At 47.1% G+C, this 72,089-nt stretch overlaps 2 protein-coding genes and 1 pseudogene across 3 annotated transcripts in view; all 3 read left to right on the forward strand.

Annotated features, from left to right (window-relative positions):
* The first annotated feature begins 20,994 nt into the window (after positions 1-20,994).
* On the forward strand, positions 20,995-22,271 carry LOC146201637 (uncharacterized; annotated as a pseudogene).
* A 4,304-nt stretch (positions 22,272-26,575) lies between these two features.
* Positions 26,576-44,482, forward strand: LOC146201638 (uncharacterized). Of its 2 annotated transcripts, XM_084587721.1 has the most exons (5): positions 26,576-26,730; positions 26,796-27,021; positions 28,727-29,128; positions 31,474-31,908; positions 42,591-44,482. In XM_084587721.1, exons 1-5 carry the CDS (start codon positions 26,625-26,627, stop codon positions 42,925-42,927), a joined length of 1,506 nt encoding a protein of 501 aa, XP_084443847.1. In that variant the 5' UTR covers positions 26,576-26,624; the 3' UTR covers positions 42,928-44,482. The 2 variants fall into 2 exon arrangements, with proteins under 2 accessions (XP_084443847.1, XP_084443848.1); XM_084587722.1 differs by lacking the exon at positions 28,727-29,128.
* A 27,228-nt stretch (positions 44,483-71,710) lies between these two features.
* The window catches only part of LOC146201639 (1-acyl-sn-glycerol-3-phosphate acyltransferase beta-like), a 17,826-nt gene continuing 17,447 nt past the window's right edge, over positions 71,711-72,089 (forward strand). The window contains exon 1 of the mRNA XM_084598978.1: positions 71,711-71,949. Coding sequence (XP_084455104.1) covers positions 71,711-71,949 — 239 coding nt within the window. The remainder of the gene's footprint in view (positions 71,950-72,089) is intronic.

Below are 72,089 nucleotides of genomic sequence, written 5' to 3' on the forward strand. Positions count from 1 at the left end.
AAAAGCTTTTGGTGAAACCTTCGCGAACCGAAGGAACATGGCCGAAGGCAATTTGCCAACAAATGGGAGGGCCTAAAACAAGGCATGCAAAAATTCCTAAGGTGGCCATTAGAGCTAGTTAACTGCACATACCGAAAGTATATGCTTTCCGAAAGAAAACGCAGGACAAACAAAACGAATGCCGTAAGACAAGTGCGCACTCTCAACTATACGGTTTATTTAGAAAAAAATAGGGTATATTAATACAGTGTACGCATATGTCGCGCAGCAGCCAGTGCGGTAAAGCTGAGCTGGCTGGAAAAAGTGGCCCGCACTACTGTATACTCGCAGTAGTACACCGCCATGTAGCTGCCATGGTACAAAACATCACTGTAGTCAGCATAGATTGGTCTAGTTAAGTTATGAACTGGAATTTCGGAAACTTCAACAGAGAAGAGATAAGCAGAAAACTCTACTAGAGGTTTTCACATTTTTCCAAGGCTTTGAGACACATTTAGCATTTTGTTAGACATTGAGTAAGGAATAAGAAGTTAATACGCTACGATTGTGAGCCATGTTCGCGAGCTGATGCTCTTCGATTTTCGTATTGAAATTTTTGTTTTCGAGCTTCGTTTCAGCTTGCAGTTTTAAGGTCGATCTAATCACATAAAATAAGAAGCCGCTTGTAGCAAAGAGCCGCTTGCTCTCTCATGCATCGCGGTGCTGCCTTGATTCGTGCAATTCATGCATGGCAAAAACTCTAAAACAATCCGTCATATCGATTCACTTGTTAGTAAACGTTCCACGTTGTACATTTGTAAACTTTATGACAGGGTCTACCTCCTGCAACGGCAGCTGTGCGCGAACTATGGACTGCAAGGCATGTAAAAAAAAAAAAAAAAAAAAAAAAACCTCCCGGCCTGTGGACTATTTATAACGGCAAATGGCACCAAGCGAACTGTAAAATTTTATTCGCAGATTTGCTTAAAGTAACAGGCAAAGCAGGTCAGGTGGCTCAGCACTGCGGGACACCACCATCTCAACTAGTACGCACAGAGGATGGCAATGGGCTCGCATAATTTCCAACCGTTATCCAATTATTCCGGCCACACGATGAGGGATATACTATAGGGTGCACGCTGATGCCATTTTTAAAAATGAACGAGTGTTTTGAACCACTAATTCGTTTTGGAGAAACATTTTTGCAGCACTAATGAATGCAATTAGTAAAGGTTACGTTGTTGCTTGCACTTCTGTTATCACCTATTCGTGCATACTGGCAAACAGCTGCTTCAATGTTTCGAGATTATGTCGTGGAGGAATACACGAATTATGACCTCGTCCCGCAGCGGAAAAGACCTGGCACCTTCGTCCTCAGCGAAACACATGATAAAAGAAAAGAAACACGAGGCCCGCAGCAGTTAAGGAGCCTTTGACGTTTGTGACAGGACGCAGGGCAAATACCAGCAAACAGTAAACACAGAAGATAGAGCCTTTGACATTTGACGTATGCAATGCTCATCCTCCAGAATCCATCGTAAACTGCGCACACAAAACACGAAACACAGAGAAGAGCAGGACGGACATAATAAGCAAGCCGTTGCTGTGAACATCGTTTCTTTGGGTATTGGGCTTGTCTTCGTGTCCATAGCAAATTTCGAACGTGCTTTCAGGCAATCGGGAACACAGGAGATGCATGTTTACTCAACTGACTGGGTGCACGTGAAGCGCGTATTAGTCGCGTAGCTGGCCTTCAGATAACTTATAAGAAGCATGGCACCCATGCGAGGCTACAGTACAGAAACGTGACGCTGTATATGATCAAAAATGTTCCATATACGACGATTTTACCGTGGTTCATGGCATCTATGCAGGAACTGCGAGCTACAATGCATCCGGCCACCTTCCCTCGAGCTCGTTGCCAGGTTCAAATCTTCTTCGTCGGCCATATTTAGCATTTCTACATCTGGCAACTCTCAAACTGCTGTACCATGGCGGCATCCAATGCGTGGGCTCAGTGCACAGCTTTTGCCCCAAGCGTTAGTATATTAAAGGGCCCTTTAAATGCTGCTTACGGTTATATTCTTATGCGAAAAATCCATCCTTATGAGTATTCGGGCCAAATTTGAAAGCTTTGTGTGGAGCGTAATCTAAAAATATTTTTTAAGAAGTGCTCCGGCCTGGCGACCACTCGCGAGCGATTGGGCGACACATCCCCGTACGCAGCGCGCGCAAACCTCCCATGTGACGACGCAATGGCTTGCTGGGCGCACCCGCTGATTGGGCGCTCCCAAATTACGCGGGCGGTACGGGGCGTGAAGGGGGCCGTCGCGACTTGTTTGCTTCTTTTTTTCTTGCGCGCCGGTGTGGACTGAGTTGAAGGGGAAGAGGAGGAGCTCATTATCGATCGCCCATGTCTTCAGCGCTAATAAAGCTAGCTTATAATTTTTTTCGTTGCGGAAAACATTGATGAGATACTTATCGCTAGTGCGCGTTTTACAATTTTAGTAAATAGCTTTTCATTGGTCCTTTAATTCTATGGTAGCGGTGACTCGCAGCGCCTTGAAGCCCCTCTAGCTTTGAAAAAGTATAGCCATTATTAGATGTTGCCATCACCCTACTCACATCAGCGCTTCCTCTTCGCACCCAGGCCGGCTTCAACACCATCCTGTAGCCCTCGCCTCATGCACTCCTCCATTCGCCGACTCGGGTGACGTAGGGGTGAGCGTTTCTTTTTCTTCCTCACGGAGGACTCTTCCTGCTCATTATTATTATTATTATTATTATTATTATTATTATTATTATTATTATTATTATTATTATTATTATTATTATTATTATTATTATATAGCGCCATAGCATTAGAAGGCCCGCTCTCAAAAAAATCTGGATTAACGTTGTCGGCGTTGTGAGTCAAAAATCGCGGCCATTCTCTGACAGCTGCACGGTAACTGGCAACCGACGAGTCAACGCTGTTGGGGCGGACTGGCCGTAGGGTCGCCACGAAGCCGAGAGAAATGGCCGATTTTGAAGCAGCTGCAACTGTCTTTTCGTTTCAGATGCAAAAGTCAGGGAAATTAAGCCCTCCCAAGATCCTTGCATTCCGATTCAGAAATACTGCCCCTTGGCACCGCAAGCGCGTTGGTTAAGCTTCTTTTTTTAATTGATTTATCTATTTCGGGTAGCGTTTCTCAGAATAGAGAGCTTTAAAATAGAGACTTTATCAATTAAGGAGATGGGGTAAGTAGTGGCGGCGCGCAAGTGCGCATGCACAGAATGAATGCCCCCCTCCCCCCTCACCCCTTTGCTCTTTTAGCGGAACATTCCGTGCGTGCCCATTGTCTCCCTGCAGCCATCGGCCATACCATGCTGATTACGCCGGTTCTCATCGGATCATCGAAGATAAGCAGCATTGTTCTCGGTCAGTACTTAGGAGGGAGCCCACTTATGGGAACACCGAGCGATGATGGCACTTCTTTTACCCGCGATACATTAGTATGCTGGAGGAGTCTGTTGTCGTGACGCTGGGGCTACGTCGACCCGGCCTTCACTTGGTAGCGTGCAGAGACTCGGGGTTCAAGTAGGATTGAATCTTCGAAGTTGGTGAAATATGTACAAGCAGGTTTAATGGCACTTTGAGAAACTTATTTACAAGATTATTTACACGAAAAAGAAGGGTACATCAGCAAAATGGCAAGCGTTAAGAGTTCATAGCGAGAAGCGACTGGATGAGCCGTTTACCCAGGGCTCAGAGCGACATTTCGTGCTCTGCAGCGTCCTTAAAACCCCCTATGTCCAGCCCCTCTCTGAAGATGCTGACCAACCAAATCCAGGGCACGCCCCTCAGGTATCGGCATCCAATCGAACACATCACTGCACTGATGGTCTGAAGCACTGACTGGTCCGGCATTCATTCGTTGGGCGTGATCACTTGTTGGCGGGAAAAGCTTGGGAACGGCGAGGAGAGGAGGTACATTTCTATTCTTCAGCAAAGAAACCACAGGCTGGTTCTGACAAGTGGTTTTACTTCTCAGAAACCCGAGTGCACGTGGCGCCGCATCCGCTCCCAGCATTGTCCGTTTTCGACAATTGCAAATCTTTCCTGCATTCCTGGGAAATCACTTAATGACCGTATGCGTCATGCTCCTTTCTTGTCCTGCACGTCAGCGGACATGTCCCCTCTGTCGTCTCCTTTGGATAGGAGGCATTCATCACTGGAGGATAGCACTTCTCGACTGGAAGGGTGAACAAAAGAAAGAAAGCACTTCCTGCTATTTCCCGCAGGGGGACGTTTCTTTGTGTTTTTCCAGACGTTCTCTTGACAGGGTCAATTTGGCATTTGCAGGTTGTCCACAAAGCAAAACAGGCTTACAAAACAGGATTCCTGGAAACAGGCTCACTTAGAGCCAATGGACCATCACCACATATTCACAATACTTTTCCATGCCCACAGGCGAACAATAGAGCGCGCAAATGCGGATGCACGGTCGTAACAGCCTCCTCCCCCGCCAGAAGAGTCTCGGAGGGCAGCAGTCGCAGCTACTGCATGAAGAGACGACTTAATGGCCTGCACGTGAACGCTTGAAGCTCGCTGTTGCTTGTCGCGTTGTCTTGATTGTTGTAGGCCAAATTGCTCGAGCTGTCTGAAACTCAACCACATGTCTAAACAAGCACTCGGCTCCCGTCTGAAGAGACCAGGTTAAAAGAAAACTGCCATCGTTGTTCGAGAAAAGCCCACACTCAAGACGTTAGGACCTACGTATGCCTAGAAAACCAAACGTGCTGCTTTACATAGTCACACATATACAAGCGCACGAAAAAAAAAAAAAAAAACCTGATTATCAATTTGGATACATGGTGAGGAACACCTCGGACTGCTTAGAAACAGCGGCTAAGCGCGTCCGCATTCCCATTTAACTTCCCCTTTTTGTATCTTATTTCAAAATTGTACTGCTGTAAAATCAAGCTCCACCTAAGAAGGCGACTGTTCTTCGATGTCGCAGTTTGCAGCCAAGCCAGGGGACAATGGTCCGTCTCTACGGTGAATTTGGCCCCTCCAAGATAGCACTGCAATTTTTGAATGGCCCATACAATGCAAGCGCACTCTTTCTCTGACGCGCAATAAGCCCTCTCTCTAGAACTCAGTTTTCTGCTCAGGTAGAGCACGGGGTGCTCATTACCGTCGTCATCTCTCTGGCAGAGAACAGCACCTAACCCTCGATCACTGGCATCACACTGGACCGTGAATTCTCGGCCATAGTCTGGAGCTCGCAATACCGGACGGCTAATCAGCACAGCCTTCAGATTTACGAAGGAGGCTTCCTTTTGTTCGTCCCAGACTACATTTGTCGGTTCTGTCTTGCGGAGAGCGTCGGTCAGAGGGCTAGCCAAAGCTGAATAGTTAGGGATGTAGTGATTGTAGTACCCAGTCAGACCTAGGAATGCTCGAATTTCCGTCTTCGTGCTCGGCCGCGGATAGTCTGCTACCGCAGAAATCTTAATCTCGCTGGGTTTCCTGAAACCCTGACCTACATTGTGACCCAAGTAGTCCACGGTCGCCCTTGCCAGGCAACATTTCTCGGCCTTTACGGTTAGTCCAGCTTGACGCAAAAGGCTCAGTACAGCTCTTAGATGTACCATATGGTCCGCCCATGAGTCGGAAAAAACCGCAATGTCGTCTAAATAAGGCACCGCGAATGTTTCACACCCCTTTAAAACCCTATCCATGAGTCGGGAAAAACAAAATGGAGCATTTTTGAGCCCGAAACTCATCATTGTTGGCTGGTAGCTGCCCGTCGGAGTGACGAAAGCCGCGTATCTGCTGGCGCGTTCAGTGAGCGGTACTTGCCAGTATCCTCGAGTAAGGTCCAGCGTAGTCACATATGCCGCTCTACTGACCTGTTCTACTCTCTCCTCAATATTCGGAATAGGATACACTTGATCCCTGGTGAGAGAATTTAGCTTTCGGTAGTCTACCACAGGCCTAGGGTCTTTACCTGGAGCTTCTACTAAGATCATAGGCGAAGCATAATCGCTTTCCGAGGGTTTTATTACTCCCAATTCCAGCATGCGAGTTACTTCCCTATCCAGAATTTCTCTTTGCCTTGGAGAGAATCGGTAGCACCTTGATCGCACTGGCACGTCTGAAGTCAGCTCAATATCGTGCTCAGTCGAATCAGTCCTGCCTGGCCTGTCCACGAAGCAGGCCTCAAACTCTGTTATTATTTCGCCCAGATCGGACAGCTGGGATTTCTTTAGTTCTCCTCTCTGCTCCGTCTTTTTGTGAAGCTCCTGAGCGTTGCTTCCTTTTCCGCTGAGGCAAATCAAGTTATCCCCAATCTCCTCAGGAAGGTTTAACGTTAGATTTACCATGGTTTCCCTCTGCTCATAGGGCTTCATAAGATTGCAATGATAAATGCGCACTGCTTTACGCCTATCGGGGATTTTCACTGCGTAGTTAGTGTCAGAAAGCTTTGCAACGACTTCAGCAGGTCCTTCCCACTGTACTTCGAGCTTATTCTTGGGATCATTGGCTTGCTCCATAGTTAAGTCCTCTCGGGTTCCACTTAAAAGTCTCGTGAGATTACTAGACACTGGCGGCAAGAGGTTATTCTCAAGAACGTCCTCATTCCGCGTCTCATCAAATTCACTTTCAAGTTGACTTATTTGAGATGCCTCGCTCTCAAAGTTTTCTGACCCGCTATCTTCCACATAGACCACTGTTTTAACTGCCGTTTCCTCCGCTGTGGAATTTTCTGGTATGAGCAGTGTAGCTAGTTCTCGCGCCTTTGAACGTGTTAATGCTTGCACAACACTGTCTCCGAAAAGGATGCCCCTCTTTCGCAGTAGCATGTCCGATTTGTTGGAAAACAAATACGGATAGCACTTAGGCAGCTTTTCTGAAACGGCAGCCTCGGTTGTTAACTCGCCGAAAGGGCCCTCGATGACCACGTTCGCGATTGGCAAGCACACACTCTGTTCCTCCACTACCTGGCGGATCCACGCACACTGTCCTGTATAGTCGGAAGGCGACACATACGCCGGATGGACAACATCCATCGTTGCGGCCGAATCGCGCAGTACCTTGCAAGGCTTCCCGTTGACTACTAGGTCATGCAGGTAGGGTTCTAAAAGCTGCATATTTTCATCGCAGTCACTGACATACGAGAAAGCAATCTTTTCTTTCCGGCAGTTGACGGCAATGTGACCCTGCTCATTACACCTAAAGCATGTGAGCGGCTTCCTAGCCTCAAGCTTATTCTTTGTGTTCTGCGCGTTGGTCACTTCCCCACCTTTCTCACTACCGTCCTTTCTAGGACGTTTGCCTGAAGAAGCCTTCCTTTCTTCGTTTGCAAATCTAGCAAAGTGCCTTTTCTGACGGTTATTCACACTCGACTTGGAATTGCGGGGCCTAACCACTACTGGGTTGCTGAATTGTCGGCGCGAAGCATAGTCCTCAATGAGTTCGGCAGCTTCAGTTGCCGACTTAATGTCGCCTCGGTCCTGTAACCAATTTCTTTCTTTTTCTGGGAGGCAGTTATAAAACTGCTCCAAAAGAATTCGCTCGACTACAGCATCCCTCTCACTGTAGGAATCAGTGCTCTTTAGCCACTCGCCCAAATTAACTCTTAAATTGTACAGGAATTCAGGGTAACTCTCGTCCCTGGACTTAGTAGCGTTCCGAAAACGTTGTCTGAACGCCTCGGCGCTAAGCCTATACTTTCTCAGAAGGCAAGCTTTGACCTTCTCGTAGTTGTCCGCGTCCTCCTTGCTTAGCCGCGCGACAACCTCCGCTGCCTCGCAGGGCAGAACCGTCAATAATCTCTGAGACCAAGTGTCTCGCTGGAAGGACAGTTTTTCGCAGGTTCGCTCAAAGTTAGCCAGATACAGACCGATATCCCCTGATATCACATATGGCTGCATGTACTTTGACATCTTGAAATCTGCCTCCTTGTTGAGACGAGGTACCGCTAGCTGGGGACAATCGCCCGACCTCTTGCTCAACTCTAGTTCTAATTTCCGGAGCTCAATGTCTAGCTTCTTTTCCTCTCTTTCCCTCTCACGTTCGCGCTCCCTTTCCTCTTTTTCCCTCTCAAGTTCACGCTCACGCCTCTTTTCCTCTTTTTCCCGCTCTTTCTGCTGTCTGAGCTGCTCCTTTTTTTGGGCGATGAGGTTCCATACTTCACTGAGCTCCTCATCATCGGCTCCCAAATCTGTGATTGCCTTTATAATCAAAGGTTTTCGTGCCAAACCACTTGTATCAATTCCCAATTCCTCACACAATTGCAACAGTTCCGGTTTCTGCAGCTTTTGTAGGTCCATGATCGCTCCGAGTGTCGGCTACTTCCAAAACAACAGTGCAAACTACCAAACCTAAAGGCGTTTCAACACTTTTTACCAGTTCTAAAATCTAACCCTGTTCTAGAACCTGGTCCACATCAGAAGAAAAGCCAAGCACTCACCCACACATGCGATCGATGTTCCGAGCTGCTTTCTTGTTGGCCGATTGTTGCTCCTGCTTGTTGCTTGAGATGCCACCTCCGATCACCAGATGTTGTGGCTTGTAGATTCTGATCCACCTCGAATCACCAGATGTTGTAGCTTGTAGATCCAGATCCCACCTCCAGTCATCAGATGTTGTGGCTTGTAGATTCAGATCCCAACGCTGGTCACCAGTTGTCGTGACGCTGGGGCTACGTCGACCCGGCCTTCACTTGGTAGCGTGCAGAGACTCGGGGTTGAAGTAGGATTGAATCTTCGAAGTTGGTGAAATATGTACAAGCAGGTTTAATGGCACTTTGAGAAACTTATTTACAAGATTATTTACACGAAAAAGAAGGGTACATCAGCAAAATGGCAAGCGTTAAGAGTTCATAGCGAGAAGCGACTGGATGAGCCGTTTACCCAGGGCTCAGAGCGACATTTCGTGCTCTGCAGCGTCCTTAAAACCCCCTATGTCCAGCCCCTCTCTGAAGATGCTGACCAACCAAATCCAGGGCACGCCCCTCAGGTATCGGCATCCAATCGAACACATCACTGCACTGATGGTCTGAAGCACTGACTGGTCCGGCATTCATTCGTTGGGCGTGATCACTTGTTGGCGGGAAAAGCTTGGGAACGGCGAGGAGAGGAGGTACATTTCTATTCTTCAGCAAAGAAACCACAGGCTGGTTCTGACAAGTGGTTTTACTTCTCAGAAACCCGAGTGCACGTGGCGCCGCATCCGCTCCCAGCATTGTCCGTTTTCGACAATTGCAAATCTTTCCTGCATTCCTGGGAAATCACTTAATGACCGTATGCGTCATGCTCCTTTCTTGTCCTGCACGTCAGCGGACATGTCCCCTCTGTCGTCTCCTTTGGATAGGAGGCATTCATCACTGGAGGATAGCACTTCTCGACTGGAAGGGTGAACAAAAGAAAGAAAGCACTTCCTGCTATTTCCCGCAGGGGGACGTTTCTTTGTGTTTTTCCAGACGTTCTCTTGACAGGGTCAATTTGGCATTTGCAGGTTGTCCACAAAGCAAAACAGGCTTACAAAACAGGATTCCTGGAAACAGGCTCACTTAGAGCCAATGGACCATCACCACATATTCACAATACTTTTCCATGCCCACAGGCGAACAATAGAGCGCGCAAATGCGGATGCACGGTCGTAACACTGTCTTTGGACTCCATCTTACCTTATGTCGCCCTGAAATTGCCCTATCCCCATTACTGACATTGTCTCGTATTCTAAAGCTTGCTAATGCAGTAGCTTGCCACTGCCTGCTAATGAATATATCCGAGATAATAGAAGCATAGATTAAGATAGTTGTGACTAAACGAGTTACAACGTGCACGTACGCGGAAGAGGACCAGTTAAGTGTCCCCATCCTCCTCCCGCCCATTTTTATTCCACTTCACGCGCACCGATCGTCATTCCATTGTCTTCGCAATTGAAATGCTCGCTTTCAAACGGAGTGTGACGTGCAGACTTAGTGCATACTAAACAGCAAAAACTATAACTCTATTGTGATGCCGTGCTACTGCACCTTCGGTTGCTGCAATCGGGAAGGCAATGAGAATGGCCACCGAATCAATAAATAACAATCCTCGAAGGCTTAAAATGGCAGAGGCAACGCTGGGCATTAATGCACTGGGTTTGCCTCTCGTATATGCCTTCAGCGCAATGAACGTATAGTCTTCGAGCATACTTCTGTTTTCATTGTTTTATTTCCGCTGACATATTAGAGTAATGACACGCACAATAGAAGAAAAGAAATGGGCAATAATTTTCGGGGACGGAATTTGGCGGAAACAGAGAAGAATATGTGCGTCGTGTTTGGGAAGAGGCTGCTATTTCATTTAATCTGTGTACTTATAGTTTATTTATGCATAAAACCCTGCCGGTGTGGTGGAGTGGTTAGGACGTTCCACTACAGTCTGTGCCCAAAAGTATGCGGTATCGAATCCTGGCCTCGGCGAACGGTTTTCAATGGAGGCTAAAATCAAGGCGCCCGTGTACTGTGCGATGTCAGTGCACGTTAAAGAACCCCAGGTGGTCGAAATTCCTGGAGCCCTATACTATGGCGTCTTTCATAGCCTGAGTCGCTTTGGGGCGTTAAACCCCATAAACCAAACCAAACTATCTTTATGAGTAAAAACAAATGAGTAATTTAATAGCGATTGCGGTACTCCTCAGAAATAATCACCTTGTTATATCATTACTTTTTCAAGCAATAATTGGCCTTCGAATATAACTTTAAGGGAATGCCCTCTATTTAACTGAGTTCGTGAGCCAATGTATCACCCGGCCAGAGAAACGCCCCTAGCATAAGGATAAAACGCCGCCTCATTCCCGAACAACAAAGGACTGTGAAAGGCGTCACATATATAGCCATTGCGGGGAAAGAACTAGCGGAATAATGCGCGCAACTCCGCCTACAAGGCCGCTAGAAAAAGCAGTCTTTTGCTGTACTGACTAAACATCAGTGATGTACAAACACAGGGCTGCGGTAGGCGCAACCAATCACGCATAGTAGCATATATTGACCACCTGTAGCCAGTACAGCCACAGGGAGCAGCAAGAGCACAGTTCGAAGGGATCCTAGGGCACAAGTTGAAAAAGGGCACCAAAAGCGTGAATCACGCAAGCTCACCGGACGGAAATGCGTGTAGGTGTTACATGCGGTCTTTTATCTAAATTGCAACTTACGAATGTATGCTAATGAGTATCTGTATAATTATATAAGTTCTAATTATGGCAATAGTAATGAAACAGCAACAAATATTAAGGGGAAATTCAAAGTTCACCTTAAGAATAATCGCGATATCATGTTTAACACCTACTTTTCATTCCGCCAAGGCTTTCATATTTTTTGTTTTCGTTGGTTTTTGAGGAAATGAATGTGCAGTATTTGTCTCACTTTCCGGTGGACATCTACACATATCTGAGATACTACATATGCCGTCGCTTGAAATGCCTGTTGCAAGCCGGTTACCATCTTGACCAGCATGCTATTACACCACCCGGAGCGCTGCACAAAAAACACTGCTGCGTTACAGTTTTAATGCGACATCATCTGGACGTTTCTTCCGGCGCCGTTCTTTCTTCTTTTTTTTTTTTTTTTTTTTTAGTTCTGTGCTACGGTGTCGGCGACGACGGCACCTATTCACCGAACGAGCTCTACGCTACTGTATGCCGCATATCTACACGCTTTGCGTAACGTACGCATGAACGTACGCAGGAGTTTCTTCCTTTCACCGTGGTTTCTTCTTTCCAGAGATGGGACAGTGGCGCCGATAGGCGGCGGCAGGTTAATTCTCTTGACACCTGATACAACTGCGCCAAGACAGATGGCGCTTAAGTAGAAAGCCCTCAATGAAGTTGAATGAACTAAAAGCAGTGCCTTCTTATCTCTCGTACTCCTGCACCGCAGCTTCTCTCGTTTTTCGACCGTGGCTCCCTCTACGAGGAGCAGAATTAGCAGGCTTTTTTGGCCCAATCTTTTCACGTTATATTACAGTGAATTTCGAAAAGGTTTCCCACGTAAATGGTTCCATTATTGGCTGCAAAAAGACAGTGCCGCGCAACGCGCGACTTCGACGTGGATTCATCTACAACCTCCGCTTCCACACGTCAGTCGTTCACTGGTCGCCGGCCAAATTGCGTCGAAGGCCTTCAGTCCTTTTAACTAGGCTGCGAAAACGAATCATACACCAGCAGTCTTTACGTAATTATCTTAATGCGGTCATTAAATTGTGAACTACAGGTAAACCTGCGGAAGCACGATCTAGACCGCCGCAGTGAAGTCTTTACAGGTCCTACTCCATCGATTGCCGCATGTCAGCTGAATGCCTTACGTAATTCCAGGCATTGTCTTTTTGTGAGCTTCAGAAACGCGGCAGCAGTAGCCTAGTTGCCAGGCGTGTGTGCCAGACGACCGCTGCAAATTTTATCAGTGGCGCGCAAAATTCAGAACTAGCGCGCTTATTACACTTTACCTTACCAAAATAAATATGAACAGAAACGAGCAGTTAACTTTTGGCTTTATCCCGGCCACTGATAGAGCTACTCAGGCATTACTTTAGTGGTTTAGCCTGGAGAAACCAGCTTTCGAATACTGAATGCCCCAAGGAGTTCACAACAACATGTGAACCGACCCATGTCTTGTAGCATTTGTATAATGTTCAGGGGCAAGCCGTCAGCGGAGGCACAGGGGTTAGGGCGCTTGACTACTAAGCTACGTTTCGAATGGAGACGAAACTGAAGGCGATCCAACCACACGCTAGGCAGGTGGCTTCTCCAGCTTCAGCTGCTTGCGATGTACCAATGCAGATGGAACAGCATCGAGTTTCAATGTTTTCGTGCCGCACCTTTGAACAGTGAGCGGTTCAAACTGACTACCCGGGGATTGACCCTGTTAAAAAAAAAATGCGCTGAAAAATCATGCTTAATTAAGCATAAAGCTTAAAGCAATATTACTGGCGCATGTAAATATCCTGGCGAAATCTTGCAGAGATTTGTTTTCCCTTTCACCCTTTGCCGCGGGCACGGGGCATTATTTGTGTGTTCCTACGGGATTCAGATTCGCTGAAGAATTCGGCCCTTTTCATCGATTTTTTGACGTAGTTATATGTCATCCACAAGTAGTTTTCGAGCGTCGCTTACAAGGTGAGTGTTCGAGCTAGTGGGTATACCTGATGTTCGATAGCGCAACAAAAGAGGAAGAGCTGGAAGAGGGAGAGGAAAGTGGAAAGCTTGTGACTTGTACCTCCTCTTTTGTTGCGCTATGGAACATCAAGTCGGGAACAGCTTCAGGTACAGCGATCTTCACCAACTACCGCGCTATTTTTAGGCAGTGACGTCGCCAAATCGGGGTGACTGTTCCGCATGTTAGCGCCTTGTTGTTTTCCAAGGTACATTACTGTTGCATTCAATACGGCGATCCATTCATAAAATGCAGAGAGGATAAAGTCAGGGCTTCATAGCGGCCCGAAACCACGACTGACCGTAAGCCCCCTGGGATGGGCCGGGTGCGGGCTCTCGGTCCGGCCCGAGCCCATGAACACCTCTACTATACTATACAGTCCGCGCTATTTCTGAGCATGGCGCACACGTATTTTTAAACTATACGTTTGCACGAATCAACAGTAAGAAAGCAGAACAGGTTTCCATCATGAATCGAACCCCTATCCCTCCGATCCCCAGCTGAGCGCGCTAACCATGCACTCAATCATGCCGGGGCTTTTCTTTTTCTCCGCACCCAAAAACATTTATTTACAAAATAAGTATAATGTACGGAGCGGAAGGTCAGAGTACCGTCCAATAATATAACATTGTTGTTTATACCAATAGCAGCACTCGGTTTCTCACAAGCCAGGCGTGACCTTTATTTTTGTTGTTGTTATTGTTGTTGTTTACCAAATAAGATATGCCACATACCCACACAGGGAGATCGGCCAAGAATTACGCAGCAGGGAAAGATTTTGATATATGCTTACATGTCTGAGGCCGCGCCGGGCTCGTGAGAAACCTATCGTAATTCCCCTAGTGAGGATAATAGCAGCGATGACATCGACGATGCAGTCAGTGACAATAATAATGATGATAGTAGTGACGGCAATGACTGTGCATTTAGTTGATAAGAACGGTAATAACGATAGATATGATGGTAGTAGGGATGACAATGACGATGCGATTGGGAGTCCTGTAAGCGACTTTCACATTTTCTGCTCTTCAGCAGACTTAAGCGCAGTCCTGTAATTTTTATTTGGCCAAAGATGTTTTTCTGGAGTATGAAGAGTTTTGTTGCTGACTCAATATGCTTCAGCACGGGATTTTTTCGATTCATCGCAAAAACCGCAATAAGAAGAGCGTATAAGGCTACAATGGAGCGAGCGTTCTCAGTGCAGAAATACTTATACGCGGCACAACGCACTTTTTTTTTTCCTGAAGTGAAATTAGGTGGAGCGTAGTAGTCACTAAAAAGAAAACAGTACAGCCTGTGTCAACTGTTTAGCGCCTAATAAGCTTGTTTCTTAGCCATGTAACGGGGCCTCTGTAGTACTTGTGGAAAGCCTACCCATTGGTGAAAGCATAACTAGAGATTTTGTGGCCTTCAGGAAATTTGGAAAGCTGGAGAAAGGTTAAGAGCCACACGCTCTGGCTCAGAAAAAAAAAAAAGAACTCTGGCTTAAAACTTTGACAAAGGTCTTACGTAAGGGGTACTAACCAAACAGCTAGTTAAGGGTTTTAGTACATCACAGCCTTTTTTTTTTTTTTTTAGGGGAGGGGAGCTCAAGCATTGTCGGTTTATTTATTTATTTATTTTATTTATTTACATATACCTTACAGGCCTCCAGAGAGGCATTGTGTACGGGGGGACAAATACAAAGATATCCGCAAAGTGGGTAAAAAAAAAAATCACAATCACAAGGTATGACCTGGAATATCCTATTTTAACAACAAAATTACTAAAAACGCTGCCTTTCAGTGCAGCACCGGTTAACCCTTTATTTTATTAAATATACAATCACATTTGTCCAAGCCTGTGTTGCTTTGTATGACAGTGTACCTTCATGGTAGCCTGCCATGCGATGGATGGTAACTTGATTAGAACTAGTTGTTGGGCTAGCTGGCAAGCATAACTTAAGCTTATAGTTTTCAGCGTAACAGCACACGGCCAAAGAAAAAAAGAAATTAAGAGAAGGGCGAACCCAGCGCATACTAACAATTTATTTATTTAGCGCAACACAAGCAGCTTAAACACACTTAGACCAGCGCAGGCACTCGCCGTACAACGAATTCTGCATAAAGAAGAATGTGACCCCTGCAAGTGTGAGTACCTTGTTTGGTTCTTGTTCCACCCTCGGGGGGGCATTTATGACTCGTTTCCAAACTCTCACGGTCTGAACAACGGAGACAAGTGCGGTTGTTCGCCGATTGGTTACGCGCTGCATGTTTTGCGCGTTATCCGAAATGAATTCCCGGAAGACGGTTTAACCCCATCAGAAGTGAAGCAGCAAGACTGACGGAAGATTGGTGGAACAAGACCTTGAAATGGATCCTTGCTAGCTCGAGCAAACTTAAGAAACAAGGGCGGAGCAAGGGTGGACTTCTAGCGGTGGGTGGAGCTTCTGCCTTTGCCAACATCTCTAACTTACTCGAAAAGGGTCCAAAATTCCATCTTGAACCCTGTGTGTCCCCTCATGAGCTTGTGGGCCTGAACCGTCACATAGCCGAGAAAGATAGTCAAGAAGATCAGGGACTTTGCCTTTTAGATGGCGTATAGACAGCCTGGCCAAGAATGTTAAACTTACGGGACAAGATAAGGCCAAGAAGCGTTTGGCCGGTAAAGTGAATTTTTTTACAGATAATGAACTGTGTCTTTTGCAGGCAGATAAACTCATTGTTTTCGTGACCATGCCTAGAGTCATGTTTAATAAAAAAGTATTGCAAGCGGCGAAGAAAAATTTCATAGCAGTGAAAAAACGAATAAAGATCAGTTCGCAGTTCGCACCACATCAACACAGGCACTTTACTATTATCCTACTACCACTCCAAATACGCCATGGGCCCGCGGGGGTGGTGCAGTGGTTCCGGCGCTCGACTACTGTGCCTAAGGACGCGAGATCGAATCCAGATCTCTGCGGCAGCTTTTCGATGGAGGCAAAAAGCTAGGCGCCCGTGTGCTGTGCGATGTCAGTGCACGTTAAAGAACCCCAGGTGGTCTAAATTTCCGGAGTCCTCCACTACGGCATCTCTCATAGCCTGAGTCGCTTTGGGACGTTAAACCCCACAAACCAAACCAAACCAGAATATTATCTGTGTAGTACGTCTACCATCTTTGCTATTGAGTTTTATCTGCAAAAGAAGAACAGTCGATTCGCAGTGGGTCATTCGTTGCCCCGTTTTTATGTAACATCTTTCATATAGCATTGATCGCCCTTTACATGATGATTTTGAGCAGGGCCCGGTTAACTGTGATGAGGACCCTGCTCAAAAATTTTAGGAGGACCCCTATAGGCCTCCCCTCCCCCCACTATTTTACCCCACCGCTTGTTGTCACGTTTTAGACTTGGCGCGTTTTAGAATTTCCTGCTGAGAGCACACGCCATATGTACTCGAAGAATCTGCGGGCTGTTTATGAACATTGCATGAGAAAATATTTTCTCGCAGAGCACCCGGACAGACTGGCGTCTAGACTGAGCTATTCTAGGGAATGACAGGACACAGAATATCTCCCTCAGAAATCAGACGGGCATTCATGAAAAATAAATTTCTCAGGTGGTGATTTATTTGCTAATTCGACAGTGAAGGACGCTTGGCTGCGTGCGAGCACAAAGTATAAAGATGGGCCTCGTTCATAAGCAGTTCGCAAATCCTTACGGTAAATATGCTACCAATCATCTAATAGTTTTGTGAATTGATCTAGAAACACGAATCGAAGCTCGCCTATAAGGCAATACTTGCTACAGAAACAGCGATATAATGTTCTATATGCTGACTTAGAGTACAGCAAATAATGTTTATTTCTCTAAATGTGGTCCTAATGCGGGGAGCTAAATCTTTTCAAAATGGAAATTGTTACGGAACTAGCACAAAATAAAGTTTTAACGCGTCCAAATATTCAGTTATATATTTACATTTATGCAGATTGTTCACAGTTACAAAGAGAGGATATTTAAAACTTGCACACAATTTCCATCTTTAAAACAAAATAATGAACTTTTACATGCGTCACACTTTTTTCTGTTTTCAATTTACTAAATAAATTTAAATTTACGAAGCAGCATATGCAGCTCGTTCCACCAAAAAGCCGCCGCTGCCGTAGACGGTGGTCGGAAAAAATAGGGTGGCCACTGAAAATAGGGTAGATCCTTAAGCTTAGCCTTAAGTGTATTATGGGGTAGCATTATAATGGCTCCATATTTGCTACCTCCCCCCCCCCCCCTCCCTTCTCCCGCCTTTGGCTCGTCGTTCGCGTACAAGCACTTTTCTTTAATATAGGGTGAACACTTTAGCCGTGCTATCGGGCCTTTAAAGTGAAGCTTAAGCGTCCTCCTATTTGTTCACATAAACATTACATGTTTACACTCCCCCCCCCCCCCCCCCCCCAATGCAGAAAATATAAGTTCAAACATATGACAGGAATTCACTTTCTAAATGGGGAGTGCATTCATATTATATAGCATGTCTGGTTTTGATCTAGCTTTTAAGCAAATAAATAAAGCTATTTACGTAGCGCTTTCTAGCCCTTTGCTGGGAGAGTTTCTTGATGATACCTTCAATGTTGCTCCGCCTGAGAATCTCCAGTCTGCACTCACAGCAGCTGCAAATTCCTGAGGTGGTTGTCAGCTATGCACAGTCATAACACCTAACTGATAACTTATTGATACTGATACAGCTTTCACTGCTTAACTCAGCTTTAAAAAACAGACAACTGTCCTCAACAGAGGTAGTGACAGAGGTCAGTTGGTTTACCAGCTGGTACTAGTTGACTCCCCACTGAAAGCCAGCTAGAACCTGTTGATTCCCCTTGACCACCAACTGGGGCCCGCGGACTTCCAGCTTGTAGTACGTATTTGGAACCAGCTAATGCCTGTTAAATAGCGGCTGGAACCAGCCGAACTTAACTGAAATCAGAACCGGATACAACCATTTGGATTTTTTTTTTTTCATCTATTTGGGGAGTAGAAAGTTTTGTACTTTGGCGAATCATGAGGCTGGATTTGCGATAAGCGTACGATGCGACGAACAGCTTTTGAAGCATTCGGAATTGCAATACATAAGCCATAACTCAATCATGGGAAATCAGGAACAAGATGCTTTGACTTATTTTGGGCCAAATCTCGAAATCAGCATTTTTTTTTTTTTCAGCCCTCGGGGGGCCCTTGAGAATGGAGGGCCCGGGTCATTCGAACCCTTTGAACACTGGAAAAGCCGCCCTGATTTTGAGCAATCTAAGATTGGCTCTATTCTTAAGTGTATCGTCTTGTCGGTGACCTTTTAGTATTTATAGATAAAATTGTGTCATTCGCAATGAGGATACACTAAAAAGTATACTGAATGACTTCGAAAAAAAAAAAAGAAAAAGAAAAAAGCGTGGCAGAGGGCTTACTTTCACCTACAAGCTCCCATTCAAAGCCAGCCTGCAGTTCTTGGATTTAGGAATCAGTTTCATGGATAAGCACGTTTATTGGTCACTAAGACAACAAAAATAACTGTTCAGGCATAAATTTTCTCATTCCAAAATAGTGAATCTGGGGATCGCCAAATTTTGCTTATAGTATGCACTCCGAAAGTAGTGTGTACATGGTATGCGAGATAGTTTCTGGAATCAGCTGGGTTATAATGTAGGCTTGAGGCCGCCGGCTTTCCTGGGTCGGTTGTCACTGTAGCTGCAACGCTCCTGAAGAAGATGAAACCCGGAATCGACAAGGAGGCAACAACCCCACCGCAGGCTAAAATGAAGCTCAAAGTGATGCCTTGCGTACGCAGGATTTCCCACGGCCTCAAAAAGGTGGCGAGCCGCCATAACGTGCCATTGGTCTTTCCAGCCCCTCGAAAGTTCGGCCAGCTGACCCGACGGATCACCGGAGAAGAAAAAAAACGAGGTCGTAAAAAGAAGCACGGGAGCCGTTTTGTGGGATGCGCCACAAGCGTTGTGTACGAAATGCCCTCAACGAATTACAGATGGTACATACATGCGGCTGACAGAGAGTTGCGTCAACGGCCGACTCATGGATCATGCAAGAGATTTAAAGAATAGGCAAGGTGCCAGCATCTTTGAGCACTGTAACTCTTGCAAGGATGGTGTTTTCTGGCGTCAGTATTCCGAAGTATTCCGGTATTGCGGTTACTCCGGTGTTTTCTGGCGTGAGTATTCTGAGCAGAAGCAGATTAAAACTGTACATGAAGCGATAGAGGCATATTGTATCCAGAGAGCGGCTTTGGAATGCGTTAATGACACGCCTGTTCTGTTGTACAGCGCAGAAAACGCGTTTCTGTCGAAGTTTGAGATAAAGTTGAGACGCATTGACCATTTTTTCGTTGCATGGTGTGCGCCTGCGCTGGTCTGACTGTGTTTAAGTTGTTCGTGTTGCGCTATAAATAAGTTGTCAGTCAGCACCGCATTCGTCTTTCTCTTCGTTCCTTCCTTTCTTTGGCCGTGTGCCGAGACGCTGAAAACTATGAGCTTAAGTCACAATTACTTGCTTTTATTTTTATCTCATGTGTATGAGATAGAAGCTGGGCTCTTAAACCCAAACAAAGTACAATGTACTCAGTGATGGGCGTAAAAATTTCAAGCGTAAAGAAAGGAAAAAAAATCTGAGTGTAAGGATCAATCTGGTAACGTAATTTAATTTGCAGCAGGAAAGAATGATTTGGTAGTTGATTAAGTCCATTTTTCCTTTGACTTGGAATTTATTGCAATGTTTTATTTAACAGAACAGCAAGAAAGAGGCTAGTCATGTAACTGACAGTATCCATAAGAATATTCGTAAGCAAGCCACAAACATAAAGGACTTGTAAAGAAAAAACATGCTACATTTACATTGCTTTGGAAGGCAGGCACACCACACGCATACATAATCTGTGCTGCAACACAACGTATTTTTAACTGTATTTGCATCAATATTGTGCGCGCAGGAAACACGCGGAAAGCTAAGAAATGCCTCATACTAATAACAAAGTTCCAATTCTGTACGCAGGACCACACAAAAATGTATCTGTCAGGTGATACATCAAACTTAAAAACGATGGGATGAGTACACTATTACCTAAACTACCAAAGCTACCTTTCCTTGTTCATTAACTATCCCGCCATTACGTTTACAGAAAAAGGCATGTGGACTGCCTTTATTATTACAGCTTCATAACATTGTCATTGCTGAAAAACCTAACTACTTATTCAGAAACCGAGCAAATATACACCCCCCCCCCCCCCATTTGTATAACACCGGTGTCTCGGAAAGAAGAGCATTGTGTGAAGATTTTCAACCCATAATATATAGTAGGAAGAAAATAGAGGCCAAAATCATTGCACATGGGAGATAAAAGCGGTTCTCGGATATTCCGTGCAAATTTCAGGCAAATATCCAGTGATGGTAAAAAGTATGACCACTTAAATATGTCACAACGCTGCCACCCAAAACACATACGTCGATTATATTGTAGCCGAAGAAGAGGAAGTGCGAGTGTTCTGTGAAAAAAGAATACGCTGATGGGGGCGATCTTTTCGGTGTTCTGGGTATCCCCGCCACTGGTTCATACTGCCGCCCTGTTGACCTGCGGTCGCTGTCATCGTCCTGTCCTTTGGCTAGGACGTGACGTTTGGTGGAGGTGCTGGGTGCGAATCCCATGCAGCGTATAGCTCTACTCGTATATCGAGCCCGGTCTTAAGTCCAGGCCACCGAATTTTCTTAGGGTCTGCTACAGCACCTGAAAACCGCGCCAGTCTACGTCAAGAAGGCCAAGCTACGGAATTCGGACTCTTTCCCGAGGGGAAGACTGCCAGGACTAAAATCACCATGGCCTTCAAGCCGCAGCAAACCGACAGTGCGGCTGCTGCGCAGATAATCTACGTGCCGGTGACCCCAAGGACTATCACCCCATTTCGTGGTGATGGCCTGGGCGACGTTGAAGATTGGGTTCAACATTACGAGCGGGTCGCGCGCCACAACGGGTGGACCCCCGATCACTGCCTTCAGAATATCTACTTCTCTCTGGAGGCAACGGCACGGTACTGGTTCGAGAACCACGAGGTCTCATTGACCTCTTGGGAACTCTGCAAGAACGAATTGGTGCGCACGTTTGCGAACCAGCACCGACGACAGCACGCCGAAGATCTCCTCCAAGCTCGAATTCAGGGCCCTGCCGAAAGTGTGAGAAGCTTTGTAAAGGACATGCTACGCCTAAGTGCTCGGGCGGACCCACAGGCTACGGAGGAAAAAAAAGTGCGCGCCTTGATGCGGGCGTCCGAAACGAGATCTTTGGCGGACTTATACGCGACCCGCCTATTACAGTAGCCAGTTTTGTGGCCGAAGCGACTAATATTGAGCGCGCATTGGCCACGCGAACAAACTACTACCAGCGACTGGGAACCTACCCCAACATCTCGAGGTTTGCCTCGTCTGGACCTAGTGGCGCTGGCCTCACCAACATCCTCGAAATCATTCGCGAAGTTGTGCGCGAAGAGTTCAGGAGGTTTTTCCCGGCTCGTGAGCAGCCTTCCCCAGAATCCATCGCTACGGCCGTTCGTGAGGAAGTGCGACAGGCGCTCACAACGGAAGCCATCTCTACGGGCCCAATGGTTGCTGCTGCAGAACGACACCCGACTGAAAGTTATGCTGCCGTTCTCCGTCGGCCTCCTCCCGTACCTCACCAGTACCAACGGGTTACGGATTCTGGGCCACGACGCCGTGAATTCCTGGCGCAGCATGATACAGACTCGGAACCGCGGAGACGACGAAACGCCGACATCTGGAGAACTGCGGACAGTCGACCATTGTGTTTCCACTTTGGTGAGCCTGACCACATGTACCGCCGCTGCCCATACTGAGATTTCGGCCTGCGAGGATTCAGCCGGCGCGACCGGCTACCTTGTTACGGTGAACAACCCGGAGACATCCAGGAGTATCTTCGACGCACTTCATCGCCGATACGAACCGGTGATCGTGAATATCTTCCACGCTTCTCATCGCTGATGCAAACTGATGACCGTGTATCCCGCTCGCACTCGCCACGCCACCCTCCCACGCCTCCTCACGGGTCTCGCCGTGAGAGCTTATCTCCTCTTCTTCGTTAGGAAAACTGAGTACGGCGACGCCTGGAGGTGGCGTTGCCAAATTCGGCCGCGAGAAAGAGCCTCCACGTACGTTAACATCTGACACCACGGACAAAGGCGCGCAAAGAAGCAAAAACGGTTTTGCGGCCTCTAGTAATGTAAGCGTTATAATCGACGGTCACGCGGTCACTGCACTCGTTGACACTGGCGCCAATTACTCGGTATTCGGATAAATATGGGAGAGGCCTTCGCCTTGCAGTGGGTATAGTCAGGCGGATGATGATGATGATGATGACTCGGTATTCAGCGAAAAGTTATGTCGCCGACTTCGCAAGGTGACCACCCAGTGGGATGGGCCTCCGATACGAACTGCAGGAGGTCACCTCATAAGGCTTGTTGGAAAATGCACCGCCCATGTCGAAATTCACGATGAGACGTGCCCCGCCAAATTTTTGATCTTAGATAATTGCTCTAAGGGCGTTATTCTCAGAATGGACTTTCTCCGTGAATATGGTGCAGTCATCGATGTAGGGCAGAATAAGTTGACCCTCCGAGCACGTTCTCCATCGCCGAGACTTCGTAGAGCCACACCAGTTGCGCTTAAAGTTGATGCCGAGCATCTTGCCACCACTCTAGACAGCATTTCTACCTGTTCGAGCCGAGACCTCCGCATGTGGCGAAGGTCTCCTGGAAGGAAATGTATAAATGCTGCTTTCGAAGGGAATTGGTGTTTCGAGAGGAATAGCCGATGTTCAGGAAGGACGTGCCAGCATCTTCGTGACGAACTTTAGGAACGAGCCGCAGCACTTGACAAAAGGGGCAGTTATAGCCCATATAGAAGAGATAAGCGACGCTCGTGAGATTTTTGTGTTGACTGAGAGGGATATTCCCCCGAACAGCACGAGGAAAATCCCTTGCAACGTGACATCGAGAAAAACCTTGAGTCGTCCCAGGCAAGCGAATTACTCGAACATTTGTATCGTTACCGCGGGTGTTTTTCAACGACATCCAGAGTTCGCCAGACGCCCGTCGCGAAGCATACAATTATTGTCGATGGCGCGGCCCACCCGATTCGCCAACCACCGTATCGATTTTCCCAGAAGGGAAGAGAAGCAATACAGGAACAAGTGCGGGAAATGTTACATGACGATGTCATCCAGCCTTCAAACAGTCCGTGAGCTGCACCTGTTATGTTGGTAAAGAAAACGACGGGACGCTTTGGTTTTGTGTGGACTACAGGCAGCTCAACAAGGTGACGAAGAAGGATGTATATCCACTGCCCCGAATCGACGACACACTCGATCGGCTCCGTCACGCCCACTATTTTTCGTCTATTGATTTAAAAAGTCGATACTGGCAGATCGAAGTGGATGAACGGGACCGAGAGAAGACCGCGTTTATAACACCGGATGACCTTTATGAGTTCAAGGTGATGCCGTTTGGCTTATGTACCGCGCCCGCGACATTTCAACGCCTCATGGACACTTTGCTCGCCGGACTGAAGTGGCAGACGTGTCTAGTTTATCTGGATGACGTTGTTATCTTTTCAAGCCCCTTCGCTGACCATCTTGTGCGCCTCGAAGCGGTTCTTCGTGCTATACAGAAAGCCGGACTCACACTCCAGCCTTCCAAATGCCGGTTCGCATATGATGAGCTGAAGTTTCTCGGGCATATAGTCAGCCACAGAGGCGTCCGTGACGTCTTTCCCATCACCGTCGGACAAGAAAACTGTCAGAAGCTTTCTTGGTCTCTGCGCTTACTTCAGATGTTTCGTTCGCAATTTCGCCCAGATAGCAGCGCCGCTAATCCACCTTACGAAAGACAGCATCGACTTGGTGCGGAATGAAGAGCAAGAGTTGGCATTCAGGCAACTAAATCAAGCCCTTTTATCACCACCTATATTAGGCCACTTCGATCAAAATGCCGGCAATCAACTCCACACGGACGCCAGCAACAAAGGACTAGGGGCAGTGCTTGTACAATTCCAGGATGGCACTGAGCGGGTTATTGCGTGCGCAAACCGAACTCTTTCCAAGGTAGAAAGCAATTACTCGACAACAGAAAAAGAGTGCCTCGCCGTCATCCGGGCCATAACCAAGTTTCGGCCTTATCTGTACGGCCGCCCGTTCCGTGTGGTCACCGACCACCATTCGCGCTGCTGGCTTGTCAATCTTAAGGATCCCGCGGGCCGGCTTGCAAGGTGGAGCCTTCGGCTACAAGAGTACGAAGTCACGATCGTGCATAAATCCGGAAGAAAACATCATGATGCTGACTGCTTGTCTCGGGCACCGGTGGGGACCATCGCCAGGAGGCGCAGACTCATGAGGAAGACAACAACTTCCTTGGGGCCTTGAATCCTAACGATTTGGCAGATTGGCAACGACATGATCCACAGCTTCGTCAACTGATGGCGCATCTCGCAGGAGACGAAGATGTGGTACCTCGGGATTTCCTGCGTATTCTTCCTGCATTTAAGATCCGGGATGGTGTCTTGTACCAGAAGAATTTCGACAACAGCCAGAGATCGTGGCTTCTTGTCGTGCCGGAAGAGCTGCGCGGTGATGTCACTGAAGCGTGCCACGACGATCCTACCGGTGGTCATCTAGGATACACCAGAAGGCTTTCGCGTATTCGAGATAAATATTACTGTCCGAAACTCGCAAAGTACGTGCGTCTATATACAAGAACCTGTCGCGAGTGCCAAAGACGAATAACACCTCCTACGCGACCGGCGGGTCTTCTCTAGCCAATCGAGTCACCGAGTGCTCCGTTTCATACGATTGAAATGGATTTTTTGGGCCCATTTCCGACGTCGCAATCAGGCAACAGGTACATTATCATAGCGACGGACTATCTAACGCGCTACGTGGAGTCCCGCACACCTCCGTCGGAACGGCTGCTGAGGCAGCCAAATTTTTCATCGAGAGCATTGTTCTCCGGCACGGTGCCCCAGCAGTGCTGATTACTGACCGTGGCGCCGCGTTTGTGGTGCAACTCACTCAGATCTTACGCCTGAGCTGCACCAGCCGCCGCCGAACCACAGCTTATCATCCGCAAACTAATGGACTGACGGAGAGGGCCAACAGAACTATAGCCGGTGGACGTCGACCATCATAACTGGGACGAGGTACTGCCCTATGCCACGTTCGCCTATAATACCGCATTCCAGGAGACCACCCGTATGTCCCCCTTCCAGCTGGTGAATGGAAGGCAAGTCACCACCATGCTTGACGCTATGCTGCCTCACGCACCACCAGACGACGTAGCTGATGCACGGCTAATATGCGAACGCGCGGAGGACACTCGGCAACTGGCCAGACTCTACGTATACGACGGCAACAGCGTACTGATGCTCGTCACTACAACCTCTGGAGACGTGACGTCAATTTCCGTCCCGGAGGCAAGGTGTGGGTGTGGACACCGGTTTGCCGTCGAGGGCTTTCAGAAAAACTCATGAAGCGGTATTTCGGGCCGTACACTGTTGCCCGTCGTGTCAGTGAACTTAATTACGAGGTGCTGCCCTGTGTAACGCAAACGTCGTCACGCCGTTCCTCGCATCCTGACATTGTGCACGTAGTGCGGCTTAAGCCGTGTTACCAGAGATCACCGACAACCCTTCCTTCCACTAGCAAACATTCCGAGACCGTGCGTGCTTCTGCGCGGTGGTTATTCATTTTGTGTTTAGCATCGGGACGATGCTTCTTTTCGGAGGGAGTGTAGTCGAAGAAGAGGAAGTGCGAGCGTTCCGTGAAAAAAGAAGACGCTGAGGCGGGCGATCTTCTCGGTGAACCTGGGTATCTCCCTGTGGCTCTGCAACAATTATCTGGATCAGATTAAGTGCATTGTAAGTGCCCTTCATTATCTTCATCACTTCTGCATTTTTGTCTTACCCGCAACGAGCAACCTAGCGCTCCTTCAGAGACAGGCGCATCTTTTTTAATGAGCAAATCATTAATTTTCATTCCAGTCATTGAAACTTCTTTTATTCCTCAGCACCCCTTCGCAAGCAAGCGAACTATGTAGGTCTTTATCGCTGTGGGTGTGTGTACGCATTTGCTTTTTTGCGTCCGGTTTTGTTTTTGCTCGTTAACGATTACGTTTGCTTGCACCGTCAAGTCAGTTTCTAAAACCGGCGCTAAGATAACGACTCGGTACACGCAAACGACTTTCAAGACATCGAGTGACAAAGTAGGAATGCTATCACGACGAAAACAAATGCTATTTCTGCATAGAGCGCGTGTTTTGTGCCGGTCGATTAGCTTAGCGAGAGCCAGGGGATATATAAATTCGACACAAATCGCCATATCAGCCTTTCCGCACGCCATGGGAGAGAGAGGGAGTTTTGGCAAAAACCCTGCGCATGCGCAGAGAGAAATGGGGGCGATGCCAAGTGACCGAAACCTCGCCCGTGATTACATTTTCCAACCATTCGAACTCTCCGTGTATACCCGCGTCCGCGTCTCAACGCAGGAGTGCCCAGGTCTTTACTAAAGCCTATTTGTGTCCGCCAAGCTCCGTATGCCATGCAGTGTCTTGACTTCTCAGGCCGCTGCAACAACTGCGGGGGTCCTGGAGCCAGCATGTGGTCGAGGCGGAGCAGCTCGCCGTGCAACCAGTGGAAGTCACTTGCTGCGTGGGCCTTGCACACATCTTCGTCTTCGTCAGAAACGTCGTCCCTCGGTTCGACGTTCTTAAAGGAAGAAAGAGATCCCGATGTCGACTCAGTTCGACGGCCCAAGCCGTCACCATCAAAGCAATCATCGCCAGGACGGTGAGCATCGTGCGCGAGTCGCGCCTCGACTCTACCAATATCGTAGTGAAACTTATTTGCGTCCAATTCAGCGACATACCTATGGATAGTGCAGCGTACGGGAGTCTTCTGTCCGCGCTATTCGGTTTGAATTACTCCGTGACTGACACACGAAAAAATTTTCGGTGTGGCTTTATGCCTGTCATCTCAAACTCGCCAGGGCGTGCTTAACGCGACGGTGCGCTATCGCTGGAAGACGCTGAACCAACTTTCAAATTGTCCGTTCTAATCTGGAGCCCCTAGACAGCACTAAATGGGAACGCAACCGCGTCTTACGAAGCGTATGTCATTTCGCTTGAAGACAAATATCAGTTTTTTATCTGTCAATATAAGTTTTTAGTTCTCGACAATATGGCTGCGCAGTCTATTTTAAGCGTGAATTGGAAATAAACATGCTTCAAATTTTACGTGACGGAGAAAAGGAACAGTTACTTGTATTCTAGTTCGCTACAGGCAACGTGTCGCAGAAACCCAGCGTCATCGTCGCCAGCGTATGCAGTGTCGCTCGTGACTGGATAATCTCGAACTGCACCGCTCCGAGCGGAGATCACTGAATGGGCAGCGCAGGGGGGCTTCCACACGCAGCGGTCGGCAGCGCGGGTTTGCCGTAAGTGAAAAATGATATTTGGCATACCGGGCACGCATACTAGTGGGGAAGTGTACAGTCGAGCACGATTTGAATGTTATCGCGCGAGCGTCGACCAGCCTAGCACACCAGGCACCTGGCGGCCGGGTTTGGAACAAGAAAAATAATCATTTCGCACTCTTCTCTCCCTCGTTCGCTGTTCCGTACAACAACTATCACCCCCGCGATAAACTCACCGCCCTTTCTCTCTATTCTAAGCCTTCTATTTGTTGCGATAAAGAGTCCAATTTCAGATAATACCGAAGAATACGTCGTGCGCACAACGGTCACTGCCTGTTCGCAGAACCAAAAGAAAAAAAAAAGAAAGTGACGTCCCTGCAAGGAGTGACGGCTGCTGAAGGAACAGCAAAACGAGTGAGGGAAGCTCGCCTAATACCTCCCTCGCCTCGGCAGAGAATTCTGGGCCATGGCGCTGTTCATGTTCCCGGTCGACGCTCGCACGATAACCTTCAAATCGCGCTCGATTGTACATACCTCTTTTCCGGGTGCCTCCCAAGCACGCGATGTGGGAAGGGTGGGGCGAGGTGTGGCCACTGCACACAAGGCGTCCTGTAAGCCGATGATAGCCCCCGCTAGTATGCCTCCGCTATGGTAGATCTCCCATAAGTCGCCCTGAGGGCGCTAAGTGTAAGCATGCCTGCCGCGTCCAGATCATGCAGTCAGCTTGTGCATTATAGGACGGCGAATCGGGCAATTAAATCTATATTTCAGAGCTCTAGAAAAACATATCCGGCCACTTTTGTTTCTTCGTGCGATGTACTCAAGAGCATGTTAACCATGCACTGCTAGCGTTAACATCGCTGCGGTCCACAAAATAGCTAGTGATTGGCGAAAAAAGACCATCTGCGTGGTCAAGTTTAACTGCTGACGGTAACAACGCTGTCGCCTCATAACCTTACAGCCGGAGCTTAAGTATACCCTACATGCTTTAGGAATATTCTAAGACAGGGAAATTTTATATTTGTGCCTGCTGCATCCATTGCAATTACACCTGACTCTCAGTATTTCTTCCACATGCAGAAATTTCTGGATAGAAGTAAGCCCTGAGAAGTTAACATCACAAGATGTAAGCGCTGAAAGTAAGCGGCCAAAAGCAAGTCCATCTTCGCAATCATTACCAAGGAAGGTCATTCGTGCCACACCTCAACAGGCACTTTGGAGAATGCCTCAACCAGGGCCCCTGGGAACACCTCCTGACAGGCACCGCAAAGTAAATCTGGAACACCGAGTGTCAAGCCCACAGCCCCCGCAAAAATACCTTCCTAATGAAGCGACTGATCAAGTGTCTCGTCAATCTGCATCAGCATCCCAAACTGTACAAAGCAGCGCAAGGAGGGCTCATAAGACAAAGGCCGTTGGCAGGCAAAGTGCGCGCCAAACTTCTGGCTCTCTGGAACCTTTGGAAAATAATCGAGAAAACAGGTTAGAGTTCACTACTTTTGCATCCAAGCCAGCTGATCAGATGGAACCAAGGAAAGCTGCGATAAGTTATATCCTCATCTGCAGAAGAAAATAATCACTGCCTCTGACGTAAAAGTGTATATACCTAAGAGCGACATCGGTTTTTTACCGCCCCTGTTTCGTCATCCGGTTCCATCTGACGGCGGCTTCGTTTGTTGCTCTCGGCTCTTATAACGGCTTCCACAAACCAGTGTTGCTGTAATGACGCTTGCACGCGCTGACGAGGAGTTCGCCTGGATGGCCGGTGATGAACGGTGATGATTGTCCTCATCCACTGCTGTCACCCAAACTTCAGGAACATCGCTCGAGATGCTGGTTTAGTCCTTAAAGCCTATGCTAGCATGGTTGTGCTTTCGGGCTCACGGCGACGTCAGGAACAGTGGCGGACGCGCTGTGCTAAGGCGGGAAGTACGGCAGACATAGCAGTGCTGACTAAACAGCACCTCATATCTGCTTCGGTACTTGTCTCCTCTGAGAGCATGTTTGAGGTGTCCATCAATAAGAGGGATATAGTCTTGTGGCCTCTTCAATTGTGACCCAGACCCACGAAACCACCGCGAAGTGAAGGGAGGCTCTTTCTGACGAATGCGCTAAAGCATCTGAGCATGTATGGGGCGCAGGGAGTTTGCCTCCGAGAAACCTGTGTAATTTAGTTCTGTACTTTTGCAATATTGTGCCATGAATAACCCACGGTGGGAAGGATCGAAGGCGTTTATTTACGCATATTCTATTCTAGTGGCAACGCACTGGCAGGCACTTGGAGAGAACCACGAAAGTTCGTTTAGTGTTTAGGTCGCCTTTGGTTTGCCTGTGTTCGCCTCCGGTTCGACGCCCATGTTTTTTCGTGGCGCCGAGAGCAGGCGCTAAAAGCACTTTATGCTTCAAAACATGCTAAAACGTGTCTGGACAATTGGCTTTGCACATTGAAATTTATGTTGTGGAATCAATATAATTAAATTCACTATTTTCGTGCTTTTTGCATAGTACTGCATACACATGTCCTTCACGAAGACGTGACTGTCTCATAGGTAAAACGTTCGATAGCATTTTCATTATTGCATACTTCTGACGAGGGAAATGGGATTCTGTAGAGCGGTTAAGTATAGTTGTGATCTGTTCTGCAACACATACTTTTATCATGTTATTGATATTTCTTGCTTAGTGTTTAATTAAACTGTTGAGATGAGCAATAAATGACAAACATAAGACATTTGTGAAAGATACTTCTACTTCAGATCATTGACTGATGACTCAGAGTGTTATTTTTCTCTACCCTCTATAGCACAAATAGTCTATGCAAAACAGCTTAATTTTTCCATATCAAGTTTTTAGGCGCAGGGGTAGTAATAGCTACAAAAACAATCATCTACAGAGATGAATGCGATCTAAGTCAAGCAGTCTTAGCAGGTTTGCTGACTCCTTAATCCCTGCATTGTCCCTTCCTCTAGTCAGTAAATGACTTGACTGTGATCGCATACACTATAGAAACAGATAGGGCCCTTTGACCACTCCAGCCTTATTCCATCATATCCAGCATTGTACCGACTGTTATTTGACTCGCATAGGCTGAATGACATGGTTTTTACATGTTCTATCTGTCAGGCACAAAGACTAGAATTGAGTTAGGTGAGCTGTATAAATAAATATACGTTCCAACGAAACAATTGTGAATATAGCACTGCAAATGCTATTATTACCAAATGTAGAAGCTAACAAAAATATAATGGCATAAGTACAACATGCAGGCTTTTGTTTACAAAGATTCTTCTTTTAACATCAGTAATGAATACTGTATGCAGATTACAGCCCTTACAAGCAAGCATAGGAAGAGTTTCTTAATGTAATGGCATAATATTGCAGCGGTATGCGTCATGTAGTCTTCATGCAGTGAAATAAAGATTATGTTAATCATACGCTGTTGGCGTTACCGCCACCGTCGTCGTCCACAAAATAGTGGTGCCTGTTTCGCTTCTACGACTCCCAGTACTACACTACCAGATCGCAGTATACTAGCAGTCTTTTTGGTAACGTTTCTGTGGCAAGCCCCGGTGCATGAGCGGTTGACCTCCCGGTACTCGGGTAAAGCAAGACGTTACACTGTACAGAAGCCTAGTTATTGTGAAAAATGGAACAGTGTCTGCGTGGGCAAGTTGAACTGCTGCTGGTAACAACGCTGTCTCTTCCTTAGAGGCGACGCTTAAGTGTACCCCACATTCTTGAGGAATATTTTATGTCATGGAAATACCTTTCCGCCTGCTGCGTTCCTTGTTTCTACACTTGACGCTCGGTATTTCTTCCACATGCAGATATTTCTGGGCAGGAGTTAGCCGAGAGAAGTTTACATCACGAGATGTAAATGCTGAAAGGAAGCGGCCAAAATCAAGCTCACCTTCACAACTGCCAAGGAGGGTCATTCAGGCCACATCTCAACAAGCACATCAGATAACTCCTCAACCTGAGCTTCTACGGGTACCTCCTGACAGGTGGCGCAGCAGAGTGCAGAAGAAGCACACAGTGTCGAGCTCACAGATTGCCGCAAAACCTCGTAAGTCGCCGCCAAAATCCCTTCACCACGCAGAGGTTCTTCAAGAGACTCGTCGGACGGCTGCCTCAGCCGCATCAACATCCCAAACTGTTCAGAGCAGCACAAGAAGTGTATCTGAGGCAAAGACTGTTGGTAGGCGCAGTGGGCGCCGAACTCGTGGCTCTCAGGCGTATTTGGAAAGCTCAGGAGAAACCAGGTCAGTGCACACTTTTATATCCAAGCCAGCTGATCAGCTGGCCACAAAGAAAAACAAATTATTTGCTCCAGTTAAAATAGGACAACTTGCAGCCTGATCCGCAGAAAAAGCTCACTGCATTCCCGGTAATAGAGTACAGACCTAAGCATGAAATGGGTTTGTTACCGTCCCTGTTCCATTTTCTGAGCCCTTTGCCGTGCTTAAACAATTCTGGTCACAGCGTCATTTGTTACGCCCGACGCTTAGCGACTTCCACAAGCCAGTGTTGCTGCAATGGCACTTGCACGCACTGACTGGGAGTTCGCCCAGATGGACGGCGATGAAAGTGGTCTTAGTGTCCTCATGCAGCGTTGTGGACTTTGCTGCAGGAGTATGTTTGCATGCCACTGTCCAACTCGCAGCTTCGATGGCTCGTCAACGGCTGGTGTCACGTTTGCTATGATAACTGTGACGCGGATAAACTCCGAATGATGCGGTGTGAGGCACGACGTGATATATCTGGTCTTTATTAACTCTAGTAATGACACACGGCGCCCTCATTTCCCTAATATCCAATTCTCACAATTAGGTCTTTGGAGGTGTCAACTTGGTTTGTCTTGGTCAGGCTTGAAGGTAAAGAGCACACAGCGAGACGAAACTCTAGGTTCTACCGAAAGTAGAAAGATTTTCCGCTAAAAGTTGAACTGGGCAGTGAACAAGGAATTTCACATATACATCTACTTCAGTTCAGCATGGCGGATGATTGAGCATGCTAGTTCTACTCCTCTCTGCAGCACAAATAGTTCATTGAAACAGCTTAGTTCTTACCTTTCCAGATCTTATGTGCAGAGGGATAGCTGCAAAAATATTCAGCGAATGGCATGAATGGGATCCAACGAAAGCGGCCTGAGTGGGTTTGTTGATTACTTTACCACTGCTTTGTCGCAATAAGTACAGCGACTCTGATTACATAACAGGTAGCGCCATCTAACCACTGCGGCAATAATTTTGCTGATATTGTCATTTGTAACATTGAATACAAACTTATATGTTACATAGCCTAATTGTTATGCGGTTTACATGCAATATCTGTGGCACATACAAAGACTAGAAAGATATGCACCTTAGCTTAGCGGATTGAACTATATCTTCTAGCAAAAGAAATGAATATCACTTTGCAAATCCATGTAACATATGTAGAAGTGAACAAAAACATAAATGCGTAACTGTAGCCTGCAATTTTTTTAGTGTCGTTTCTTTTTCCCGCAAAGTCAGATAGCCGGAAATCCGGACTTGCCCAGGACTGCAGTGATCCTCTGAGAAGTGATCTTCATCAACGACAGTGAACCTTCACGTCTTTAGAACATTCGCACTTGAAACTTCAACGCTTTCTTAAGTTTTCACATATGCGGAACACTGCTCGTTTTCACTTTTGACCCCCTTGAAACAATGTAACTCGAACCACATTTGTAGGCTGAACTGTTTGAAACTGGTTTTGTCCCCGAAAGAGCGATGCGGGGTTTGCTGAGCCGCTTCCAAGAGCACACCCCTGTGAGAGCCGAACGTTGGGCCGGGGGACGCTTATACCCATTTCTACCGGCGGGTGTCATGCGGTGGGTTTTGAACCAACCACCTCCCGCAGCCGAGAGGGGCGCCCAAGCCACTAGTCCAACCGTGTTCACTTTGCAAGCCTTATAACTTCATTAGACAAGGACAGGATGATATTCTTATTGCAGTCGCATATTCCAACGCGATAAGCTGGCTGTACTGCAATTCACCTATTTGAGTACGCATAAACCAGCCCCTGCTTTCAACCTTTTAAAAAATTAATATGTTAATACAGAAAAAAAAAAGCTTGAGATGCCCCTCAAAGGAAGTGCTTGACACAAAGGCGTCGACCGGTTTGTTTAATCCAATTTACCCATGGCGAACCTTCTTCCTTCTGCCACAACCTGTGTTGTCAAGCTCTCATATCTAAGGGGACTATCAACAACGTCAAGAGAATCGGTCGATGCAATTGGTAGCAGGGGTGTCTTTTCAGAGGCAAAAGATGCGTTTTTCTCGGATTGACTAGGGAGCTTGCATGAAGCAATGCATGCTGGGTAATCTGCCGTGATGTCGCTAGCAGCAGCAGACGGCGGGCAGAGCTGCCAGGCTGAATTACAAAGGCAAGAATTGAGCAATTGCCGTGTCGTTTCAACGGTCCACCAAGCAAGCACGCGGCTTTTCGTGCGCTGCCCTTCAGTTCAGTTTAGGCGTTCAGTCGTGTCCGACTCTTCGTGACCCTATGGATCATGTCACGCCACGCTTTCCGGTCTCTCACTATCTTCCTAACATCACATAACTTCATCTGCAGTGCCTCGAGGATGCCGTCTAACCATCGCGTTCGCTGCCTACCCCTTCTCCGGCAACCCTCAACCTTTCCCAACATCAAATCTTTCTCCAGCGACTCCTCTCTTCTCATCAGATGACCAAAGTAGCTGAGCTTTAACTTTAAAATTTGACCCTCCAATGAGCAGTCAGGGTTTATGGTCGACAATATCGACTGATTTGATCTTCTGGCAGTCCAAGGAACTCTCATGAGTCTTCGCCAGCACCACAATTCAAACGCGTCAATTCTTCGGCGGTCAGCCTTTTTCACAGTCCAACTCTCGCATCCATACATCACAACTGGAAAGACCATAGCAAGAGTTATACGGATCTTGGTTGGCAGACTAATGTCTCTGCTCTTTACTAGGCGGTCAAGGCTAACCATTCCTCTCTTTCCCAGAAGCAGGCGTCTCCTAATTTCATGGCTGCAGTCTCCTTCCGAGGTAATCTTCGAGCCCAAGAAGAGAAAATCTGTCACAGCTTCCACTTCTTGTCCCTTGATGCTCCAGGACTTGATAGGGCAAGACGCCATGATCTTTGTCTTTTTAATGTTCAGTTTAAGCCCAAACTTGTCACTCTCTTCTTGTACGCGCATCAGAAGTCTCTTTAGTTCTACTTCACTTTCTGCCATTAAAGTGGTATCATCCGCATACCTAAGGTTGTTGATACGTTTTCCAGCAATCTTCACTCCAGCTGAAGACTCGTCCAGACCGGCCTTCCTCATGATGCACTCTGCATATAGGTTAAATAGACAGGGCGACAGTATGCAGCCTTGCCTCACTCCTTTCTCAATCGGAAACCAATCATAAGACCATGCCCAGTTCTGACTGTGGCCTCTTGCCCTTCATACAGGTTCCTGAGGAGACAGATGAGGTGAATTGGAACTCCCATTTCTTGGAGAGCTAGCCACAATCTGCTATGATCTACGCAGTCAAACGCTTTCGCGTAATCAATAAAGCAGAGGTAGATGGGTTTCTGGAACTCTCTTGCTTTTTCCATGATCCAGCGAAGGTTGGCAATTTGGTCTCTAGTTCCTCTGCCCTTGCGAAACCCAGCTTGCACGTCCGGAAGCTCCCGATCCACATACTGCTGCAGCCTACCTTGGAGGCTTTTCAACATTACCTTGCTAGCATGTGAAATAAGCGCGATCGTGCGGTAGTTGGAACAATCTTTGGCACTGCCTTTCTTTGGAATGGGGATGTAAACTGACCTCCTCCAATCCTGTGGCCACTGCAGGGTTGTCCAAATCTTCTGGCATAATGTATGCAGAATGTTAACAGCGTCATGGTTGAGGTTTTGAAGCAACTCAGCTGGAATGCCATCAATTCCGCTAGCTTTGTTCTTAGCAAGGCTGGCTAAGGCCCATTCAACTTCACTCTTCAGGATTCCCGGCTCGAGATCAGTGATCACAACCGTCTTATGTTGGGTTTGCACATTCGGGTCCTTCTTGTACAGTTCTTCTGTGTATTCCTGCCACCTCTTCTTTATCTCTGAGGCTTCAGTGAGGTCCTTGCCTCGTTGGTCCTTTATCACGCCTAGCTTAGCACAGAAGCTTCCTTTGATATCTTTGATTGTCTTATACAGAGCTCTTGTGTTCCTTAATTGGCTGTTGTCCTCAACTGCTTGGCACTGTATGTTCAGGAAGGCATTCTTATCTCTCCTTGCTATTTTCTGAAAATCCGCATTGAGAACCTTGTATCTTTCTCTTTCCCCCATAACTTTTGCCATCCTCCTTTCCTCAGCTATTTGCAAAGCCTCTTCAGATAACCATGCTTTCTTGCATTTCTTTTGCTTTGGAACTACCTTAGTAGCAACTTCTTCTATTATATCACGAACATCAGTCCACATCTCTTCGGGCTCTTTGTCTTCTAGATCTAATTCTTGAAATCGATTCCTCACTTCCACAGCATATTCTAATGGAATTTGATCCAGATCATACCTGAAAGGCCTTCTAGTTTTCTGCATTTTCCTCAATCGAAGCTTAATTTTGGCAACAAGAAGCTGATGATCGGTGCCACAATCGGCCCCAGGCCTTGTTTTTACTGCTTGTATAGCGCTTCTCCATTTCTGCCGGCAAATAATATAATCGATCTGATTCCTGTACAGACCGTCCAGTGAAGTCCATGTGTACAGGCGCCTCTTGTGCTGTTGAAAATGAGTATTCGCTATGGTCAGGTTGTTTTCTTGACAAAACTCTACTAGCCTCTGCCCAGCTTCATTTGGCTCACCAAGATCGAACTTGCCTGTAATTCCGGATATTTCTTCACTCCCTACCTTAGCATTCCAGTCTCCTATACGTGCGTACAAATGTCGGCAGATTCCTGAGGAACGTGCGAGTCGACGCTGCGCCCGAAAAATCGGGGGCGCTATGAAGAAATTCAAAGCAGTGCGACGCGGACCTGTTCAAGCTACGCATGAACGACTACCGCAATACGCGTCTGGGTCCGGTCGCCCGTCGACATCGCCGACAGTCATAATTTCTTGCTCTGGCGAGTAGTTTTTTCAAACTTGCCCGGATTGGCGTCTATCTCACGTGTGTTGGCCCGTGCGAGCCATTCGCATCGGTGTCGCTTTGCCTTCTCGCATTGGTGCAGACGTATTTTTGGAATCGTGAAGAAACCGCAGTCAGCTTGTCCGGTCGTACCAGCATCGTCTGCGCGCACTACGCGACAACGTAGACGAGGCTAGTGTGGCAGTGCCGTGCTGTGTCGTCTGCTGTCAACGACATCATGGCGGATTACCCAGCATGCATCGTTTCATGCAAGCTCCCTATAGCAGGTCTTTAGAGGAAGCAGCCTATTAATCTCTTAAATTGACTTTTAAGAAGTAAAAAACGGCTTCTGCGGCACAGTTGTAGTACAAGTGCTGGCGGGCACCAGAAAACATAACTTTAACTAATAATTACCTTTTTATCTATACTGCAATACTGCCGTCCATTTCTATAGCCATATCATTTTTTCTTTTTGAAAACGCGATTTCCTTTGACACTGTGCTTCAGCAAGCTTTCGCTGTGTTCCGAAAGACACGCGGTTTCCAAAAAAACAAGAACGCCTTTAGCCTTACTTCAGTGTCGTCATTAAATAGCACAAGTTTCATGCTACCTTCTTTGCCCCACGTGGGCTGGAGAACAAAAGCAGCTGCGAGCACTGCAGCGCAAGCGGAACAGAGAAGGTGACGGGCCAGTTGCGCCACTAATTGACGGCGCTAGGGGCAGTGTTTAGAGCGCGGGCTTTTTGAAAGCGCGCGTCCTTAATTTGGCGCGACATCGCCAATATTTGGTGAGCCACCAGCATCGACGGTAATCGCGTTTGCTAAATACTAAGAACAGATATGGCTATTAATAATGGGCGGCCACAAATCCGTAATTGTGCCTGCAGTGGACACCTAACTGTAAAAGTTAGGTTAATTATCAGAAAGAAGTCTTAACGAGTGTAGTCGTCATTCCCCTATTTTCCCATATCCCCTAACCACGGTAAAGTTATGCAGCAGAAGCACTTCATATCTCAAAGCCTACATTTAAATATTAGTCGCCGGTTCTTTTTTAGAGCGCAGCTCTTCGGCGCCCGTTCCTGCGTTTCACGTCGCCTTCACCGTCGGCGTTGTGCCTCGTAACCAGCTCTGTATCCCCCCCCCCCCTCCATTCTCAGCTCCTAGCTCAGCCGCCCTCCTCCTCCGTGGCGGCGACAGCGCGTGCACTCCAATTGCTTCCCCACCCCCCTTTTTCTGCGTGGCGGCGACGTTTTCTCCGGTTGCCGAAGCGCCGGCTCGCTATCAGCGGATCACGGTGCGTGCATCCCAAGCCGAAACGCAGAGCCACGTTGTCTTGACTCGCTGTCAGCGGCATTAGTCAGTCCCTGCTATCTCTTCGCCGCGCAACGTTCCTATGGGCCCACGCGCTGCCTCCCGTAACGTCCCGATAACTTAAAGGGACAGAACACTGGCCAAAATATGTCATGAGATTATGGTGGAAATGAAAAGATCTTGCCTCATATAGTACAGATCGAGCACTACAATATCAAAGAAAAGAGGCTTTACAATTTTAATTTGCCATTGAAAATCGCATAAAAACAGAGGCCCTATCTAGCAGAGAAACCCTAGTACTTTCAGCGTAGCCCCCCACATGACTACATGTCAGCAAAATATCGCTGATTTTCGTAACTGCACATTGTTCATTTTCCGTCTAGGAGTGCTTGCCATAATTTATTATATTTTGCGCTCTGTCCAGTGCGTCCTTAAATGAAAACCACCCCTGCTTTCGCACCGCGAGAGGTATGCTTTCAGGTTTTGCCCCTAGACGGCGCCACAGTGTTTTCAATTTCGTGAATGAAGCAATGACAGTGCCCATTAAAACTTTCGTCGACGAGGGCGTGCGTTATTGTGCCGTAACAGCATTGAGTGTGAAAGTGAAAAGGACGTTACTCTACGCAAAAAATGACTGATTACTGTCTGGCGAGTGAAAGTTATATTTGTTTTCGGTACGTCATTTTGTCGATCACCAGTCGTCATCGCGGTCGCTGCTCATGGTTTCCAGCATCGGACTACATAAAAACGGGAGCACGCAATGATGAAAAAATCCCGGTAAAAATTTTCTACAGCGTTTCTAACAAAACCGTTATGAAATCGAACATTTTAGACGTCAATCTTTCCACAGCAGTAAAAAAACTTCGAGACCTAAATTCTAGTGTTCTGTCCCTTTATTTGCTCTCTTCATTTCTCTAACCACAAACTTTCCTTCATAACAGTCAAAAAGTGTTAGTGGAATGTTTCTTGGAGGAATATGTAGGAAAAATGAAAAAACGTTGACTCTAATTGTACATACATGTCTTGCTCGAAATCTTTGCCTCAACCTATCGAAAAGGTGAAACAGCTGATCAGCTGCGCTCAAATATCGCATTAGGAAGTAACGTAATCGTCGGCAATTTTTTTTGTTTACTTGGCTTGAAACAGAGCTTACAAGCACATTTATGGGCGCCATTTAATATATATATATATATATATATATATATATATATATATATATATATATATATATATATATATATATATATATTGTTTTAACCGCAATTTTATATCTGCCACAACTGTCAAGCGTAGCCCTTCAGTATTTTTCCACAGACAAGATCGCAGGGCAGGATAGCAGATCCGGACCACGAAAGGGAAATAACTAGGAAAATAAAATTGGGATAGAACGCATACGGGAAGTGCTCGCAGTGACTTGCATCTTACAGGTATCGCTGAAGAGGAAAGTATGCAACAGTTATTCTTACCGGTACTCACCTATGAGGCTGAAATGTGGAGGCTAACGAAGAGGGTTTTAAGTTTATAGCAACGCGGAAAGGAAAAGGGTAGGTGCAATGTTAAGATATAGAAAGCAACAGAGTGGGTTAGAGAAATGAGAGTTAATGACCTAATGCAAAATCAAGAAAAAATGGGCATGGGCAGGGCATGTAGTGATAAAGAAAATAATTGATGGTTGCTTATGGTAATTGGATTCCAAACGAAAGAAAGCGCAGCAAGAGGCGGCAGAAAGTTAGGTGGGCGTATCTTCTTTCCTGTTCTTTCCTAATCAGTTTCTTCCGCTGGATTTGTCTCAACAGGGGCGTTAACTTCGTGTGGGCCCCCAGTCTTGCCATTAAATCAGTTTAATTGCTTTGTGGCTCTTATGCAGGAGTCTATACTCAGAATGAGACGAATCTCGAGAGGCCGAAGAGCTGTTCTCTTTGCCTTGAGTCGGTCCATGTATCTGCACCATGTAGCACTGGGCGGTGGCTTCGGAGTAAACAGTGTATGTTTCTTCGTTATGCGTCACCGTCGCATCCAGTGAATTGTCTTAGTTCGTCGCGGCGTACATCCGAGTTCCTGTTCCAGTTCATGCTGCAGCATAGCTCATATTGCAACATGGTGCAACATAGCTTACGGTTGTATTGCGTTCAGCTTGGCGAGACCTTCATATCTATAGCAACTGGATCCAGTTCATAACATTGGTTTGCGTTCCTGTTTGTGCACACAGAGCATCTCCCAGAGATATTTAGAAATAAACTGTCCATGTAGAAAGGAGGACAATGCTTCCATGTTCATATATATTCAGAATAAGATCTCTACCAGAGCTCATGTTATCTCACAGATACCAAGTGCACGCCAATGTTCAATAATAAACTACAATCAATGAGCTATTTACTACTCCGCTGGGGAGGCATATGCAAAGAAATAGGAATGCTAGATGCCATTCCCCGTATTGTCTAAATACACGATTCATTGCCACATTGTTGTACTTTCCCTGTGTATATGAATTCACTCTACCACACTTTCGCAAAAAAGCAAACACCGTGCGAACACATATTCAATAGTACTTGGAACTTTGAGAGAAATATATGAACTAGACCAAAATTCACACAGGCCGCTCGAAATCCGCAAATTATGCAGGATTTGAAGTGATTCAAAGCAAGCGAAGAACAGTAGCAAAGGTCCTGAACTGTCGACCATTGTTTATGGACGAATGTTACGCTCTCTCTGTAGCCGTAGACAGAATAAACGAGAGCCTCATAAACGGCTCAATCTATACTAATTCCCTCAGTACACGTATGGTGTTACATTGCAGGACTGCGGTTTAACCTTTATTAGCACGCATCATTTACAAGTTCGAAAAAGTCAAAACACAAGGACACACGATGTTCTGCGAAGTTCTGAGCCACGTCGGGATAGATGAGAATGACAGCAGGCGTATGTGCAGCACGAGCTCAAAAAAATTAAAGGAAATACGCATCGCCTAGAAATATTGATCAAATTAGTGCAGTGCATGTAAGCTCAAAGCCGCGACAGACTAAATGAAATAAGGAAGAAAATAAGCTGCGCCTTGTTATCTATCACAGGAGAATGGAAGTCTGGAGCACATCAAGAGTGTGTCAATGAAGTAATTTTATCCAGTCTTCGCATTGGACACACATACACGACACTTTTACTGACAAAGCATGACAAGAATCGAAAAATATGAAGATGAGGTTACTGTGAAGCATTTTTCGTTCTCTTCCACGGAACTCACAATAAAAAGCATTTCACTTCTTTCTACAATAAGTTAATACATTTTCACCCCCGTTTATTCCTAGAAGACAACTCCCTCGTTGAAATTGCATCCGTTTTTAGTTTTCTCAGGCAGAGGTCCCAACGAACTTGTCATACGGGAAAAACTTTTTTTTTTACTTCGCCTACCGAAGAAGCCCGTTAAACCTTGTGTTCGGTACATACTAGCCTTAGCTGTATACCATATATAGTATCATAAACCCCAATAAAACGCAATGAAACGGCAAGAGAGAGAGAGTCGTGATGGGGGTGATGACGTCGTGAGAGAATTCTGAAAATATGCAAAATACGTTACGGTTATCAGGATCGCAAGTTGAGACCCGTGTCGCTCAAAAGGCGGGAAAAAGCCAATATGGCCTGTAGAGCTCAATTCTCCGACCAAGCACATAGTGGTAAGCCCTCGAAGAGAGGCACTCTGTCGAAACGCTTTAAGGAAACTGCTCACGTTCGCCTTTCGCGCGCATGTATTGTGTACATCACCAGTACATCCTCCAGTATCAATAACGTCACAAGTGGAGAATTCCATGGAGTCCGCCTGACTAGTTAAATCTTACTTGGGCGTGAAAGTCGCGTCTAAGAGCAGTTTGTCTTAAGCATGCATTATGGCGCGATATGCCACGAGGATAAGAAAACTTCACTGTCGAATCTAGCCTTGGGTGTTTCAGGCGTCTGGTTGAGCCCGTTAAAGCGATGTCGCACCACTCGTGAATTTCGAAAGTGGTATCCGGCCTAGAAAAAGGCACAGTTGTTTAGAGGCCTCTGCTGAGGGCGCTATTTGCTTCAGCATCGGCCAGTTCATTTACGTCGAGCCCGCGGTGTGCGAAGATCCACTGAAGCCCTATCTTGTAGCCTTGATGGCGAGCAGATGAAATGAACTGATAAGGTATCTCGACAGCCAAAAAATGCATGATAGGCTCTGCATTGTAGAAAAGTGCTGAAAATTTTGTAACGCGGGCTTTGATTCTGTGAATATATACACCACTCTTGAGGTGGGTCCCCTCATATGTGGCGAATCTCTTCCCGAAGAGCAACAGGCTCAGCAGCGGTGGATGTAGAATTATGCCCTAAAACATCTACATTTACGCCTTAAAAGCAAGCCCCTTGGTTTCCGTGCTTGTGACAAAAACTGTTTATTTACACCTTTACATATATTGATGTTTTGGGGGCGTTGTAGTTGCCAGTTAACTCCCGCACGCCTGATTGCTTGCTGTAAATCTCTGGTGTATTAACTGATGTATCTAACCATCCTTGTGTAGGATGCACCCCACGCCTATACGGAAGCCTGTTGGATACCAGGCATATCGTGACGCTCGACGGTGCCGACGCTCCACGAACACCCTCATCCCACGACTTCCATTCGTTCAAGCAGTGCGCACGGTCCTCTGCCAAGTGGGCGGCAAAGATTACAAAATGGAGAAGCTCGCGCTCCAGGCACTCCAAGAGGCAGCTGAGGAGGTGATTCTGGGGCTCTTCGAAAGTTGTAACATGCACCACCCTTGCCGAGTGGCGCTCATGGACCGTGAAAAGATGCGGTGGTTTGCCGCGTGGCGTGGCATAGGGGCGGGATTGCTTTGTTTGTCCAAGAAATGTTGAGGCGGTGAACTCTTGCCTGCGGATTATGCGAATTGTTCGCATTAACTGCCGAACTGACATCAGTGCTGAAGTAATGGACAGTGTGTATAATGCAGGTTGTCCCAAGAAAATTGAGCAAAGTTCTTCGCGCGCGAATGTAACCGGATGCACGTTGTTGGCGGTAGCACAGAGGACGTCAGGCTGCTTTTATCCTTCTGAATGAACTGATTAATCAAGTTTAAGTACTCTTATTTTCAAATATTGACTGCAGGCCCCAAGTGTAATGCGCAGAATTATAGAGCACATTCAGAAACCTCTGAACGTTACATTTCAGACCTGCATCCAATATGTTCAATAATTGAACTTCAACAATCAGCTCCCCAAGTTTAACAATATCCCAAAGTTTAAGCTACTGCCAACATCATTCATCCGATTCCATTCACGTTCGTAGTGTCTACTTCTTTAATCTTGTCTCAAGTACAGAAGAGAACCTGTATGTGTCCAATTATGCTTTAGTCCTATGTGTTCACTTTTTTTTGCGGTTTTTATATATACATTATTCACATTTTATATCCAGTGAATGACCATTTATGTAGGTTGTAGCTCTGCCCATGTAGTTTATGTACAGTTTATTTCTAGCTGCTGTTGAGTCTGCCGTTCCCACTGCCTTGCACAGTCGCTACCGTATGTGTTGAGGTTTTGTGCAGTGTAATGACTGTCTGATGGTTTTACCTGGGAGGTATCGCTGTACCTTCGTACAGTAAATGAGCTGATCAGTTTTAAACCAACCACGAATGGCACATTCTTACCTACAGACTACCTAAAAAAAGTATTTGCAATTTTTAGAAAACTTGTTCGAGTTTAAGCATGGCTTGAACCTAGTGAGCGAAAGCTGTGAGTGCAGCAGGGATAGCCTCTATACACAAACTTTTCAGTCAATGGTTTTTGTCATATTTTTTAATTTAGATTTTGGGGGAAGGTTTCTTATACTTTTGGGTGCATACCACGGAATCGTGGGCACACAGACTTAATTAGGTCAAGGTCAAGATCACATGAGGGGCGGCTCTCATTTCCCGAGTTGCTTTGGGAAGTTAAACTCCACAAACAAACAAACCAACCAAGATCACTTGAAGGTCCAATTTATTGCCACGCAAAGACCGACTCTACCTAGTGTAGTGAAGCTGTCGCTTCAATTTTTAAATTAGTTTATAGGAAAGGAAAGGCGAAGTATCTGTAAATGTCAATTGAAGGTCAAACTGAGGCTTGCGTTACGACTGCTTTACCGAGAGTAATAAAAATTTCGCTTCAGAACTTTTGTACCTTTAAGAGGCCGTGTGCATTGCTCCTACTATCTTAGGGCACAAACCTGCTCAATCAAGGATTCTAACGTGTGATCTCTGCGCTCAGCCTTGAATATGTGCCCAGGAACTGTCTTTCTGACATGGAGGAAAGTCCGAATTGCTTGGCTGGTTAGTAATTTGCAGTTCTATGCACACACGCATACACGCACGCACGCACATACACACACATGCGCGCGCGCGCACGCACACATACGCACACGTTTACGCACACGCAAATGTATATATACGCACGCACGTACACACGCACACGCATAAGCATAATATATATATATATATATATATATATACACAACGGAAGTTGCGGGTGCGTCACTACTAAATAAATAACGATAAAAATGAAGTCAGTAAAGATATGTTTTGTTTAGTGTACAATGCAGTACATAAACTAAAATGCATACGCAAAAAAAATAGTTCGCTGGATTAAAATTGTTTGAAGTAATCCTCTGATCATTCCATTTGCCTCCGTCGCACCATCTTCAGTACGTTGAATTGAAACGAATAAGAGCGCATTTAAAGACCGCACTTCCCGTCTCTTCTGTGGCGCAATGGATTAACACCACGTGCTTGATTCTAAACATGTTCGATTCATGTATGTGCAATTTATTTTTTATTTACAACATTCAAATAAATTGCGAACATATTTCCTATGGCATGTTCCCCTTTAGGTTGCATAATGCGATGTTTTTGTTTTTTTAATTCTTAATAGCAGCAAAACCAGCCATGAACGGAGCCAGGATGTGGCGGTATGACATTCACCGTCATCAATTTCTGCCCTCAGTGAGTGTATGTTACCTTTGTGTTGCGTTAAGAGACACCTCTCAGAAACAATCACCGTTTAACACGCTTTATACTCTTAACAGAACTACGCCGCGTCGATATTCAAGTCAACTTATTCAACGTAGCAAAGATAGCGCGACGGCCGCCACCGATGTATTAAGCTATTTACAGAAAGCAGGATGGACAGTTGGGCGAGTTGGTACAATTGCATAGTGGGTGGAACAGCGCGAAAAGACGAAACACAAGAAGAGACGCACAACAGACGAGCGCTGACTCGCAACTGATTTTTTATTAGGAAGAAAGCGGATTCTTATACAAAAAATATGTCACATGATGTTACAAAGAACGAAACCCTTGACCAGGCAAAATTCAAGAGATATCTTCTTCCTTCAACAGCCACATAGAAAAACCCTATCAAGCAAGACCAAACATACAAGCCCCTCCTCCCCAACGGCCCGTTTCACAAATTATAAATTATCACCAAACATTATCCAGAAAAGAAACCTCTTTTTCGATAAGCACCAATGAAGGCTGGCTGACACACTGCGACTGCTTCTTGCTGATGTAATATGCCTCAGTAATTTCTCTCGTAGTTTTGTTCCTATGGCGAAACAAAATCTTTGTTTTTGAAACCAAGGGGCGACAACTTTTGTTCTTCTGCTTTCCTCTTTCCCACAAGCCCTACAATGATCTTTCAAGTGAGAATATCCTGTGTCCGACAGCGAATTGAGGTGTTCACGCAGACGAATATTTATGCACCTACTCGTTTGACCTATGTATACCTTATTGCATGACAGTGGAATTTCGTACACGACAGCGCAGGTGCAATCTACTAATCTCGACCTATGCGAAGCCTGGCATTCAAGCGGGTTCCTCTTCTTCAGCTTTTCCTGGCGGTTCCTGATAGCACAGCAGAGCCCGCCCAACTTATGCGGCGCCGAAAAAACATTAACTTCGAATCGCCCAGCTACATTTTTTTTAGGTTATGTGCAATCTTGTGCATGTAGGAAATCACTACTAGTTTTTTCTTGTTCTGTGACCTGTCCCTTATTCTAACCGGAAAATCCTTCCTAACCATCCGCAAAAGCTTTTCACATGTTGCCGAAATAACCAAATCCGGGAATCCTGCAGTTTTTAGCCTACGAACCTGTAGCAATACACTATCAGGAATGCAATGATGACATGAACTCAGCAAGCTTGAGCGAATGCAACTATTAGCAATTCCATTTTTTACAATGTTTGAGTGTCCAGAAGAACAGCTTAATACCTGCTTTTGGGACCTCGGGGAGTACACGAAACATAAGTGGTCACGTTTGAAAAACAATTTTATGCTCAGAAACTGGAGGATATCGTTCGACGGTACTTCAAAAGTAGAAGACAAACCTTTTGCACACACCCGAAACAGCTTTAAGACGTCCGCCATTCTCCTGTTGAAGTTGTCTTTTTCCATTAGCACTAAAAAATCGTCAACATATCGTAAGATGCGTATCACCAAACCACCGACATGTTTACTAATTTGTCTATCAACTTCACCCAAAAAAATATTGCTCAACACAGGCGCTACCTTTCATCCAATACAAATGCCCTTTTTCTGTACATAAACATTGCCTCGCCAACCTACGTATGTTGATTTCAAATAAAAGAACAGTTCCAGGAAAGAATGAATAGAAACTCCGCAATGACCCATGAAACCTACTTCATCATTCTCCTTCGTGATACATTTTTTAACCGCGCATCTACCTCCGCAACATCGGAAGACGCTCGAGCGGAGACCAAAGTACGCTAACGAGCCTGTCCTTTCACCTGTGGAAAGACACCCTATCGAGGAACATCTCCAAAAAAGTCGCCGAGGGAGTACGCCCGAGGTTCCTAGAAGAGAGCGTCAACGCCCTGGTTGCATCCCCGGCGGCACCACGACGATGTAAGGGCTTACGTTCTCTTGTGGACTACTTTGAGTGCAATAGATTGCGACTAGTTCTCTCTGATAAAGAAGGCCATTTTGTTGTAACACCAGAAGACTTGTTTGCCGAAAAAGCTTTACAGGCTGTCAAAAAGTGTTTTAAACATGTAAGTGTGGATTGTGGAAGTGTAGAGGAGCAGGCCGTATTGTTACTGAACCAGTGTAATCTTGATTCGTTGGCGGCGGCGGTTCTGAAGACAAAAGGCGATCAGTTGGAATTATTTTTCTCCGCAAAGACTCATAAGGTTAACATTCCTTTTAGAGCCATCATGTCGCAAGCTGGAACTTGGCAGTACTCAGTGTCTAGCTATCTGCAGAAAAAACAGACAATGTGATAAATTTCCTGAAGCATAGTAATCCTGGTTTGTGTTCAGGTTTCAGCATTGATATAGAAGACTTACACTACTCTTTGCCTCACAAGGGAATTATGAACGCGGTTAAAAAATGTATCACGGAGGAGAATGATGAAGTAGGTTTCATGGGTCATTGCGGAGTTTCTATTCATTCTTTCCTGGAACTGTTGTCCTTTTATTTGAACTCAACTTACGTAGGTTGGCGAGGCAATGTTTATGTACAGAAAAAGGGCATTTGTATTGGATCAAAGGTAGCGCCTGTGTTGAGCAATATTTTTTTGGGTGAAGTTGATAGACAAATTAGTAAACATGTCGGTGGTTTGGTGATACGCATCTTCCGATATGTTGACGATTTTTTAGTGCTAATGGAAAAAGACAACTTCAACAGGAGAATGGCGGACGTCTTAAAGCTGTTTCGGGTGTGTGCAAAAGGTTTGTCTTCTACTTTTGAAGTACCGTCGAACGATATCCTCCAGTTTCTGAGCATAAAATTGTTTTTCAAACGTGACCACTTATGTTTCGTGTACTCCCCGAGGTCCCAAAAGCAGGTGTTAAGCTGTTCTTCTGGACACTCAAACATTGTAAAAAATGGAATTGCTAATAGTTGCATTCGCTCAAGCTTGCTGAGTTCATGTCATCATTGCATTCCTGATAGTGTATTGCTACAGGTTCGTAGGCTAAAAACTGCAGGATTCCCGGATTTGGTTATTTCGGCAACATGTGAAAAGCTTTTGCGGATGGTTAGGAAGGATTTTCCGGTTAGAATAAGGGACAGGTCACAGAACAAGAAAAAACTAGTAGTGATTTCCTACATGCATAAGATTGCACATAACCTAAAAAAAAATGTAGCTGGGCGATTCGAAGTTAATGTTTTTTCGGCGCCGCATAAGTTGGGCGGGCTCTGCTGTGCTATCAGGAACCGCCAGGAAAAGCTGAAGAAGAGGAACCCGCTTGAATGCCAGGCTTCGCATAGGTCGAGATTAGTAGATTGCACCTGCGCTGTCGTGTACGAAATTCCACTGTCATGCAATAAGGTATACATAGGTCAAACGAGTAGGTGCATAAATATTCGTCTGCGTGAACACCTCAGTTCGCTGTCGGACACAGGATATTCTCACTTGAAAGATCATTGTAGGGCTTGTGGGAAAGAGGAAAGCAGAAGAACAAAAGTTGTCGCCCCTTGGTTTCAAAAACAAAGATTTTGTTTCGCCATAGGGACAAATCGACGAGAGAAATTACTGAGGCATATTACATCAGCAAGAAGCAGTCGCAGTGTGTCAGCCAGCCTTCATTGGTGCTTATCGAAAAAGAGGTTTCTTTTCTGGATAATGTTTGATGATAATTTATAATTTGTGAAACGGGCCGTTGGGGAGGAGGGGCTTGTATGTTTGGTCTTGATTGATAGGGTTTTTCCGCGTGGCTGTTGAAGGAAGAAGATATGTCTTGAATTTTGCCGGGTCAAGGATTTCGTTCTTTGTAACATCATGTGACATATTTTTTGTATAAGAATCCGCTTTCTTCCTAATAAAAGATTGGTTGCGAGTCAGCGCTCGTCTGTTGTGCGTCTCTTCTTGTGTGTTTCATCTTTTCGCGCTATTCCCCTACTATGCTATTTACAGAAAGAAAGTTTATTCCAGAAAACTATTCTATTAATAGTGCATTTCAGTTTCCGTACTGCGCTTTATGCTCTAACAAAACGAGTGACGCACCCGGAACTTCCGTTGCTGGAGTTTTCGGGGAACGGCACTTCGCTTCGCCGATTCAAGCCACAGTAAGGTTCGGAGTCAGAATTAAAAGCAAAACAAACTTTACACAGCAAGAGACGATACAGAGGAATTCTCACTACTTCATAACACATACACGAGTTTCTGGAAAGGACAATGCATAGTGTGCAAAGCATGCAAGCTAAATTGCTCTCTGCAAACACACAGGCTTCACAATAATAGCAAATACACGAGATAGTCAGAATAAATAAGCATTTAATTGTTCACCGGGCACGATCTCAGACTTCAATGTCTGGAGATTCACGTTGTGGTTTCCCAGTAGGCGCGCGCCGTTCCCTCAGATCTCTGGCCTTGCCCAACAGCAGGGAGCCGAGCAGTAGCACTTGATTACTCACTGCAACATTAGATAGGTAGCTGAAACAACGCGACCTTCATCGTCGTTATTGGTTAGGGGCGGCAGAACCTCCGGGAGCGTAAGAGCGGCTTCTCCGCTGGGTGAGTCAACGTCGGCACCGAGTAATGAGGGCGTATCGCCGATGCGCGCAAGGCTACAGGCTCGCCCCGCGCGGAGAGTAGACATTTCCATTGTTCTCGAGCATTCTACGCAGACGCCGCGCGCGCGCTTCCTTCGCGCCACGCAGATTTTCGTGACAGCCACACTACGGACTCCGAGCCTTCACGCTTAGCCGTACGTCACGTCAACATGTCCGGGGAAAATGGGATCATAATAGTTGAGCCGATGCCCATTGGCTGGTACTATAAACCATTTTGGTCCACCCTTCCATCCGGGCTTACCCGGCCGGGGAAATAGAGAGTGGCCTTTTAGTGTCAATCTTTCACTTTTCTATCCTCTTTCTCAAAACTTGTTCCATTTTTTTTTTCTTTTTCTAGGCGGCGAGAGCTAACACCCGAGTAGGAACCATCGTGTTTTTCGCGATATTTGGTTCTAATTATGGCGTACAACTGGCGTGTATGCAGATTTATGCAATGTTTTGCATCAGCTCCACTCACGATCTTTTTCCTAAAAAAAACTTGGAAAGATTTTACTTTGGTGAAAAAGCTCGACTTGCCTCTGAGCAAGATTAAATGCGCTAAATGAAACTGCATTATCACTTTTCAACTTCAGAATTTTAAATAGAACTTCGTAGAAGCAGTTTCTTTTTTCGAGGTTTCAAATTTTCAAATATTTCATACCAACGCCAAAAATTGAAGGGGAAATGTGCTCGTTACGATGCACGAATGAAGAAAGCCAACAGTCGGCGAGGCCAAATAAATAATATGAGGTAGTTTCTTTTTTAATTTTTGCTGTCGACTTGAGTAGAACTGAACTCATTTCAGGGAGAAAGAACTAAAAACAAAGTATGCTGATGGGATCCGAATCCACGGCCTCCCATCAGCGGGGCGTTTTATTTTCATTGTATCGCGCTTATTTCGCATGCTAGCAAGGTGATGTTGAAAATCCTCCAAGGTTGGCTGCAGCAGTATGTGGATCGGGAGCTTCCGAAAGTGCAAGCTGGGTTTCGCAAGGGCAGAGGAACTAGAGACCAAGTTGCCGACCTTCGCTGGATCATGGAAAAAGCAAGAGAGTTCCAGAAGCCCATGTACTTCTGCTTTATTGATTATGCGAAAGCGTTTGACTGCTTAGATCACAGCAGATTGTGGCAAGCTCCCCAAGAGATGGGAGTTCCAATTCACCTCATCTGTCTCCTCAGGAACCTGTATGAAGGACAATAGGCCACAGTCAGAACTGGGCATGGTCTTACTGATTGGTTTCCGATTGAGAAAGGAGTGAGGCAAGGCTGCATACTGTCGCCCTGCCTATTTAACCTATATGCAGAGTGCATCATGAGGAAGGCCGGTCTGGACGAGTCTTCAGCTGGACTGAAGATTGCTGGGAAACGTATCAGCAACCTTAGATGTGCGGATGATACCACTTTAATGGCATAAAGTGAAGTGGAACTGAAGAGACTTCTGATGCGCGTACAAAAAGAGGGTGAGAAGTTTGGGCTTAAAGTGAACATTAAAAAGACAAAGATCATGGCGTCTTGCCCTATCAAGTCCTGAAGCATCAAGGGACAAGAAGTGGAAGCTGTGACAGATTTTCTCTTCTTGGGCTCAAGGATTACCCCGGAAGGAGACTGCAGCCATGAAATTAGGAGACGCCTGCTTCTGGGAAAGAGAGCCATGGCTAGCCTTGACCGCCTAGTAAAGATCAGAGACATTAGTCTGCCAACCAAGATCCGTATTACTCGTGCTATGGTCTTTGCAGTTGTGATTTATTGATGCGAGAGTTGGACTGTGAAGAAGGCTGACCGCCGAAGAATTGACGCATTTTAATTGTGGTGCTGCGGAGGCTCTTGTGAGTTCATTGGACTGCCAGAAGATCAAATCAGTCGATATTGTCGACCATAAACCCTGACTGCTCATTGGAGGGTCAAATTCTAAAGTTAAAGCTCAGCTACTTTGGTCATCTGATGAGAGGAGAGGAGTCGCTGGAGAAAGATTTGATGTTGAGAAAGGTTGAGGGTCACCGGAGAAGGGGTAGGCAGCGAACGCGATGGTTAGATGGCATCCTCGAGGCGCTGCAGATGAAGTTATGTAATGTTAGGAAGATAGTGAGAGACCGGAAAGCGTGGCGTGACAAGGTCCACAGGGTCACGAAGAGTCGGACACGACTGAACGACTGAACTGAACTGATTTATATTTCTACCTAAAATGATTTCAGTACTAATCAGGGCAACAGCAAAAATTAGGTTAAATACTATCCCCTACGCTTTACTTTGCTTTGCCGACTGTTGTTTTTCTTAATTCCTACGCCGGTGGCACGTATCAGCGGAGATGTTGAGTATCCTTGACGAGGGAGCTTCCTGGCGCCGGGAAAATTCGAGGCAAATCAAAGCGAAGCCGCCGTCTCAGAGCCTGGAAGTTCACAATTCGAAATGCGAAATCAGACACCATCCTCATGATGCTACGTGTGTGCTGGCTATTTTAAGGGTCAGAGCTCAGAATTTTCAGGTGTTCAGGTAAGAAGTATATCTCCATATGGGAAGGAGGTGGCAGCAGGAATTAACCTCGGTGTGGCGACAATGCGTGTGATGCTCTCAAATTTGGGATCGCTTCAGGGGCCATAAAGCTACGAAGTGGCCGCCAAGCATGGCTGTTCTCTGGGGCGGTAGTACATAATTAAAGGGACGATAAAAGTAGCAGCGATCGTATGGAACTCTTATCTTAACTAAAACAAAGCACATGACACGACCAAAATTATTCGCTGGAAATGACTGCAAGCGATATAGATGACAGCATCAGACTTCCACGCAAATAAAGTACGAGTTTTAAATCTCATACGATTGGAAAAAGCGACTGAGCCTAAATATTGCACATATGAGGATAATTATTGTACCGTCTAAAATGCCCCTTACAGTAAGTACTAAATGAGCGCCTAATGGTTTCTTCTGTTAAGAGAACACTAAGCAATGCTATAGAAGATAAACGACCAACAGATTCTGCATTTCTCTGCAACCTTAAAGGATGGGATGAATCCATTTTTGGCTCCTTATATTGATTACCTACTTAGGATTGTTAAAGGCATCTTATAAATATCAAAGATGATATTTTTGAGCTAAAATCAAAGTAGTCCACTTTTTATTTCCATAATTCTGCAGATTTTAAAATGATGAAGAGAAAAAAAAACAGGTCTAAAACTATCAAATTTGGCTGAAATAAAGATTCTGAACTGCAGAATACTGAAGAATAGACGCAGCGGAAATGTTTTTTTTTTTTTTTTTTTTTTTTTTTTTTACAGCACGTAGCTCCAATGGCGGTCTGTAATTTGCGGTCAAAAATCGGCCTGCAGCAACAAAAAAAAATGCATTGTAGCGTTTCTAAGACTAAAACTGGCCTACATTTAAAGAGCAAACATTTATTTGTAACAAAAGTTTAGTGTGCATGCAGCAGGGCTCCGAACCTAAAGCTTCATGAATGACAAAAACCTTTGCCAACTCTAGTGATTTCCAATTTTTGTTTTCATGACAACTGCAGCGTATCTTGCTAAGTTATGGTTCATTCCTTTGTGTCGACACATTTTCACATAGCATATAAATTTTTCTTGGAAACAAATAAGTCATGAGGACTTGTTACCATCCTCTGAACGCATTCATGTGAGAAATGGTGTTCACGAAGGGCAGCTCAGGTGCGGCGCGGCTCAGGTGCGGCACCACGCGTGCGTAGTCAAGCCAGAATATCAGCCTGTGACTGAAATCTTCAACGATGTGGGCGAAATGGAGACATCAGTCGTCCGGTTTTCCGCTCAACTGGGAACGGAAGACCCAGACGACGTGGCAGCAGTGAAGCCTCCCAACCGAAACCTCATTGGAGCTGCGGCGATTCCTGTCCTGCACCATGAGGCGTGTGGTCCGACCGGCACACCGCCTTGTGAGCTTCCTTCCTAAAGTCAGCCGAGAGGGGTCGGAGCAAGACCATGGAAATAAACCTACGAGGAACCTGCCAATAACAACTTCAAGGAATAATTTGTTTCCCATTGGAGGTGAGAATTATACCCTGTGGTCCACGGACGACATGCGGCCTGGCACCGAGAATATCCTGACTAGGTGACGGGCACCATAGTGAAATCAAACTAGCGCACTTCAAAACAAAGACACAGGACGAGAACGACAACACAGCGCTGTGTTGTCGTTCTCTTCCTGTGTCTTTGTTTTGAAGTGCGCTAGTTTGATTTCAAGATGATTTACCAACTAGCCCGTTCTTCCACCCTTGCGGGTACCATAGGTTCCTTCGAGTCGGGCTTTTAACCCTCCGCGTGACCGAATATAATATATAGACCAACAGCGTGTTAACACAGGGGAAGCTCGTGACGGCGCAGAAGTCTGGGGGTGAATAGTATAGTTTATTACTCTAAGCATTGCACTGAACCGAACGTTTTCAAAGAAGTTTTCAAATTTCACTGGGCACCTATCATGTCATTGTTTGGTACAGAGCAACCATGGACATCTTATAATAGATTGCAAAAGCAAGCAAGGCCATTTTAAAGGCTCAGTATTTTTAAAGCACCGCAAAACATATGGGGTAGGGGGTTCGAGTTGAGTGAGCGACCCACAGAAGCACATATAAACACAACTTACGGCTACATTTTTCTCGTTTCGCAGAGCACTAGATTTGGTGGCAGGTCGTTAAACGTTGGCGAAAATTTTGTAGAAATATGTGACAAAGCATGCTATGTCATTTAGGAGGCAAGCTATTGTTACGTGGTGGTGACCAGGGTCAATGACACAAATGAGTCGGCGATTTCACGGAAGAAACTCTTTATTGGGCTGACTTGCGCCCGCAAAAGAATTAAGCAACTCGGCGGCGGCGATAGCAACAAAGGTGCTCGTCGATCGTCGAACAAAGAATGCCCGTCACACTCGTCAACGCTGAATTTAAAGGCTGCTCAGAACAATCTAGATAACGTCGCAAACTGCTACGAGCACAACCTGGAACATTGTAGAAACATACGCAAGTGATCGCAATCTTCGAGACAGATCTAGGCGCATCCTTCGCGACAAAGAAAATGATAACGCGTCGTATCGCGACAACGAGCATGAACAAACACGGGATACAGAATTGATACGAGTGCCAGGATCACAGTGATAAGCCCGCATGCCGGCCGCTGTTAAAAACAACAAATACAGTTTTGAAGGTTTCGCAGTACTATCTATAAAATTCCGCTAAAAATATGTGTTTGGAGCTGTACAAACCGCCGACGGGCTCGCTAACTGTGCGTTTCCATGAATCGCGCAAGCTTCTCTCGTAGCCTGATATATCAGATGCACTGAATTTACCTAATAGTAACGGTCGTTCAAGGTGTGCAGACTAGAGAAAATTGCATTCAAAAAGCACTTCTCAAACGTCATGTCAAGGGAACGAAAGAGAACGACCCAGTATAACATACGGCGGGGCAGACACTATTGGAGCGCGAACGACGCCGGCGTCCACGAACGCGAGTTGTGTGAGCAGACGGGGTATTTTGGTCGTCTGCTGCGCGCGGTTCGTTTATCTTGTTCTGTGAGGACTGCCTTCGGCTTAAAAGCTTTGTATCAATTGAGCGGCAGTATTTAAGAGGGAATGTTGTCTGGGCGGCAGAACGTTGGACAAGACGAGAAGCTGTCGCGATTGCAAGAAGCCCCCGCCGATAGCTAGTCCTTCAGAGGGATGTCGGGCTTAAAGGTATACTGAGCAAATATCCAAGTATATTGAAAGCGCCACAATTGCATTCTTGAGACACGATTACACTAGTACAGACACATAGTTCGGGTTAGTTTTCAGCTGATGGCTGTATTTTTGACGTTTTCTGAGCGGCCACCGGGTCGGAAGCAACGCGCTCCTGACTGTGAGCTGGCGTATATGTGACGTCACATTTACCCTCAGCGACGTCATGGCCCCTGCGGCCCCGCCGCCGCCGCCCCCGCACCTGAGCTTGTTGACCGGCTACACACAGTGTCGGTTCCGGCCCCGCGTCGCGCCGTGTACAAGGCTGCGTCTGAGGAAATTCAACACGGAAGTTCTTAGGCTTTTTCTGTGAAATGTTTCGAGATGTTCACGCTGTGCTACCGAAGACGAAATAGACAGTAGTTAGTATATTATACGAATAATCACTTGTGTGATTCGTAAACCCTGATCAATGGGGAAGAGTGGTTTCCCCAGTGCTCACTTCTTCTCGTCTCTGGACATAATGGCGCACACCCACGGGGAGAGATCGGTCAGTCTTGAGTGGTCACGTGCAAGAATTGAATACATGATCCTGACTTTTTTGCGATGTTTATTACCTCTGGGCATAAAGGATATGATACAACAGTATACAACAATTGCATCTTACCTGTACTCACCTATGGGGCTGAAACGTGGAGACTAACCAAGAGAGTTCTGCTTAAGTTGAGGACAACCCAGAGGGCTATGGAACGAAAAATGGTAGGGGTAACATTAAGAGATAGGAAGCGTGCGGAGTGGGTCAGAGAAATAACTCAAGTTACCGACATTCTAGTGGAAATTAAGAAGAAATGGGCATGTGCAGGACATGTAGTGCAAAGAGAGGATAACCGATGGTCGCTGAGGGTAACAAACTGGATTCCAAGGAAAGGAAAGCGTAGCAGGGAGCGGCAGAAAGTTAGGTGGGCGGATGAGGTTAAGAAGTTCGCAGGGGTCAAGTGGATGCAGCTAGCACAGAACCGGGTTAATTGGAGAAATATGGGAGAGGCCTTCGCCCTGCATTGCGTCTACTCAGGCTGATGATGATGATAATGATGGTTGAAGGGTATCGTCAAATAAATATAAAAAATTCAGCAGATGCAATGAAATCCAGGTGTAAACGATAATGTGGTCCCTGCGTCCAAGCGGCATATGACGACGGATTATGGGGGGAGAGGCCAGCTGCCACCAGGTGCCGGATCCGAGTCGGCTTCGGCGCTTTGCGTTCTCACAAGCGGCGGATATCGGCTTCAGCATCTCGGGACTTGCAGACGTGACACCCAGGGTGGGGATACAAATCTAGAAACTGAGGCTACTTTGAGTCGATGCAGGCGTTAAGGACACCCAAACTCGAATACTCCGAAGTGCAACCTTCTCTGCACGGGTTAACGGCGGGGGAGGCTCACCGTACACGAAGGTATGAGAGCACGTGTACGGCGTCGGAGGTGCTCCTTTCTTGTTACAAGTAGCATTAAGTAATTACAGGAGCTTTGGCGATGACGAGGTTGGGGTGGAAAGGCGGGTCGCAGAATCCGGACGGCTTTGGGAACTAATAATATCACGCGGAATCCATTCAATACGAATTGACTGCGGAATGCGTGCCTATAGACAGTGTACATTTTTGCAGATTTCCGTGCTGATACTTACGCGTCTAAGTAGTTGTGTTCCTGAAGGGCATAGTACGTATCATAATACAGGCCGTGAAAAGCATGGGAATGGCAGTCACGGAGCGAAGAGCCTCTTGAACAGAAAGCAGCTCCGCACCAAAAGATGAAAGTTCCGGTAATTGAAACCTTGATGTCTTATTCAGTGCAGTCGTGCAAGGGCAGTAAACTGTACACTGTATGATTATGTTATTAATTACGAATTAGTGTCGCTAAAACTGCTTGGAAAAATTCTGAGGTGGTAGGAATTAGTAATCAAAAGAAGAAAATCTAAGCGCTAACAAGCATATCATCCACTCGAAGTATTACGTACAGCTCTGAAGTAACTCACAAAGGTTTTAGGGCATGTCCTTTGAGAGCTGAAAAGAGAGAAGGACAGTAATCGTAAACGGCAGTCCTAAGCGAGCAAGAGAAATTACCAAATAATTTATTCTGCGAGAAGCAAACCTCCGGCCGGAGAGGATATAATGCTCTATAGTTTCCTCGTCATCGCATGACGCACAAAGATTCGACGGCGTGAATCCAGAGCAACAATGGACATTGTTTTAGGCTCCTTAGCCTGCCCTAGGCAACAGAGACTCGCAATAAACTTTTTATTTACGTATTTGAAAGACATATTGGACTTTTAGACAAACTTTAAGTTCACCTTGAATGTTACCCTTCGGCATTTTTCATGCTGTGAACTCTATGAGCACATTTACCGGACTATACATTTCATCATTTCCTTTCATACTATTACTCCACGATGCACCTCAAAACACATTTAATCGCCGCATTTTATTTCCTTCTTTATTTCTTTTAATCTCCTCACGATTATTTTTCTATCTTTTCCTCACCCATTCCCCTTCCTACACAGAGTAGCATGTCAGCGAAATTTAAACGCCGGCTAAAATCTCTGTTCTTCATTAAAGGGTCTCTCTCAGGTTGCTTTTTATACAGCCATTCTAGGGGGCACTTTGAACCACTAAAGTGCGATGAGGCAAAAGCATCAGTTGCGCGGTGATTCGAAACCCTCCACTACGTCATCTCTTTCTCTTTTTTTCACTCCCACCTTCCTCCTTTTCCTTACGGCTCGGGTAAGGTACCCGCGGAGAATTGTGACAGATACTGCGCCTTTTCTTTCCTCTAAAACAATTTGAAACGCTATTGATGCCTGCTGAACCGCGTCTGCTTCTATATAGTTGTGCGACGTTCGAGGAAGTGCCAATTGGAAGGCGCGCACGGACGCCTGGAATGAACGCCCCGCGAGGTCAGCTTCATAAAAGCGTGAATCGCTTGGTGACGTCAGGACTAGTCGTAACGTCATGCTGACGTCACATCGGGTCATGGCGTCATAATCACGCTCATTTCAAGGCACCATATACTACACCACTGATTATTTATTTCAAGGTACGACATACTACACTACTGATGTCGTCGTCATTTATTTCAAGGCATGACATACTACACTACTGATGACGCCATAATTTATTTTATGGTGCGACATATTACTGACGGGTGATGTAATCAAACTAAATCGTTACGGACGGACGGATGGACGGATGGACGGACACAATCGAGGCCGCGAGTATGAGCCATGAAAGCTTTTCGCCGTAATAGAAACTGAAATAGCAATGCACGCAAATCTTTTTCGGAAATCAAGATTAGCTGTGACACCTCTTATACTACAAAATGGAATGAAGCAGGCATTTGCGGTCAGCCTCTTAGCAGCGGGCACTTCAAAGTTGAAATGCTCTTCGATCCTCGCTTCATAGGCAGCTTCACAGTTTACCACAAAATACTGGGCGTAAAGCATAGAAACAATGGATATGAATATAGCAGGCCAGTGTTACAGCGCAGTATTATGCGCACTCCAGTAACCTTTTTCTTGGCCATCATCTAAATCGGAAATATATAGGAACATAGTGAACTCTGTTATCAGTAAACGAATGGCTCGCCAAAACCAGCGAAATTGCTTTTGATACAGTCATTCAAGAGTCCAGAGCAACGCACCAACTGAAACCAACTTTCACGCAACGGCCGCTCGGAGGTCCTGTGTAGCTGCGACACCCGGTGTATCGCAAAGTGAAATAACTTGCATGTGTTGCCTCTTGTCACTGTTGTCACTCTCTTGGCGGAGGGCGCCTTTCGGGGCACTACATAGAGAAGCGCGCGACCCATAAGTGATGTTAAGTTCGTGTTCGGCAGGTAGAGAAGCAGAAGACAATGATCTGATGATGGTCAGGAGGAGATATATATTTACAGAAGCAAAGATAGTTACATTGGCAAACTGTAAGTTACAGTAACAAAAGTCACACAGACAACTGCAACTTAAAAGAAAATTGACTCTCACACAGAGAAGTCACTCTACAAGCCCTTACTTTTCTACCGAGCATCTCGGTTAAAGCCTAGGGACTGTAAGTACGTGCTAAGCACGGAGCCTCAATCTTGACTAACAAACATGGTCCGAGGACCGCTTTTTGATGACAAACATCAACAAAGGCCCGAGGGCGGTCACCTTCGGTGATCCGCCCCGAAAATAAAGCAGCCAGTCAAATTATTGAAAAACATGCCACAACCCCCGTGGGTTGGGAATAATCTCGGACCCAGGTCCTTAATTACTTCAAATAAAAATACAACATTCAAAACACACACGCTTTCCACTCGCCGGTCCCCAAACCCTCTCACAAGACGCCTGTCTTTGCCTCCCCTCCTCAGCGTGTTTGCGACGCGATCTTGCAGCTGGTGCCTTTGTGAAAGAAACGCCGCGGGGGATCTCGAGACGAGGCCACTCTAAAGCCCCTTGATACTTTGAAAGTTACGCCAACGATTGAACTTTGCCGCCGCCGCGCTACCTCCTCGCCTCCTCCTCGCCCCTTGCGCGCCCCTTCGCTGAAGGCCGGCTCTCCGCCAGATTTCCTGAGCGACGATTGGTCTCCCTGCCGTTGCCATTGGAAACCGACGCGCGTCCGGCGTTTACCTTGTGTTTTCTTTTTCTTTGGCGCCATTTTTCCCCTAGTCTCGGCGAGCGAATATTGCGCGCTGTGCTTTTATTGCAGCGTGCAAGCTCTATGCCGTGCTGTTGCGCGTACAACTGCAGCAAGCGACCTGAAGATGGTTATGCGGTATTCATGATATCTCAAGGCAAGCGTGACGGCTTGCGCACGAGTCAATGGATTCACAAGATTAGTCGAAAGACGTTTATTCCTAGAAACAACAGAGTTGTTTGCGACGTCGAGTGCCTTTCTTACTCCCCGTAATTACGCGTCACCTGACGCTGCGTTTTTTATTCCTGCTTGCTGCTCAATATTTTTGCGGCGGCAGCATGTTCATTGTATAAAAATAAGGTTGTCCTCTGCAGCATGCTGAATATTCTGCGAGGCTCCAAGGCTCCATCATTTAACACGCTTCGACTTCTGTACAGTGAAAAACAGGGCGCTACAATCTGCTTTTTGCTGTCAGAAATAACTGGAAAATTACAGTCTCTCGATTGCATTTGTCGCGATTATGCTAGGATCCCTGGCCTCCTTCACTAAAAATCAAAATTCGGGCTTGTAGAGGAGCTAGCCTTTCCAGCTTTTACTTGTAGTGTGCGTCGGTTACTCGGGAGCATTGAATGCTGGCCCTGAAAAACTCTTTGGCAAGTAAACCCGAGGTATTGCGGGTAATCTGCACTAGTTAGGTCGTATGGCATTTTTTTTTTCAATTCTTGAATGTGTCTTGCCATGCTTCGACGCACGCGGGGGTTAAAAAATATGCGTTCGTTTTATCAGGGATACGGCCAATGTGCAGGAGGTGTTCATATGATCACACACGCTTCACTTTGACCATGACTACAAGGCGTTGGCAGGTTACCTTCGCTTTGAAAGCTGGAGCTCTAAAAGCGCGATTCCGCGTATTCATTTATTGCGAGAAAAGTTATCCCATCGATGTCAAATCAGCCGGAATCATTGCATCAATTTTCTGTATTTACGAAACTTAAACAATCAATGATGATTATAGTTATTATGTAAAAATAGGGGAACATTTTGCGAGCAACAATTCTTAGCACTGTAACATATTACTCATTTCAATTGTATGCAAGATTTTTTTTTCACCTAGCCTGAGTAATTATCTCATCGCTCTATGTTCTAGCTACATTTCACTGAAGACCAGTTTGAGCCGCCAATATTACACGAACTCGAAAAAAAAAAAACAGACCAAACGCAGTTCCATCAATTTTCTCTCACCGACCTGTCCTGAAGTAAAGGAAGCCTCCTCGACAGAGACATGAACCTCGCGCTGATAGTAGTCAGTTATTTCTGTGGCTTGCTCTTTTCCCACCTCCATTTATGAGCAAACAAGAAAGTATAAGAATTAAAAGTCAATGTATAGTTGTCTCGTCAGATATTATGAGATAATAGAGATATGACTGACAACATAAGTCAATGAAAATTGAAGTATATCAATGGGTCATGGGACGGCATCAGATTAAATAGTGATGGTTATGAATAGTGATAGGTAATGATGGTGACTGTTACGGATAATAACAGTAAATTATAGTAATAGGCCCGGATAGTGAGGTGATAGTGTTCGTTGCGGATAGTGACAGTTACGATAGGTCTCTGGCATTAGTACATATAGTGATAGATAGGATAGCGATAGTTAATGAATTGGCAGTTATATGCTTTCTCATTTCCGCACGTTGAAGACCTATGTGCACCTTGTAATTTTTTTTATTTGATTGTTGCGTTCAATGAAATCAAGCTCTTTTACACAGCGCATGAGACCACAGCATGCTTGCCCCAGAACTTCAGTGTATCGGCAATAGGGCCCACCACTTCTCCCAGTGTACCCTGCTGTCTTTTAACCACACGCGAAGTCAGTGAGGGGCCACGTACTCATAAAATTATTTAATTCCTCCATCAGCATCATATCAAGACTGCCGTGGCAAACCTGTTCCTTGCCTCGAAGCAGCAAGGAACAGCTCAAAATTTGATTTTATACAAAATTAACTAATGAACGCAGATTATCGCGGATCGCTAACTAGCACAGTGCCATTACACTTGGCCTAAGCTTTCCAACGGTATACGGTTCGGTGTTGCAGCTAAAATTTAGATTTTATTTGCAATTTACTAACTATCAATTAATTTGGCCCAGTAATTGATTGAAATACATGTACAATTAACCAATAATCCAATCTCATGGTTGATCACGTGACATATACTATGCTTAGAGAGATAGCTTGACAGTAGCGAAATAGACTAAGTCCTGCTTTAACCTTCTCTAATCTTGAAGCTCAAAGCACCAGCCTGGATCGTTTTCTGAAGTTTTACCGCGGTGACAGATTTCACGCTCTAAAAAAAACAAACACAAAGTCAGAGGCAGTACTAGATTAAGTGCACAAAGTAAAACCTTATCATGAGACTTAAAAAGTGTCTGTAGCACAGAACTCGCCTGAAAGCTTTGTTTATCAGTATTCCCCATTCAAACAGTTCTAAGAAGAAAACAATCAATTCATGAACTTTACTATAGGCATTCTCAATGCTTTTCTCGCAATTTTTCAAAAATTTTGTGCACTCCTGGAGCGCAGACCTGGCCCAAAAGCTCGCGCTTCACTCACTGCTGCGGCCGGCCGGTGGGCGTCAGGGGGAAAAAGCGTGTCGTGCGCAGCGCTCGCCGCCGCCGCGCGAGGAGAATCGAGGAGGAAAGCGCGGCGCGGAGGAGAGTGTCGCTACTTTCAAATTATCAAGGGACTTTAGGCCACTCAGCCGTCCCGTTCGAGAAAAAGGGGGCGGGGGTCACTGTCCCAGAGCAGTGTACAGTCGCCGTCGCACAGAATGTCTCGGGCACAGCGGGAGAGCGCTGGGCTGATTGCCTACTGGGGGGGGGGGGGGAGGGGGGGGGCAGGGGTCGCGCCTATTGTCGCCCTCTGCAGGCCATTTAGCGAGTGCTTGTGGCAGTGCAAAAAGCTTCATGAACGGCGTCTCCATGCACCCATGCTTGGCGCCATGGCGGGAGATCGCTGAGATTGCTGGACGAGCTGGCCGTGAAGTGGTTCGCAGAAGCGTGCCACTGTTGTTCCCGGCTGATAGTTGGAAGCGTCTGTCGTTCGCGTCTTGGCGACGCCTCGGGGCGAAAGGACGAAACAAAACCAGGCCTCCCGCGCGCCCCGCGAGCCCGCGCCCAAGAAAAGGGGTGAAAAGGAGAAAAAAAAAACAACAGCGCTCGCTCCTTGGCCTCGGCGCGTGGGGGGTTCGACCGCCAGCGCGACTCCACGTGCGAGTCGCTTTTCACTGCGGCCTTACACGCCCCTCCCAAGAGGGTAAATGAGCTTGGAATCCGGTCATTTCAGCCTAATACAACAAAGGCCGCAGCAACCCGCGAAGAAAACAAAACATGTAAGACACTTCGCACGTGAATGGAACACCAAATGAATCTCGCGACACAAGATGGATACAACACAAAAGAAATCACACATTCGCATCGGCGGACCGGACAGTGTTCGTGAAAGTCACGCGCGCGAGCAATTGGATGTCCTCACGTCAAGTTCACGCGCACTCCACCATTCACATCACACATTGCACCGGGTACGCGGGAACATTCACGCGTCGTCGAAAGGCCATGGCTCAAGCGTGTGCTTGCTCTACGCCCCAAGTCACATTGGGAACACGGGTTAACGCGTCGGCGTTACCATTGCTTGACCCTTTCCTGTGGGTCACCGTCACATTGTAGCGCTGTAAGGTCAGCGCCCATCGCGCGAGTTTTGCCCCATGAGGCGTACTAGTAGTGAGATAGGAGAGGGGGTTGTGGTCAGACACCACGTTAATTTCTGCCCCGTACACCCAATTATCAAATTTCTTTAGTGCCCAGATAATGGCGAATGCTTCCCGCTCGATCGTAGGCCAGCGGGTCTGCGTTGGCGTGAATCGGTGGCTGGCAAACGCTATCGGCCTTTCCCGTCCCTCGTCTCCCATCTGCGCCAAACAAGCCCCCGCTGCAACGTCGGACGCGTCGGTGAACAGCCAATATGGCCTTTTAATGTCGGGGGTGTTCAGCGATGCAGCTTCGCACAGAGCTGATTTGAGCCTGTCGAGCGCGTTTTGCGCTTCCTGGCTCCACGGAATCGTGTTAGGTACAACTCGCCTCGTCAAAGACGTCAGTGGTGCGGCCACCTCGGCGTATCCTTCAACGTAATCGCGGTAGTAACCACATAAGCCTAGCAGACTCCGTAGCTGTCCCTTTGTTGCGGGGGGCACGAGCCCACGAATGGCCGATATCTTTTCTGGGTCGGGCCCGTGGGTTCCGCCTCCCACTATGTGTCCTAGGTACTTAATGTGGGCCTGTGCGACCTGACACTTTTCTCGGCTCACTTTAAGCTTGGCGTCGCGCAACAAATCAAAAATTATTTCTAAGTGCCGCAAGTGTTCAGTCCAAGGGAAGAGAAAATGGCGATGTCATCGAGGTATGCGGCCGCATAAGCCTCATGTTTCGAGAGGAGGGTGTTCATTATCCGCTAAAAGGTGGCCGCGGCGTTCTTTAGCCCGAACGGCATGACGCGCCAAGCATATTGTCCCTCGTGAGTTACGAAGGCGGTCAGATGTTGGCTCTCCGGAGCTACCGGCACCTGCCAGTATCCGCGTCGCAAGTCGATAAGATTGATATACCTAGCGCGGCTCACCCTCATGATGAGCTCTTTAGGGGGTGACATTGGAAAGGCATCCGTGCGCGTCGCTGCGTTTAAAGCGCGATAGTCAACACACATGCGCACCGATCCATCCTTATTACCCACGCATACAACGGGATGGGCGCACTCGCTTTCCACCGGATACACCAGCCCGAGGTCTAGCAACTCGTTTACCTGGCGGCTCACCTCACTCCTTAATAACTCCGGCACGCGATATGAGAAAGTGCGTTTGAGCTGGTGGCCTTCGTGCAGCTCTATCTTATGTGCCCCAACTCGTGCGACTCCCGGCGTTTCGCTGAACAAATCAGCGTAAGCGGCAAACACCTCCGAGATCTCGAGGCGGTCCTGAGTAGGTAGGTGTGCGAGTTTCTCCGCATCTATCAGACAACCACCACATCTCTCAGGCACAGACTGAGGGGTGTACTCGATTTCACCAAACTCCTCGTCTTCCTCGAAAACTACTCCGACATGGCTGACACGTGCGTAGTAGGGTCGCAGCCTGTTCGCATGCACTATCGCTGTAGCCTTTTTTCTCTTGTCGATTCTGTACGAGTTCTGCCTCTCTTGCGCGGTTACGGCGAATGGACCGAGCCATTTGGGGGCCATTTTACTGCCAGGGTCTGTGTCAAAGAGCAATACCTGGTCTCCGACGACAAACGTCTTGCTCCGTGCGCGCCTGTTATACGCCTCCGCGTAACTTCCCTGACGTGCGCTCGACGTCAAACCCGCTACTTCTGCTGCTACTTCTAGCTGCTCGCGTAGCTGTCGCAAATACTTCACGAGTTCTTCCCTGAGTGTGTTCGGGAGGGGTTGCTGGCCTGTCCATGTTCGCTGCAGAATTGCTAGCGGTCCGATAGGGTTTCTACCGAATAAGAGCCGGAACGGCGCCACGCCTGTAGTGTCATGGAGGACTTCCCTGTACGCCCAGAGAACGAACGGGACCAGTCTATCCCAGTTCTTGGGATCTTTCTCAATAACGTGGAACAACATGTTCTTCAAAACGCGGTTCCACCTTTCCACTGTCCCGTTGCTCTCCGGACGCTCAGGAGTCGAAAAACGCGGTGAACATCCCAGTCTTGCTAACACCTCACGCGTCAGCTGCGCCGTGAAGTTCGTTCCCTGATCTGAACAGACTACCTCAGGTATGCCTGTGCGGCTGAAAATCGTAAGCAAGGCGTCGCATGTTGCCCTAGCGGTTAGGGATCGCAAACAGACTACCTCCGGCCACCGCGTGCACAAGTCAACGAGGCAGAGAGCGTACCTATCACCCCTGCTCGACGGAACATCGAGCGGCCCGATTATATCGACATTTACGACCTGAAACGGATGGTCTGGTCTGGTGAGAGGTGTGATGGGAACCCTATCTTTAATTCGCCTGTCTGAGCGGACTTGACAGCCGTGACATGTCCTGCAGTGTCGCGTTACGTCCCCTTCTAAGCCTGGCCAGAAAAAGCTGTACTTAATTCTGGTCTTTGTCTTCCGTCGCCCCAAATGGCCTCCCCAAAGGGACTCACGCGCAAGGCAGAGTACCTCTTCACGCCTGCTAAGGGGGAGCACAAGCTGCTTCACTTTGCTACCGGAGATCGAGTCCCAGTGATACAACAAACCGTCTGAAACAAACATGCCTGCCTTCCCTGCCTTTGCGTCAGCCCACGCTTTCTTTAAGGTTTCGTCTGATACTTGGTCGGATCTGAATACCTGGCGCTGTTTTAGGGCTGCGTCCGCGTCATCCTGGATCGAGATTACATCTTCCTTCTCGCTTTCTTCCAGATTTACTTCACAGGGCTGTTCCGTCGCCACACCCTGCTCACCACTCATTAGTTTGTCTGCCTCAGGCCCCGCCGCTTGCTCCTCGTGTGATGTAGAGTTCAGCTTTGCGCTCTGCTCCGCCATGGTGACAGACGCGTTAACTGCTTCAGACAGAGGGCAGGCCTTATTCATAACAAGTGCCTCGTAACGACTGTCTATCTCCGAAAGCAGTTCCCAATCCTCCCTGGAGAGCAAACAACACACTCCCTCCGCCAGCTTATCCGAAAGCGCGCATACAATGTCTACTGCCTCGGGCCCTGCATGTGTGCGGTGGGCCGCCTGATGCTTACCGCAAGAGAGACCAGTTTTGCGTTAACCGTCTCCCCAAAAGCCGAAACTAGCTTTATCGATCCGGATGGCTCCCGACATATACTTGGCACGAGGCCTTCCCTAACCACGGTTATCTCGCTACCGGTATCAATTATAGCTGTCGCCGGTATCCCTGCGCACTCAATCTCCACCTGCTGTAGCTTCGATTTGCGTACCACGTCGAATGACTGGGGCGTTTTCATCTCTGCTACTAGGGTTGTCTGGGAGGTTACTGACGCCGGTGTTTCTCATGCCTCTACGTTGGCTACAGCTACTTTTTGAGCTCGAGCGCGTTTCTCCTTCTTCTGCACGTTTTGTGAAACGCGAGGGCATTCCTTAGCTCGGTGGCCAGGTGCGCGGCACTCATAACACTGAATTGGCCGTTTGCTATCATTGTTCGCCGCTTGCGGGGGTTCCTTCGGTTTTCCGCATACAGAACAATTTGTTTCGCTGCGCGCCCCTTGCCCTTAGCCTGTTCGAACGTTTGGAGAACGTCGGATATTTCATCCGGTTTTAGCCACCTCTCCTCCTCACGAAGACGCACATACTCTAAGCCCTCAGGGCTCAAGCTACCCTTTATGCGATCTGCGATGATCAATGATACCAGGTCGTCTTTGGTTTCTACGTCCCGTGACCGAAGGTAGTACTGAAAGTACGTCTTAGTGCGCGAGGTGAACTGCGCCCAAGTTTCATCGCGGCGTTTCGTCGCGCGCTCAAAGCGTTCGAGGTATTCTGAGGGTTTAAGCTTCAGCTCCTTTAAAACGGCTGTTTTTACCGACTCGTAGCTGCCACACTCATTGTCCCCGAGGTTACGGAGAAGGTACCTGACACGCTCAGCTAGTGCTGGCATGATTAAGTGAACGCGGCTTTCGTTTGGCACCTTGCACGTCGTGAAAATTCTCTCCACTTCCTCGAACCATAACGGCACGTCCGCGTCACATGGCAGCTTCAGTCCCTTAAGGACTTTAGCGTATTGGGAGACTGGATCGGGCCCCATTCGACGCTGATCGTCAATTTCTGACCTTACAGACGTCTGCCCGCTTCCCGCTATCGCCATTGCAACCGCTGGATCTAGCCCAAGTTTCTGTAACTGTAGGCGTTCCTGTGAAAGAATTTTCAAATTTTCCAGCTCAAAATTTAGTTCCATGCGGCGAATTGCAACCGCATCGGATACCGACATCTCCGCTACTTCACGTAGCGCTCCTGCTATCGGCTGAGTTGTCGCTTACTGCGACTGCTCGCTGTCATCTGTTATATCTCCCCCTGTCTCTCTCTCGCCTACGCTCGCCATCATGCTCCGTGTTAAAACCATACACCACTTTACACTTGAGCCATAGCCACTTCAACAAAGCGCAAGAAATCTCGCTTACCCGTGCTGGTGTCGCCAGTTGGGGCCTCCGTCCCTTGGTGCCGCAGCCTCGTCGGAGTCCTTCCCCAGAACGCTGCCTCTGGTTCGGGGCCTGGATCACCTTGCTGCTTCTGGCTGGACGTGCGGACGCTTGTTGCCTAGTGGGTTCCCAGGGCCTGGGTGCTCTGGGTGATGCTCGTGGTCGCTGGTTGCCGAACCCTGTCGTGCTGCGCCAGTTATGTTAAGTTCGTGTTCGGCAGGTAGAGAAGCAGAAGACGATGATCTGATGATGGTCAGGAGGAGATATACCGGATGTCCCAGCTAACTTGATCCAAGGGTTACGAAATAATATATTTGAGGTAGGTCAGTGAAACCAGTTGCATACAACTACCAGCCTGCTTGCGCACTACAGGCAATTTTCTGTTTTGTAATTAGGTAATTGGCTAATTATGTTAATTTTTTAATTTAATAAATATTCACCTTAGACCAAAAATGTGAATTGGAAAGTTGTAGAGCACCTTCAGAAACCCCCATTCCATTAATTGCGATAAAGAAAGTCTCACGTGTATCTTTTTTTCCGGGCTCAAAAGAAAGCCCGCGAAATACAAATAATACCACGTGACTAGCGCATTTGAGCGCAGCGATCGTGGCGCTCTCAGTCGGGGTTTGAGCGAACGAAATCAGCTGCGGCCGTGACCCGATGGTCCCGTTGCAGCGGCAGGCAGAAATGTTGGCGATGGTTGGAGCGAGCTCGAGCTCACCCGTCGTCACCGCGATCTTGGCCAGGCCTGTGCACCGCAGCAGCCTACATCACGACAGGCGGATGACGATAAAGAACCGGCAAATGAAGGTGCAGCGCTAATTTTAGTCAAATCAGATGTCATCTCGCCCCTTTACCCAAGCCTGTATGCGCAGATTCAGTGGCTGATACCTTATCGCTCAGCCGTTTGCCGTAAAGTTCGCTGATGGGAGAAAAGGAGAGTTTGTTAGAATCCCGGTGGTGTCGGCTCGCCGCTCTCGGTGCTACTTGCACCATCACTTGGGCCGGCTGTCAGACGCGGGTGAAGAAGCCATCGCAGGCATATTGGCCTGCCGCTTTAACGGGGCAAAGGAGACACGGCCGCAGCTAATTTTGTTCGCTCAAACCACGACTGAGAGCACCACAATCGCGGCGCACAAATGCACTAGTCACTTGGTATTATTTGTATTTCGCGGGCTTTCTTTTGAGCCCAGAAAAAAATATACACGTGAGACTTTCTTTATCGCAATTAATGGAATGGGGGTTTCTGAAGGTGCTCTACAAGTTTCCAATTCACATGTTTGGTCTAAAGTCGATATTTAATCAATTAGAAAAATTAACATAATTAGCCAATTAAGTAATTGCAAAACAAAAAAATCGCCTGTAATGCGCAATGAGGCTGGCAGTTGAATGCAATTGGTTTCACTGGCCTACCTCAAATGTATTATTTTGTATCCCTTGGTTCAAGTTAGTTGGGACACCCGGTATATTTACAGAAGCAAAGATAGTTACATTGGCAAACTGTAAGTTACAGTAACAAGAGTCACACAGACAACTGCAACTTAAAAGAAAATAGACTCTCACACAGAGAAGTCACTCTACAAGCCCTTACTTTTCTACCGAGCATCTCGGTTAAAGCCTAGGGACTGTAAATACGTGCTAAGCACGGAGCCTCAATCTTGACTGACAAACATGGTCCGAGGACCGCTTTTTGATGACAAACATCAACAAAGGCCCGAGGGCGGTCACCTTCGGTGATCCGCCTCGAAAATAAAGCAGCCAATTAAATTATTGAAAAACATGCCACAACCCCCGTGGGTTGGGAATAATCTCGGACCCAGGTCCTTAATTACTTCAAATAAAAATACAATGTTCAAAACACACACTCTTTCACTCGCCGGTCCCCAAACCCTCTCACACGGCGCCTGTCTTTGCCTCCCCTCCTCAGCGTGTTTGCGACGCGATCTTGCAGCTGGTGCCTTTGTGAAAGAAACGCCGCGGGGGATCTCGAGACGAGGCCACTCAGCCGTCCCGTTCGAGAAAAAGGGGGCGGGGGTCACTGTCCCAGAGCAGTGTACAGTCGCCGTCGCACAGAATGTCTCGGGCACAGCGCGAGAGATCTGGGCTGATTGCCTACTTGGGGGGGGGGGCAAGGGTAGCGCCTATTGTCGCCCTCTGCAGGCCATTTAGCGAGCGCTTGTGGCAGTGCAAAAAGCTTCATGAACGGCGTCTCCATGCACCCATGCTTGGCGCCATGTCGGGAGATCGCTGATATTGCTGGACGAGCTGGCCGTGAAGTGGTTCGCAGAAGCGTGCCACTGTTGATAATTGGAAGCGTCTGTCGTTCGCGTCTTGGCGACGCCTCGGGGCGAAAGGACGAAACAAAACCAGGCCTCCCGCGCGCCCGCGAGCCCGCGCCCAAGAAAAGGGGTGAAAAGGAGAAAAAAAAAAACAGCGCTCGCTCCTTGGTCTCGGCGCGTGGGGGGTTCGACCGCCAGCGCGACTCCACGTGCGAGTCGCTTTTCACTGCGGCCTTACACCATACATATTTTTTCCAATGCTCGCGCATCGCCGTCAGCAGTTCCGGCAGCTACGCGTGCCGCCGGATCTTGCCAGTACCATCTTGCAATCGCTCGCAGGTACACGCAAGCCGTGATGTGCAGTCATGTGAGAGAAGCCAGCTAGCGCTTGTTGGTGCGCCTTGCGTGGTGAGGAGCTCCGCTACCGGCACTGGACGGAAAAGCAGAGCAAAGGCCTACTGCGCAGGCCGCACGAGTTCGTGGTGTATCGGGCCCATTAACTCCCTAGCTCCGTCAGATGCCGGCGCTACGGAGGCGATGGAAGATTGAAAACTGGCTTTGAGAATGAGGCCTAACGCGCGCACTGGATCGTGATATATTCGTACACTATTTCACGTTAGCCTCTTGCCTACGCAGTCGGTATCAAGACGCTACTTCTTCACGCTTGTCCTCACTTCAAGATGCCAACTTTTATTTTCCTGACCTCCTTCTTCTCCCACACCACCAGTAGTGTGGATGACTGAACAACGCCGACCAAAGTCATGTGTCAATGTACGCCCAACCTAAAGGGAGCCCTGCCAGGAGAATGAGCGCTGGCGTTGACGAGAATCATGCGGCGTGTAACTTGGGCACAACTATGAGAAGGTACACTAAAAACACGTGGTACATTTCAATTGTTTTCTCCCAAGTTCACGTCTTTAATCAGTGGTATTCGCTCCTAAAGGGACCTCGAAAAAGGGCGCAAAGGGAAACGTGTTTATAAAGCACATATGCGCCGAAGCTGTCCAGCGGATGGAAATTGGTTCGGCAAGCGCTACCGTAAATATAGCCAGAACTGCTTGCACACTCTTAAACGTGACACTTCACCTTTCATCTTCACTGCACCTTTAATGGTTGCCTCTATTTTCACTGCTACAACCCTCACTGATAACCTCCGTCATCACCCAAGGACGCATCAAGAAGTAGAGTAAAGACGACGAAGAGAGTCATGTGTACCGAGAGAAGAAGAAGATTAGCTATGTTCAGTCGTGAACCGCGGACACAGCGTGAGGTGTCTCGAACAGCGGTGTGCGGGGATGTATAGTTTTCTCGAGACGCTGCGCAATGCCCTGGCACCCGTGCGACTGTGGTCGGCGCTGCCGGTGGGGCTGGCGCTGGGGAGTGCACCCTTCCTGCTGGCGCTGTTGGTGGCCCACCATTGGCAGAGGATCCGCTACTTCGTCCGGATCTCATTCTACTACGTGGTGGTCAGCGTGGTATCATTGTTGTGCTGCCTACCCAGCCTTGCTACGCCCAGGAGACCTGGCAACCTGCTGTGAGTGACGAGAACCGCTGCCGATCTGACCTAGCCAGGTGCAGGGTCAACAGGGAATTGATGTTGCTGTAAATTTTCCCCTTAGATTACCCTTTATTGCCGTCGGTTAATTTACTGCATGCCGCATCTACACAGAGTTC

The sequence above is a fragment of the Amblyomma maculatum genome, chromosome 1 (assembly GCF_055883805.1).
Source record: "Amblyomma maculatum isolate TAMU_Amacu chromosome 1, ASM5588380v1, whole genome shotgun sequence".
Classification (NCBI taxonomy): domain Eukaryota; kingdom Metazoa; phylum Arthropoda; class Arachnida; order Ixodida; family Ixodidae; genus Amblyomma; species Amblyomma maculatum.

Bases quoted from the DNA above. Each gene is read 5' to 3' on its own strand.
- LOC146201638 (XM_084587721.1), top strand. From the start codon at position 26,625: ATGGGGGCGATGCCAAGTGACCGAAACCTCGCCCGTGATTACATTTTC. The intron at 26,731-26,795 runs GTCTTTACTAAA...TTGACTTCTCAG, and splicing joins CTCAACGCAGGAGTGCCCAG to GCCGCTGCAACAACTGCGGG. The intron at 27,022-28,726 runs GTGAGCATCGTG...TTCCACATGCAG, and splicing joins AAGCAATCATCGCCAGGACG to AAATTTCTGGATAGAAGTAA.